This window comes from Rhyacophila brunnea, unplaced genomic scaffold, assembly GCF_057557595.1.
Source record: "Rhyacophila brunnea isolate RB1 unplaced genomic scaffold, BYU_Rbru_1.0 scaffold_20, whole genome shotgun sequence".
In the NCBI taxonomy this organism is placed as follows: domain Eukaryota; kingdom Metazoa; phylum Arthropoda; class Insecta; order Trichoptera; family Rhyacophilidae; genus Rhyacophila; species Rhyacophila brunnea.
The window spans coordinates 11861857-11933945 of record NW_028232860.1 but is presented as its reverse complement, the minus strand read 5'-3'; the positions used below and the strand labels follow the sequence as shown (position 1 = coordinate 11933945).

Below are 72089 nucleotides of genomic sequence, written 5' to 3'. Positions count from 1 at the left end.
TTTTATTTTAGTTTATTATAGGGGGGTTCAAAATCAATTAATATCTCGGGTCTCTAAGTCTCTAGGCCCGTCACTAATCATGAGAAATTTCAAAATTGGTCAGTGCCTCGAGTCCCTAAGTCCGCACTGTACCAGGACTAAATTTACTTGCTTTACACATCAATTTTTAAAATAGCTACCTAATGCAATGATATGGTACTTAAGTTCGTATGCTATAGATATATTATATTACATGGGTAGGTAGTAAAAATAACACACCCTTCTTCATATAATTCTAGCTACGCCACTGTTGTCAATACTATTAATAATAATATTTTAAATTTAATTATAGCTGGATGAATGACAAAAGCTAAAAATAAACTAAATAAATAAATCTTAAATTAGAATTCTAAATAATAATTAAAGCCTTAAGTGATCTAGCAATCTAGCTAAAAGAAAACCTTACATCGACAACGACGACCGTCAATCGTCACTCCTAGCAAAATCCACTTTTTCAAAAATAAATTTGTTTTGAGATACATACAATACGTGATCAAAGATTATGTAAGTATATTTCCTGTAGTTATTTTTAACCGCGTCCGGTAAATTGCACAAAAACATTTATTTTATACGAATATATTTTGGACGCGTTGCAGATGGCAGAAAACACTATGTTTTATGATTTTTTTGTATATTTGCATTTGTTTGAGTCCAGATGCTTATTTTTGACGAGTAGACAGTGTTATTCCAATTAGGTTGAATAAGACCATTCGGCATTGAGTCGCAAACATCTGATAATAATGACCGGTAGAGTATGACTACATACTATAATACTACACTATCACATATATATACAATGTAAGTAATAATAGGACAGCATGCATATGAAGAGGTGGACAAGTTCACGTATCTCGGATCCAGCCTAAATACCCAAAATAAGACAGCAGAGGAGATAAAAATCCGACTTATCTCCGGGAATAAATGCTGGCATGCCTGCAAGCGACTGGTGGGGTCGAAAATTCTAGGCCGAAGAAGTAAACTTCTAATTTATAAAACAATTATAAGGCCAGTGGTCACTTATGGCTGTGAGTCTTGGTGCTTAACTCAAAACGAGGAAAACAAATTAGCTGTCTTCGAGCGCAAAATACTCCGAAAAATCTTTGGACCCACGTTGGAAAATGGGAACTACAGAATAAAAATGAACCTCGAGTTGGAAGAGCTGATTGAACAGCAAACAATCATAAGATACTGTAAGTCCTAAAGACTACGATGGGCGGGACATGTGGAGAGAATGCCTGAAGTTAGAGCGCCAAGGATCATGACGAAGTGGCTACCCCAACGGAAGAGACCCAGAGGCCGTCCAAGAAGGAGATAGGCTGACGCCGTAGAAGTGGACTGGCTTCATATAGGAAGACCCGGTAACTGGAAAAGTGTGGCGAGAGACCGGAGTGAGTGGAGAGCGGTTGTGGAGGAGGCCAAATCTCACCCCGGGATGTAGCGCCGTGGAAGAAGAAGAAGTAAGTAATAATATTTCATACTTACTTACCTATTTTCTACGATCTTTCTCCTGTATTCCAGTAGTTTTTTTTATTGCGTGGTTTTTAATTAGTGTTTTATTTTGACATAAGTAGATAAATGTTAGAGCTCAGTGATGTAGCAATGAGGCAATGTGCGGGTCTATCTCATTGATTAAAAAATCAAATTTAACGCCACTGTTTCTTTAATAATATATATATATATATATGTCTGTATTTCACGCAGAACTACTGCTAGTTTAGTATATTGATACGAGTAAATTTTTTGAAGTGAGTAGGTACTTTTTCTATGTACGATGCACGGAAATTTCTGGTAGAGTGAATCCCCCTGTTCTGTGACAAAATTCCGTCATGATAACATTCGATAAATTAAATAAAAACCAAAAACTATTAATTGCTAGTTTAGTATATTGATACAAACAGAAAAATTTTTGAAGCCAGTACTTTTTCCAGCGCTCGAAATGGAAAATTTTACGAACCGGAGCGCTCGATAATTTTACGAAAAAATCAACTATATTTTACTGTACTACATTAATTGTAAATGTGATTTATAAAAGAAAGTGTTATTTTTTATTATATGAAATATCTAGCTTAGACGATCAAATTCATATTTTCACGAGACGGAGCGATAATTTTGTGGATTTTATGAACCGGAACGGCGCTCCGGTGAGTTCCGGTCCATTTCGAGCACGATACACGAAAAATTCTGGTAGAGTGAATCCCCCTGATCTGTGATAAAATTCCGTAATGATAACATACGACAAATTAAATAAAAAACCAACAGACGGGATCGATCCATATTATACATTTCGATTAGCAATCGCGCGCTGTCGATTGTACTATTCTAACCATTGAGTGAGTAATTTTTTTATCTACAAGATTTAAAAGCTATATAAGAAAACTATAATTGAAGACGCAAACCAAAAAAATGTCGATTTTTAAAAGTATACGTTTATGGTAGTGTTAACAGATGGCAATATAAAATTGTTATTATATTTATTTGAAGATGTAGCTAATAATTGATGGCTGTGTAAGTAGTATGTACTATCCGATTTTTTGGGTATAAATGTACTTTATAAATGAAGAAAAATAAATTTGATTCATGTCTTTTCAAAAACAATAAAATAAGTTCTTAATTTGAATAACAATACCAATTACATATGACATTTTAAAAATATATCCAATTTACTAATCCTGGTAGATATTTAATATAGGTATTTAAAAGTATGATGTTTTATTCTCAGTACACGGTTGTTCGTTAAAATGTTAAAAACTTGTTTTTATTTAGGTAAGTACGGATTTCATATTATTATTATGAATTCCTATAGATATTGCGTAGCACGGTGAAATATGATAATAACCTTAAAATAATTATAATAATCATTAATATCGAGATGTTTATCTCGGTAATATAACATGTCAGCAACATTGTTGGCCTCGTATAAATTTTCGCGAGCCACTTGTTGGACCCTCCTCGCCGCGCCGCCCCTGGTCCCAATTAAGATATAATTAGATAATGAAGGTCCCCTTTACCCATACTTGAGATAATGAAGGGACCTTTTACCGGCCGCGGACACCACTGAATTTTCGCAGACATGCGATATGGGCAATGGTTCTTAATGATATTTATTTCAGAACCCATTTTGTTTTCAAAGTTTTACAGAAATTTCGCCGGTAGGCTCAATCCAGCTGACGTGTGACGGGAAAACGATATAGCCGATTCGAAAATCGTACGATCAATGTAATGGTCGGCCTCGAACCACCAATTTTTCTGTTGACAGTCGTGCACGCTATACAAATCTAAAAAAACGAAGAAATCAAAGAGAAGCCCGTCCAACCTCTTTGGAGGACGCTTACTTATTTCACACAGATGTTTAGCAATGTAAATAAGGTGGATTTGAAATCCGATTTCTTTGATATCGACTTGGCCGGCCAACCGCGTAAATTTCTCAACGTTTCAGCATTAAGAGCATATATTATAAGTGAAACGGCAAATAATTTTCAACAATAGGTGGGATGAAATTTCGCACTCGTCGCCAATCGGAGAGCGGTAGTAGAGGTGTGAGCACGTCAATTTGTTTTGTGATGGAGGAGGAGGAGCATGGATTTTCCAAATTTGGTATAGGAACGCATACGAACAGAAGGCGATAGAATAGAACAAGAAAGTTGTACTAATTCAGAAACCTTCGCGGGCGTGCGTACAACAACTGACCAAAGTTTCATTACAATCGAATGAATGTTATAGTAACGTATAAGAATAGAAGTAGGTGGTTGCACTAATTCAGAAACCTTCGCGGGCGTGCGCACAACAACTGACGAATGTTTCATCGCAATCAGATGAATGGTATAGGAACCATATGAATAAAAGAAGATTGAATCAAGAAGAAGATGGTTTTTCTAATTCAGAAACCTTCGCGGGTGTGCACACAACAACTCACCTAAGTTTCATCGCAATCGGATGGATGGTATAGGAACGCATACGGGACAAACAAACATTCATTTATATATATTATATAGATAGGAACTGAAATATCTAACGGATGTGGACTGTGGAGTAACAGGCAACTGATCTGAGTGTGGAAGAGTATGGGATAAACTTGAAACACGTGTCAAGAATACGTCATTATAAGCTTTCCCTTCGTTTTGACAACTACCCTCAGTTTATGCACTGACGCTCATGCAATAAGGTTGCGACACACACTTTGCACGTCTATAATGTTAATTATAATAAGTTAATTAAGTATAATTAATTTTTGTAGGACACCCACACATTCAAAGCCCTACTTTAAAATGTAGTCTATTAGGGTATAGCTTACCTGAATTAAATGTATTGATCTGTTCTGTGGTTTGCAGTAAATGAAGAGTTTCGATTGCATATTCCATTAATATTAATTTACATATTACCATTTTTTCAATATTTCTACAAACAGTTTACCGTATTATTCCATTCGAAGTATAAGCAATAACTAACATTACGATCGAAATTAACAGTTTCGTGCCGCGGCCCGAATATAGCCGGCTTGCTTACAGAAGATCAGGATTCACATAATACCCGATTTTTCAGAAACGAGCGTAAAAATGTTTCACTACAAAAAGTATGATCTTAAAAATAAATCTTAAATTAGCAACAGTTCGGAAAGCGCCGTATTATCGTCACATTATTGAGACATTATCTGGCTGTTATTACTGGGGCATGTACACTCAAAAAGATAACATCTTTTTTATAGTGTTGGTCTGTGGGTGACTTTTTAATGATGATAATAAGATTTTAAATTGTCCTCTGCGATTTGTCTTTGTAAAGTTAATTTAAGATTGTAATCATACAAATAATCCATAGGCTACTTAACTGCGGCGACCCTAGGGATGCATGGTCATACTGATGTAAATAAATGATCCATGCATTATGTTACTATGTAGCCAATTTTCAATCATATAACAAATAACACATGGACCCGGTGACTGGAAAAGTGTGGCGTGAGACCGGAGTGAGTGGAGAGCGGTTGTGGAGGAGGCCAAATCTCACCCCGGGATGTAGCGCCGTGGAAGGAGAAGTAGAACAAATAACACATTTAATAACGAATCAGATGAGAATCCCTTCGAGAATTACCAGTTTTGGCAATATCTACGCACCAACCAAAAGACAGCAATGGATATGAGTAATAATTTGCATATATTTAACATCATGTAGGTACCAGTGGCGAAGGGTGGAGGTAGGCTGTTAAGATTCGCTATAAATAGTGCACACTAAACTTTTTTAGTCATATGTATTTGTTTTTATTGAACTAAGACTACAATTTACAGATGGTGTTAGTTAGATTTTAAAAATCAATTAAACCATGCCTAAACGAACCCATAATAGTTTTGGTCTAATTTGGGCAATACGACAAAATTGTGCACACTTTTTCATTCATAGTTATTTGTTTTCGTTGGATTAAAAATACATATTACACATATTGTTGGTTATTTTTTTTAATTCGTCAAGCCCTGACTTAATCAAACTATAATAAATAAAAAATATTATTCTATTTATAAAATATTCAAAGTTATGTATGATTTAATTGCATATTTTTAGATATTTTATAGATAGACATGTATTTTTGGACTATTATCTATTATGGCTTGGTTTCTCAGGGTTTAATTGAATTTTAACAACTAACCAACACCTTCTGTAAATTGTAGTCTTATTTCAATGAAAACAAATATGTATGTCTGAAAAAGTTTAATGTGCACTGTTTATGGCGGATCTTAACAGCCTACCTCCACCCTTCGCCACTGGTAGGTACACATCATTGTAGGTTTGAATTTGCTCGTAATTTTAGAAAAATGCAACAATTTCCAGTGTACCTATTATATTTTTTTACAACATTTTTCTTAGGTCGTATTCTTATTCGTCTGGTACAAATCTTGCAATCAATTTTTAATTAACTTCCCGACTAGCTAGACATTTAAAACTTTTAGAATATATCATAACACGGTGCCAATGCATTTTTTTAATACTTTTAGCCATCTTTAAGTAGAATTGAATTCATTTTTAGTTATTACTGTTTTGTATGAAAAGTTATTTCGACACCATTATTGGTTGCTAGGGGGTCCTAGCAACTAAATTATTTTATAATATATACGTGCGTTACTATGGAAATCAATATGAAACGACATTTCATTATTCAGTATTTCTATCAAGTATAATTTTTTTGATCGTTTAAGCTAGTCAAATCAAATATTTCAACGTTTCAAAAAAGATTCAACAGAAAATTTAAAAACGTTGTATATAAAAAGTTCTTTTTATCTTGTAGTTATTATATTTTATGTTATAATTTCAACGTTTCAAGCCAATTTGATCTGCATTTGCTAAGCGTTTGAAAATTTTCCATTACTTTACGTTTAAAATTTGTTCTTGATCATTTTTAGCTTAGAAACTTAGCCTTAAACTGGCCTAATACAATTAAGTATTTCTGTCTAACATTCATATGTAGAATAAAAATAATCATTAATTTCGAAAAGGATTATTCAGTTATTATACGACACATTTAAGAAAATTTAACGTGTTTCTTTAGTGATAAAGAAAAATAATAATTACATCGAATGGCGTCATTAAAATCAAAACAAAATATTTGAATTGTTTCAGTTTTGAGCTTGATGTTTGAATACGTATCGAGTTATTTATTTATTTACAAATTAATGGAATTTCTGCAAAATGGACCACGTGCAATAGTGTGTGTTGCAACCTTCAAATACACCAATAATGAATGCGCGTCAGAGCTTAAACCGTTAGCAGTTGTCAGAACGAAGAACAAGCTTAGAATGATGTATTCTTGACACGTATTTAAGTTTATCCCATATTCTTCTACACTCGAGATCAAATTGCCTGTTACTCCACGCCCGTTAGGTATTTCAGTTCCAATTAATTCTGTGTTCCTGTTATATAATATTTTTTACATTACCCGCATTTATAAATTATCAAGGATGTTGTATTCAACATCGGAATTTAATAATTCCCATAATTTATAGGTAAGCACTAGGTTTTTTTTCTTTAAAATCCACTTTTTGTTATTATTTAAATGCAAGCCACTGTATATTATATTATAATGTAACTTACCCAAATATTATTTATAGACTTTATCTTTAAGCATTATGCAGCTGTGCATTTATTTGAGATTATCATAAATTGATATGTAATAATTGCACTTTATGCCAGGGTTAGAGAACCTTTTAACGTACGCGTTCCAAAATTTCCCAAATATTATTTTTCGACTGTGTGCCGTGGTGTGCCGAGCAGTTTTTTATGGGAAAAATATTTTTTTAAGAATACTAATAAAATGATGATCTTTACACTCACAGAACATAGCACACATATAGGTTTATCACTTTTTTCAATTACGCCATACATTTCGGTCCACAAATTTTGATACTGCCTGCCAGAATTACTACTACTAGCTCCACCAATTATTTTAAATTTTTTTATCTGGTACAGCCATTTTTGTGGATTTAAATGATGAAATTAATGATTGTTACTGTATGACTTATTTTGGTTTTTACGCACAAATTTACATCATAATTGCTCTGATCAGATGAAGCATTCTCTTGCTACAGTAGTCTCACGCATTGTAAATCGATCAAATCAGAGGTTCGCAGTGCGGTTTCCCCCGCCGCCTTGTGAGGTGTGTGCGATAAAGCCTAAGAACCAGCATATGCAATAATTATATATTTATATTAAACGTAATGCTTATTCTTGAAGAGTACCCATGTGCCTGCTATTTTTATACAATGCAAATGTCGTATTTAAACGAAAACATAGGCGTGTCATGAAAATTCATCTCGCGAGCCACCAGTGGCACGCGTGCCATAGGTTCGCCACCAATGCCTTATGCTATATCCGATGACGATTAGTCGAGTTAGTTTCTATCTAGTAATCAAACATGGCAAACGTATCCAAAGGAATATTTTGCACGTTCTTTTTCGTGCTCACAATTAACCAGTGTTTGACAGAAAGTAATTCTAATTTTATTTTATTTTATTTTATTTTATTTTATTTTATTTTATTTTATTTTATTTTATTTTATTTATTAAGGAAAACAAACAGTTACATATTGATTACAGAAATTTATAATATAATAATGAAAAGTTAATACAACCAGCAAAGTTTCCATATATACATTATAATATAGTTAAGCCTAACAAGATAGAGAGTAAAATAACATAAATATAAAGAAATTACATGAGAAGATTACATAAGAAAAAATGAGAAAAATGAGGAAGAATAATTAATAATTAAATAATATACAAAAGATAAAATAGAAAAATAAAAAAGTAACATAAAAAATAAAAGAATTAATATATATGTATAAGTAAATACATTATATATCTATTTATACAATTTTTTTGAGATAGCATGTTTAAATGAAACAGGTGAATTATTAAAAGGGTCAACGGTGGTGAAATACATATTATAATTTAAACAAGAGCGCCGAATAAAGGAGTTTTGTGCATAATTAGAACCGCTACGACTGATATGGTACAAAGTCTGTTTTCGTGTAAATCTTGATGGACAATGGAAACCCACCCTTTCGAGTAGGTTTGGCGAGTCAACAAACCCATTGATAATTTTAAAAAGAAAATATTGATCAGATATAGAACGTCGACTTTCCAAAGATGGTACCATAAAAGTTGCAGCGGTCGAAGTAGAATTAGATAAATCATAACAGTAGGCTTTAAAATTAACGTGCTTGCGAAATCGCTTTTGCACCGCTTCGAGCCGATTTATATAAGTAACGTACTGTGAATTCCACACGACAGAGGCATACTCAACTAAGGATCTAACATAAGAGAAGTAAAGAACCTTCAGAACATCAGGTGATCTGAATGGTTTAGAGATCCGAAGAATAAAACCTAGTAATTTTATTATTATAATTAATTATAATTAATTGAATTTAAAACTATTGTTAGTAAATAAACTTATATATAGTACATAACTGGGCTCATTTTGCCATTCTAACTTCACTCGGTTCGGCAGTTTCCGGATAATAATTTCGATTTTATTCTGATCGGATGTTTCTTCCGATTTTCTGGTAATAAGCTTCCTCCTCCGAAGGACGTGGTTCTTCGTTGCTAAGCCAGGGCTCGTAACGATACTTATTTTTATTAAATATATATAAAATTAGATAAATAGTTGTGTTGATATTAAGCACTCCGGTTCGTAAAATATTACATTTCGAGCGCTGGCTAAATCTAAATTTGTGCGCGGATAAAGAGTACATTTATCTGTACACGAACAACCGTTACATTTTGTAATCATTGTTATCAACGTTCGAAAATGTACGTAAATGTGCTTGATGACTAAAAAAATGTGTAAATGACTTTTGATACAGCTGACGAACAATTTGTAAACATTAACACAATGTTCATTTTGTTCACCGAATTGGTGTAGGTATCTTGATATGGACGGCATTATCTGCATTATAATTCTAGGATTCTTTTTACTATTTTCTTGATTATTTTATGGCTACTGAATTTTCCAAGAATCAATAAAAAGATACAATAGTGTAATAAGAAAATTGTTAATATAAAATGGTTATCAAATATTAGTACAATAGATTTTTAAAACGTCATAGCAGCCATTTTTCTGGTGCCCACCAAAATTGACATTTGTGTTCAGTATTGTTTGACAAATCATCGAAAGATAACTGTGTACAGTTATAGGGTGTACTTATACAAATTGTTAAAATGTATTACAATAATAATGAATCTATTTGAGCTACGTTTCGGGTATTACGTGAAATTTATGGTCAAATGATAATCGACCTACAGAGCTTACTGTTCGTACCTTATTTAATTGGAAAATTTATTGAGAATATTGAGAGAAAAGTTCAGTATATTATATTATCTTGTAGAAACCCGTTGGTTGTTGTTGCGCGAATGTTTTCTGTGCTGAGCGGCATATGTCGTATTTTTCCGCCAGGTTCGCCATTATCGTTCTACTACGCATGCGTACATATTGCATAAATTGCAGATATCGCGTGAAAATTCAGAAACCGCTAAACTTTTTTGATCTATTAATGCAGTTTTGCTACTTGCTCGATAATACGTGTTTACACTTGCATTTTATTTTTATGGTCGCGATAATACATAGATACTGCCAGCAGTAAATCCATGCACATAGAAACAAGATATAAGCAGCACCTGAAATGGAAAACTTTACGAATCGGAGTGCTCGATAATAATTTTCCGAAAATATTAACATTGTTATCGAATTATTGTACGTGTATTTTATTGATGTGTTAGATTTCTTTAAAAGCCTAACTAGCTTAGACTGTTAAATTGTTTTTTTCCACGAGACGTAGCGATATTTTTCCGATTTTATGAACCGGAAATGCGCTCCGACCCATTTCGAGCCCTAGATATAAGGATATTTATAGTCAAAATTCGTTATGAATAACGCTGTGCATAACTAATAATATGGTTTGTCTACTATTGCAGATAATTTAAAAAATACAGGATTGCTCGATTTCAAGAAATACTTTATTGATGCCATGCAAATGTTCGTCTATGATTTGGAAGATCTTCCATTTTGTAAATTAAGAATGAAGGACTTCACACAAGACGTGAAGTAAATATCTCGGATGTTTATTTTATTATGATGAAATTTCATTGTTTCAAATTATAATGAATCTTTTTTTATACAATAAATTAATATCTAATAGGTACCTATCAAGATGAGATCTTATAACATTGTTTGGCATTAAATTAAAGATTTTTGCATATTAATTGCATGATAATTGCATCATATTTGGTCGCTAGACGCGCTTAGTAAAATTTGAAGCTTAAAACTAGGTTACTAAGTCTAATGATTGAATTAGCCGCAAACCACTTCGCATTGCAGTCATTTTGTAGCCAAATTACTTACTACTTATAATATAATATTTTTCAAAAAAACGTTTCCTTCTCTATTTCTTGACATACAAAAACTGTCAATTTGTTCAAATAAATTCTACTCCTGCGCCTATCCTTGCTACGTCATCGCCAGGGCTGCACTGCGATAAAAACACCTTACAAGTCTAAAATAAGTTTTTCATACACAGAACCAAGTGATGAATGATCATTATTTAGGTGAACATTGTCAAATCGTCATAAGCAGTCAACTATTTTATTTTTTTATTTACATGCGATGCTGCCAACGTACTTTTTCAGCCATAGTAAAAATGTTCTAGAATTACTAGACTACAAAAAATTCATTTACTCCCTTTATTGAAAATTTAACATGAGTTATAAAATATTATTTCATAAAATACCTATACTTACACAAACCATTTTTTAAATTATTAATAATAATGGCGTCACCCTGTTCTCAAAAATGATTTATTAATTTTAATGATTGTGTATTTAAAATAATAATAAATGGTTTAAGTATAGTCTTACCATAACATGGCTGCGGATGCCTTAACAGCTATCTGTAGTACTACAAATCGCCCGTACTATATTGCGTACATATCTATGACACCGGCCTCCACTACAAACAACGCCATGTATTATATCATATAAGGTTCTGAATGTGTGCTTCATCCAATTCATTAATAAATAAGAATAATTTAACAAAGTGTATACCAAAATAATTATGCCATGACATTTTTGTTACACAGTGAAACTCTTTACGGCTTCGAAGTCAAAGGGACGCTGCTTTACACCAACGGCTTCCTGGTCAGCATTGGCAACGCCTATGTATCTGATTCCATCAATGAGTTTCTGTCAGACATAAAACTAGAAGCGACCATAAGGGGTCAGTTGTCGTTTGATGACATTCAATTTGTCTATGACTTGGAGGCCGATCTGGAATCCGGGTTAGTAAGAGCAACTGGAACATATGGTATTAAACAGCTGACATATCAAATACTGGTAAATCTAAATAATACTTACTCAAATTTGTCAATTTGTCTATAAAACTGTGATACTAAACTGGACAGGCCATCCAGTGATTACTAATTATACACAGGGATCCGGGGAAATTTATCATAGTGATCCCAGGGTAGAGCGAGACTTCTGCGGAAACTGTGGATACACTGGTAGGATTTTACCGTTTAAAAAAAAAAAAAAATTCGGTTAGGTAACACGCGCGTTAACATCATTTTACTCCCTACTTCAATTATAGTTTGTCAATTTATGGCTACGGCCATATGTTGTAGCTTAACCACTGGGGAATGCCAAAAGAAATGGTGTATTTAAAAAAAACACTACCTTATTCTTAGGTCAATAATTATTATAAAGCAATCATTATTCGTAGAATGTTTATCACACTTGAATGGTCAAAGACATAGCTTATAATTAGTATCTTTAGAATTATCTTCAAATGTGTTAATCTTGCCGATTTTTTGAATAATAAAATGCCTAATTCTTGTCAAATTTGGGATCACAGAGATTATCAATATAATTTTTTATCGTAATTATTTCACTATAATAATGACGATATAAATTATACTGATGGTTTTATAAATGCGTTTAAAAATTAATAAATGTAAAAAATCTTAACACCACTGCACATTTATGTACTGAAATATGATATTCTAAAACATTAGAGCGAGAGGTTTAATAGAATACTATTTTATGTAATAAAAATACTTTATGCAGTCATCAAATGTTTAAAATAAATATAAAGGATAATAAGGCTTCAAAATTATATACATAGATTATCTACAACGTTTAAGGTATGTCCAGGATCATGCTTTGAAAATAGAAAAAAGCTCCATTTTGACCCACGCTGAGCACGTCCGCCCTTAAGACAATTTTATTTGACTATAATAATACACGCTACTTAAAAACATCATAAAAATTACAATATTTAAACATTAGTGACTCCCTTGAGGTTCAATTTTGGAAGCTAACACCTCAATATTTGTTTCTTAGTTTGAAGTTTTTAATTTTATACACATTTCCGAATTTTCTTCAGTTAAACTACTTCGATACGGGTTTATAATATTTTTCATAATTGAGAATGTTTGCTAATAATTATAAGAGTGAATGTGACTTTTTTCATACAATGAAACCTGTCTGGGAGGTCATTCTATGTTTTGGTTATCATGCCAATGTAATTGTCTTCGTTTTTCATAATTTCATCTCTGGCAGTTTTGAAGTTCAATTTCCAAATTTCAGAATAATTGTTAAATTCGATTAACTCTAAATCAATATACTCAATGTTCAAAAATTCTAAATATTCATTTTTTGTAACTGTCTTTAATGTGAGGTTGCAAAATATATTTATATATGGGGGAGTGTTTTTGTAAATCCTTAAACCAGTTTATGAAATACTTCTGCAAAGTTGTTATATAATCCATTATATTATCAGATATTACAAAGCCATTACTTAGAATATAAAAAACTTTTAAATTACCGAAAAGTACCGAAAATTTTAATAAATCGTCACTTTCGAGGCGTGCCACCAAAAGTCCTTTCGCGTGCCACTAGGTGACATAGGTTGCCGGGCGCTGCTCTAGCTGTTTACACAAAAATCTAATTTTTAGTAGGTATATTATTTTCATGAAATTTTATGTTTTCAGTTAAATAAAGATTTGAAGACCAATGCAACCTCATCCTCATTGTCTAATATCAATATACTAAATTATGTCCCCATACGAAGAATGAGTTTTGTGCCAAAAAGCGATATTACTGCAGTATTTGGAAGAAGGGTGAGATATCATATCAATTACCTTCATTAAATGGTCGGTCCCTATTAAAAAAGTCGGATATGAAATTTTGTCATTTTCGGGTTATTACGTAAAAGTTATTTAAACACTTTAAACATTTATACCACAACCACAGTTTTTTTGTTTGTTTGAAAAATTACGAGATACTCAAGTTAAAAATGACAGATCTACCGAGAGTGTCCGAATAACAATGTCGGTTCTTACCAACCGATATTGTTGGCTGGGCGTGGGTGAGCAAGATGCGTCGGATCTGACAGTTGCTGCTATGTTCACCGGACAGACAGATGTTTTTATAAACGTTTAGAAAAGTTTCTATAACCCGTATTTTTAGTCATTATGGCAAGCAATAGGTCACAAAGGATATTTGATGAAACATCTTTGATTGCTCGTACTGAAAAATAGCATTTTGCACATCCGACTTTTTTAATAGGGACCGACGAAATAATATCCCTTTTGATAATAATACAAATCATGAGTAGCATTTCAAGTTTGAATAGGACATCATCATCTTTGGCTCCACACCCCAGGGCAGATCCTAGCTCTATCAATAAATAGATTTCAAACGATCCTCCACAGCCAAACGCCAATCCTAGATACAAAAGCACCTAACATTGCAGTTGAAATCACTATCAAGAGGTTGAGGACATCTTCTTTTTGCCGTTGAGGACTTTGGAAAATACACAATGCATGGCCAAATTGGCTTGCACGGCTTACCATTATCTTATTGAAATCGAGATCTGGCGTATGATGCTCGCTTTCAAGTACAATATACAATTCATAATTGTTTAGAATAATATGCCTAATGTTCAATGTCTTTATATTTGATTGTATATAATAGTAAATAACAGCAATAATCCATTGTGTTCGTTGCGATCGATCTTGTATTGTTGATTGGTTGCCATGGTTCCCTACTCTTCTATTTTCTGCCTGTCGCCGGTGTTGCCATATCTGCTGCCACACTTGCATCTAATACACCATGTATATCAGGAGTCGACAAAACACGGCTAACGAGCCACATGCAGGTTTTTAATACATACGCGTGACTTCAGAAATATTGAATATGAATATAAAACATTTCCAAAACTTAAAAATACAGACAATACCTCAGCTAATAGCTATTGTAAGACTGATGGAATCTTTTCTGTGAAGATTTCTGGAATTCAGGAATAGTGAAGTGATCCTAATGTTTGTTTAAAATCTTCTCAATGCCAATATCAACCAATATTTTTTTTCTATATTTGATATTGACATTGATACATGATTGTATGTCAAGGAAAAGATTATGGAGCTAAAACTTTGTTGATTATGAAAGTCTGGTGAAATAAAAATGCAATCTGAAATAACAACACAAGTGGACTGCTATAAAAGATCTCTAGAATGCTGACATTAATTTTCAACATGTGGTTGTTCAGACCTTTAACCCCCTCCTTATAAAAATATGTCTGGCTCTTAAAAAAATCTAAATCATAGTGCTTCTCATATTAAATTTCATTCTTTTTGTATAGTATTATAACTACAAACTGCTATTTTACGGTAGGTACCTAATCAAATTAGATTTCAAAGTCAGTAACCTCCATAACATTACATCATTTTTACATAATTGGAAAAAACCGTCCAGCACTTAGGATTGCATATCGCATAAATAATTAGAAAAAACGAATAGCGAAATAAACAGTCAATCATTACAATTAATAAAAAAAATTATAAGAAATAGAACTGGATATATTTTATGAATATACCTACATACGGTAGAAAAATACTTACAGAATCAAAATCAAAAATGAAGGTTACCGACGTTGAAACTAATAGCCCCAAATGTCTTTTACATTCCCATCATCGAATTTTGTGACTGAGTGAAATTCATATTATAGCATAAATTTTTTTTTCGAACTAAGAGCGTCTGTATACGTGCATGGATTTACTGGCAGCAATAGTGCGTATTTTAAACTATCATGACAATAATTCTGTTTACATGTAAAAGTCCTGACTATCTCTCCAATCTCATTCTTCAAGAGTAAGCGAGACGCGATGTTGTCATTTTATGGTACTACTTGACAGGTAATAAAAATCGGTTACCTCAAAATGAGCATAGTTCATTTTTTGCCGGCAGGTTTGCGACTATCGTTCTACTGCGCAGGCGCTGATCAAAAAAATCCCTGTCGCATAAAAATTCAGAAGCTTCCAAACTTTTTTGATTCATCCATGCAAGCTTGCAACTGCAGAATGATACATATTTACCCATATATTTTCTTGTTATAGCCGCGATAATACTTACTGTCAACAGTAAATCCATGCACGTGTAAACGGGGTATATGTAATAGTACCTATGTATTTTTGAATGTTTTAAAAAAAATCTTTTCTTTTCAGTTTGACACATTTTCTGGTGTCAGTGACACTTTCAGAGACTGGGCCTTAAAAGAGTTCGACGATATACTTAAAAAAATTGTAACTGAAAAAATTAATTTTCCCGAAATGGACTATGACACGACTACGTGAATAAAGATATCAAAGCGCTTGTGTGGTGAACAAATTTGATAGTAGAATATTAATTAAACATACCTAATTTAATTATCTAAGCAAATAAAAGATAGTAAAAAAAATTATATGCCCTTGTTTTGATAAACAAAAAATACATGGATACCCTTATCTAAAAAGGTGATTACAGAAGAGACAAAATGATAGTCACGATTCTTAAAGTATTATGTAGTCATGGGGTTGGGAACCTGCAGTCATAACGATACCATAATTCAAAAAAACAACTCAAAAAACCTTGTTCTAAAGTGGTGTTTTCGCTTTTGCAATGATCACATAGCAGGTAGGCACATGCATTTGTAGAAAACGTTCAATGCAGCCAATTCGGTACATATGTATATAGAAAATAATTAATTATAAATATAGAAAAATGCAACAGCAAAACCCACACTATTTTTTTTAGTTCTTTGAAGTTGGTACATTCAAATTGAATTTTTACATCTCCGGTGGCTAGAAAAAGTGACCTCCAAACTTTCGGTATGTCAAATTAGCGTTCCAAAGCAAGGGAAAATAAATGGTTAAGAGCAATTTTAAAGGCTTACCAGGGCTCAGACTAGACTGAAATGTGTATATCGACGTGCCCTAGAAAAACCATTATAAGTCTGAAAATAGCGTATTAAGTTTTATTAGCTTTTTATAATATCATATTTTTTGTGCATGTCCTGTAAAAATTTCAGGTCTCTAGCATAAAAATTGACAAAGTTAGGTTTTCGACGATTGTGCAATATATCAACATATTGCGTCGACTAAATTTGTGTTCACAGAAATTTCCGAAAAGTATAGTCATATCTAAATAAGCAACGTGTCGTGCGCTCTTTCTTTCGAATAAGAGGCTCATAATACTTGCTATTACGCTCTTTCACGGATATCTGAAAAGACACCATGTTTTATATTGATGTATCACATAAGACTCGTAATTTGTTTTGGTATATCTTCGAAAAAGATTGATATTTTCAGAATTTATACGCATTAATAATTAAAAACTGGTCAGTAGTATTATATCCGAATGTGAAAATATTATATTACTTAATATAAAATAAATTCCTCGTAGAAAACAAATTAATTTGCATTAAAATTTGTAAAACTATATTATTTCATCACCTGTTTCTATTCACTGTGGTAAAGGCCTCCTCACGCTTTCTCCATTCTTTTTGGTTAATTATTTTTCACGGGCACGTGATTTCATCGAACTTAAATATCTTGTCAATATAGCATATTATTATAATTCTAATTATCTTACGTTCCTCTAAAACTACTGGATTATTGCATTCATTCAGCGGTCGTTTCATCTGCGATATATTATGTCCGGCCCATCTCAATTTATGGGTTGGACATACCTAAATACGCCGCAGACTCTTGATTGCTCATTTATTCATTTGATCCTTTTTCTGTATTTGTGTGTGTTCGTCAACATATACGTCATTATTGTGACAGATTGTAAGAATCTTAATTTTTCGGATTTTCTGTTAATAATAATTAACAAGACATAAAAATTTGAATGCTTACATTGGAGACTAAACACCCTGCTATTTAAACTCAACAAAAGGTTCAGTTCAAACGTTTTATGCACTCTGCCGATAATTTCGATACGTATTATACCATCATGTATCCTAGTAGGAAAACATAATATACACTAATAAAATAAATTGCTCTTGAAATTATTACAAATTCCTACAAAAATAGTCGGTAATGTTATTTCTAAATTTGACAATTTTTATTATTTAATAGAAAACAAATCTTACCTAGTAAAGATACTTAATTTTATTATTTGTGTAATGGAATACATAGTAATTTTTGACTGATATTTATGACACAAATAAGTTAAATAGGTAATCCTTTTTATGACACTTCGAAATATTGAGTTTTTACAAAAGACCGATAAAATTTTGTGGGAATATTAACTTTTTATAATAATATTATGACTTCGGCTAAGATCAAAATAAATTCAAACATTAAATTATTGAATGTGGGCCTAAGTACAGCACATGTACATAATATTTTTGCAAATATGACAATATAGCCAGTATTGTTATTATATTATCACTTTAAATATGTCTCGTAGACAAAATCATTAAATTTACTCACTTCTAAGTATCCTGGGAAAATAATTTTATTTGGCGGGATGTCCTAAAAGGATTAGGCGGGCTTTCACAGAGACGCATTTATTGGCCGCAATAAAACATTAACAAAAATATACAAAATGCAGTCAACGAAACATTTATTCGTTTCTACATAAATATTGAATAATTTCTTTTAATTTTAAATTTTTGGGCTTGGTGCCTTATATTATACCTATATATTATTATAATAGAAATTTAGGAAAAGATGAAACAAATAAAACGTCGTGTAGATGGTGAAATGTACACAGAATAATTTCTTCGTTTAACTTTCCCATTGATTAGCGACTGAGAATTTTTATCATCAATTACAAATAAGTATTAAGTACCTACCTATGTAATCTTTGTGTTTATGACTAGTGACCTAATTGGTATTAATTTATATGATTTTATGATCAACGGTTTATAATTATCGTTATTTTCTTTAAAATTTAATTAGTACTTATACCATGTCTGATCGCGCAAAACATATATTGCATTTAGCATCGAGTGGACTTCAAAATAAATTATCAATTAATTTTGAAAAATCTAGTAGTGGTGAGAGTGGTAAGTACATACATTAACATACTTTTTACTTATTGATTATGATTGTTTTATTATTATGAAAGTTATTAGCTATTTAATCCTAGTAAAATTGGACAGAGTTTACATTTTGTATAATTACCTAAATAAAAAAGAATTAGATATGAATGAAAATTGATATTAAACCCTGTTTCTTTGAAAGTTCATAATGAAACGCTTAGATAATGATATCCACTATTTAAAGAAAATACTATTTGATAACCAATTAGCTTATGTTAATATTAAGTTGATTAATTTATAAATTTAATGCATAACGCAATGATTGCTGGTTTGCGCCAACCCTCTAAAATAATTTAATTTTGTGCATTTCTTCATTGTAATTCATACTTATCTGTATTTTTATATATTTAACTACTTTATTATTTAAATGAGATATTTTATGAATATCTACCAAATCATGGTATCTAATGTGCTTGTGTATTGATTTACAGATTATACTTGTATATTGGATGAAGCAAGTGGCGTATTCTGCAATGTGAAAAACATGGTGAATGATGAATCCCTTGACAACGATGAAGTCATAGGTAAGCATAATATGATATAACCACTATAACAACGTAAGACTATTAAAATATTATTCGATTCTTGGTGAAGAGACTGTGTATGTATTAACCACTTATTAAAATATAATACAATTTATGTAATATTATTTGACATAATTTCACAACAAACAGGACCGTTTTTTTATGCTTCAATAGAAGATTTTATTTTTTTAAAGATTTTGTGTTGGTTTATAAGTTTTATAACACTATCCAATCAAAGTAGAAGAAACTAACCCTCATAGGTAGTAAATTATGGGGAATAAGTATTTGAATTATATTGCGTTTTATATTGATAAAACATATTTTTTTGTTATATATGTAGCAGACGATCTATGTATTTTCTGAATACCACGAAATATTGAAATGTTAGAAAAGATTTAAGTTTTAATATTTCTGAAAAATAAGCAATTCTATAATGTTAGGTACTGTAAACTCATCTTTAGGAATGTTTTTTACTGGTATCACTCTGTTATCTACTTTTTTAATCATAGGGCATATACATTGAAGTATTAAATTATAATTTTATATTTTGTTTTTACAGATTCTAACGATACGACAGATAAGGATTACAATTCTAGCTATTCAGAATACTGTCCCAGTATAATTTCGTTTACATCAAGTGGTTCAGATATTGACGAATATTTTAAATGCGCATCTCCTGAAGTTTTGGATTACTTAATGGATGAAATATCGAAACCGCAAACTGATTTAATACAAACATACCGCAATGATTATCAAGATATTGCGATTCCGTTCACTTCAGTGCATTGTAATGACATAATCGCCATTCCAGAAATCATAATGGACAATGATACCTTGACAAATGAAAAACCAAATAATCCCAATTCGACTACACATGATGAAATGATGTACGATCAACGTATTCTCCATCTAAAGGTGCAAAGAGAAGACAACAAGAAATTAATTGGAAAAAAAATATTTTGAAAACATCAATCAATACTGGCTCCACATATATTTCGAAGGCAGGAAAAATAGTCGATTGGTGTATAAAATATCCAATAAAAGTAATAAAATGTGAGATATTTGTATTAGCATAAAATAATTATTAACATTATGATTGTTCTTTCCATATTTTTAATTTAAATTGTGTTATCAATAATCCAATAAAATTAATTAAATGTGATTTTTTTGTATTAACATAAAATAATTATTAACAATATGATTGTTCTTTCCATATTTTTAATGTAAATTGTGTTATCAATAATCCAATAAAATGTGATTTATTTGTATTAGCATAAAATAATTATTGACATTATGATTGTTCTTTCCATATTTTTAATATAAATTGTGTTATCAATAATCCAATAAAATGAATAAAATGTGATTTATTTGTATTAACATAAAATATTTATTAACATTATGATTGTTCTTTCCATATTTTTAATGTAAATTGTGTTATTATGTATAAAAATAAACATTTTTTCTCTCTCGTAGTTACTTGCGTTATAATTTAATTTCTTACATAACTTTTTTTATCCTTCCATAATTACTAATTTCCTGAATAATTTATATTACTTATTGTACATATTAACAATATTTATATAAATAACTAAAATAATTACATTTTTTTTTTGATTTTTTAAAAATTATCATACTTAGATACTTTTCTGTAATAAAAACTTCGTACAAAATAACTGTATGTCAATATGTCTCCTTACTCTTTGTCAATATTTTGTATTCACGCTGTCCTATTTCGAGCTAAATAATGCGCTATAATGGTTGTTCCGTACAAGAGCACGATAACTATGGTTGTGTTTACTAAAATCGTATAGAGTAAGAAAAACGCGACGTAAAAAACCGTTCTATACCAGAATATAAGTCTGCTGTGCGGAGTCAGTGATCTATTTTGTCCGCGCAAAAGCATGTTGAACCGAGTCAAAACATCAAGCGCGTAATATTATTCCAAATAAAAATGATTTTTGGTCATTATCTTAGCTGTTAATCAATTAATTACCATTAAATTTTGATAGAAATATAGATCATAAAATGGTCTATCTGATTTACTGAAATAAGATTAGAAAAAACTCACTCATTTTATATGATGAATTTAATAGCGTAAATATTTTAGTTTTTTCGCTCTCCTGAACATTTGTGATTTTAGACTTACACCGGTTTTTCCTGGGGCCGTCGATATGTAATTGAAGTATTTTTCGAATGTGACCTTATTAGGTTACGTTTAGTTTAATGTGTCTTCTAGCATGAATGGATTCCCTACCCCTGCTGTACTCTAAAGATGTTAAATTAAGAATTTATAATCTGTTTGTTATATACAATAAAATTTAAAACAATAATATTTATTATTAATCTATTTTATTATGACAACAAATCAACAGATATGAATACATAGGTACATGACAAAATAATAATATTTTATACAATCTATAGTTTGCAATAAATGTCTTAAGACAATAGAAATTAGTCTGATTGTCATCTTAGTCAAGAGTAATTATGTCTAATGTAGATAATAAAATCTCACACACTTAGTGCTTATAAGTAGTGGATAACCAACCAATACAACAAAAACGCTTTTATCCTTTGCAGTTTTATTTGTATGAAATATTTGACACAGGATTCAACGTAGACTAACAACAACACTAAAACCAACATATATCTTGACTACGATTTTATAGTCCTATAGGTCCGTAGCCAAGATACAATAATTGTAAGGCTATATAGCATCTGGATAAATGTTTGTTGTCACTTTAAAATAACATCAATTTAATACAAATATCTCATTGAGCAGAGTTTGCATTCAAACACCTAACATTTACCACATTATCTTGTAAGAATGAGTCTGAAATATTGAGAAAGGAGGAAGAGTATTGCAAACAGGATCATAGCCCAAGAATACAACAAATAATCAACAAGCCTCAAGTGATATAATCACATTAAACATGTAGAGATTTGTACATGGGTTATGTAAACAAAGCAATACAATTCAAACTATAACACGAGTCACCATTTCGTTTTCAGTACTGCCAATAGAAGAAGAAAATAATGAACTTGTTATGTACCAATACAAGCATAGTTATAATCATTCGAATCAAAATCAAACTATCTTCAAAACTCCTAATATGAAATTCGTATAAGACTCTTTCAATCCACAGTCCAAATTCTTTGGATACAATGCAGTCCATGTCTGGTGGCAAGAAGGCTAATCTATGGAGCTCTATAAATAGTAAGACATTAAATACAATAACTGTAATAGTATACAGACGATTCTGCTTAATTGGGGCGGTCGCTATCTGAATCAAAACAAGAACGGAAACCAAACCAAGGAATTAACAAAAAGTTACATCGTTTGATTGGGACAATATTCCGCTTAATTCCGACAGTAAATATAAGATCACAATACATAATATTATGGTACACATTACAATATATCGCACCGTGAGTGTAAAATCAAGGCATCTGCAAATTTTTCAATTTCGAGATAAAATGCAAAACAACTGCAAAAGTCGTGAACTTGATAATGTAAAAGTGAAGTAATTAAAAGAACATGCAATATAATGTAGATATAAACCAAATATTATGGTTTTTTTTTTAGAAACTCTATTTCTCGTAACAAAGCGAAGACTTCAAACCCTAATATATCCAAAATATGTCTTTTGCAGATGCCTTGGTTTTACACTCACGGTGCGATATGTGTCGCTAAATTTCAAAACCTGCTATAACACTTTTTTGAGATAATTAAAATACATACATCAATGGATTCGTTATTATCGTTATGATCGCCTCCTTCAAAATTCGCTATTGACTGCCATTTATGAAACAAAATCAATGCGTCTATCAATTCCCACTATAACACTATGTATAACATTCAAAAACCTTTTTAGTTTAAAAAGTTTTTATTGATTTTCTCAAAATAATGAAAAAGTGTTACAGCGGGTTTTGAAATTCAGCGACACATATTATCACATAATGTTTAGAGTTGTGTCAGTATGGCGCAGAACCGATCGTTAGACCTGTAGGAGTCTACCACTACCGTACGTATTCAGTTACCTCTACAATCACCTCATGTGTGTGACTTATGTGTGAATTTATGACCCTTGCCAAGATGCCAAGAAATGATTAGACACTTTCAAGTAAAAATGCTTTTATTTTATAAATTATTATTTTCCTGGCTATTATTCTATAGAATTACGAGAGATAAATGAGTTGCTTAGTCGCTAAACCCACTCTGGAGGTTTTTTTGAATTTCGAGTAAATCATGAAAAACTGTATTGTCCATTTACATTGATGTTGATGCTAGTAGTGGTGACGTTTGTATAGCGATTTTAATGTATGCTAAAAATCATGGTTTGACTTGTGGCGTCTGATTCGTCGGCTATGTAGAGCGGATTCAGTAACCTGTTATTTATCCTAAAGCGGATTTGGTGACACAAGTCAATATTCGTTTTAATTTTTTGATGAAACATGGCAGAATTTAAAACTCACACCTCGATAGGCTAAACCTATTGATATAGCACATACTTACATTCAAAACTAATTTTATTGAAAAGTCGTCCAGCGGGTTCGGCGACTAAGCAACTCAAATATTTTTATGTGGAATTCAATTAATAATTGAGAGAGCCATATGTCCCAATTAAGCAGAATCGACTATATTCTTAACTAAAATGAATGATTAGATGTCAAACACAGTGAACAGTACCGCCACATTTGTGTGTTCAATAGACAGTATACATTTAATGCAAAACTAATGAAATCTATGTTAAACTATATAAATACAATGTAAAGAAAGCATTAACATAACAACTGTCCACTTCCAGAATATCAAGATGACTCCGCAAGTCTGTTTGCTTGTATTTTACTCAAAGTTTCTGCTTGCTCGGCGAACAACGGTTCATAGGTTGGCAGCTCTAGTAAGGGTATATTTTCTAATTCGTTCGCCCATTGGTTCACCCTGCACACCACGTTCACTTTCTCCACTCCGTTTAACTGAAAATTAAATTATTTAGATTTTAATTGTATGTCCATATTTTATTTAATTATAGTTTTATATCCAGAACGGATTAATAAGATAGACATGTGAAGACCAGACAGCATAGACCAGGATTTCAAATGCAGTTTTCGTTTATGACTTAATTATGACCAAGCACAGAAGAGAAATGTGAAAGCCAGTAACCATGGACCAACATCTTGAGGCCAGATTCGGTTTATAACTTTATTACGCACACTTCTTCTTTTGACCATATCCGATAATTCCTAATAGAATCATATGGACCTCCACAGGGTGGAGGATTATATTAACAGATTTTTGTTTTTATGAGAAATGGATGTTAGCCATTTTCTCAACCTATTAGGTCCATAGTCGGACTCCAAACACAAATTGAAAATCAATATGTGTATTTAAAAGACCCAGGATTCGAACCTGGGACCCATGACATTATAAGCTGATGCTTAAGTCGCTCTGCCATCGTGGGGCTGTACTAAGTGTCTTCAAATATTACGAATACTGAATACGTGTGACAAACTTTAATGCATATTTATAATACAGACGTAAATATTGAAAATAACATATCTTTTAACATGTGTTTAAGTTTATCTTATAATTCTCCACGCTCAAGAATCATACCTTGTTACAGCCATACCCAGAAGGTATTCTTATTATTTTGTGTTCCTTGGTTTTGTATAATTGCAATGGCACTTCATTTAAAACTCTCCCAAGGAGACATGGATTGATAATTTACGTGTTAATTTCCATTCATAACACATTTTTTTGGTATGAATCTATCTGATGTCCATTGTAAGAATTGGGATGCATTTTTCCGAAACTGTTATGCTCAAACGCTTTTGTAAATATTTTCTCTTTATTGCCCAGTCTAGACAAAGAACATTTGTAGGTAAACAATGTTTTTCATGCAGTGGAATGAACTTGGACACTTGTATCAACATTTTAAGTGTTCATAAATGTTCATATGTTCACGCACAGATATATCTAGTCTAGGCATAGTATATGTTTTGCATGTATAAAAAAAGTAAAGAAATAAAGGGAAGAATTTTGGGAGGCAACATAACATATCACTTAGGTCCAACTAAGAGGACGTCCATAAATTGAAACCGACTTTTTTGTACCTTATGTGTGACATATAAACTCATGATTTCTATTCATGGAAATATATATTCACTAACTATGTCTGACCGTATCCATTTATATACGGTATACGTTTAAACTTATATACTTAGTGAAAATAATATATTCCCATGAATAGAAATCATAAGTTTGGTATATCACATGGGACAAAACCACATACGGTTTCCATCTATGGATGGCCTCTAAGGTGCCACATTCCGAGGTATTGGCTGGTGAACGATCAAAAATATGAGTGATGGGGTCATTTGAGCAGAGCATATTACATGACATCTTCAAACTCATGACACATAGGGTTGAGATACAACAAGCTGTAGGCAATATACAAAAACCCGCACATCATACAGTCCATAAAAATTGGGCTATGTAATAAGATGAACGAGTCACATATGAAAAAGAAACTGACATTCAGGAAGAAGAAAGGCAAATGAAGACCTAGTCGATATTTTACAGGATGGCGGGATAGTGTGAAGTTGGATTTAAAGACCATGGACGTTCGAAACTGAAGGGAAGCGACTTTAAATAGACCTGGATAATAAGACACTAGAAGAGACTATGATCATGTCGGGTTGTAACGCCAGGATAAAAAAACAGCAATACAAAATATACTAACTGTAACTGTGACAAAGAACTCCTTGTTCTGCAGTGATAGGTCGGGCCCTCTAATTTCAGCAGACGGCATTCCAATGGCGTGTTCCGGCACATGGCATCCCTGCATCCTAAACGCAGCTCTAATATGCCACGGTTCCATCACCCATGGCTGTATTTTGCTCATCGTTACATTTAATACAAAGGTTTGTAAGATGGTAATCAACTGGAATAATTATAAAAATAAACATGTGAGAAAAACCAACCAATATATTATTTAAATTTTGATATTATAACCTTAATATCACAGAAGTCATTATAAGACAGAAATATAATAAATTTTCATGTCCTACTTATGAAAACCGTGACGTCTAAAATGAAAGAGATTTATTCCAACCACCTAACAGCATAAACACTGTTTCTTATATTAATATAGATATTTCTAGATCTGAGATCATCGCAGTGTTACGACTGTGATTGCATAGGAAGTCGCGATGCGTCATTAACATCTGTGTCAGTTTGAAATTGTACAAAACACCTTAAAAGTATATGGGTGGACACGGATAGATTGCAACAATAATATGATAAATATTTATTGTTTTCAAATTATGCATGTTCAATAAAAGAATGTTACATTCTCAAATCTTGCAAATTATTTGTTGAATAAAAAAAATATATTAAAATTACGTAAGTGCAAGTTTGTTATAACAAAAATTTGGAGTGATCCTGATACCGGTTAGTAATTAAGGTAACTTAATACTTTCATTTAAAATACAAGGGCCGATTGCCAATAAGTAACACAATTTAGAAAACATATTTTAGAGCAGGGATGGCGAACCTATGGCACGCAAATGTTTTGTGTTGAAGAGAAAAATTATTTTATAGAGTATTGTAAAAATATTAGTTAACTTCGTCGCAATTAGCTTAGTGGACGTGAACCCCGGGGGGCACAGGTTCAAACCTGCTGGGTGTCATATTTTTCTGAAAAAGATTTTTTCTAGTGGTAATACATCTCAGAAGTATTTTCAAATTACGTATGTTCAATAAAAGATTGTTACATTCTTATATCTTGTGAATTATTAGCTGAATAAAAAAAAAAGTTCATTATAATAATTTCGTTGAAAATATTTTGCGTAATGCTTCTGCTAACCGCTGCGCCTGAAGTTACCATTGTTGGGCTTTATCTAATTAATGTGCATTGAAATGAGAATTTGTGCAAAATTTTCAAATGCCATTATCTTAGAACAAGGTATTTTGAGTTGTTTCCCTATAGAACTAAGGTATTGAAACATGATTTTTAGCATTTCAATCCCCGAGATAATTAATTCTTGGAATACGGGAATGGGACAACTGGACGCCAGAACAATTGGACGCCACACTGTCGTAGACACGTATACAGAACGTAGACGAGGAATTTTAATCTGTTTATATCTACTACTTAGTAGCTTTAATTCATTTTACTCTTAAGGATTAATAATGTTTTTTTTTTATTGCGGATTGATAATTACCATGCCAAAGAGGCCATCCATGGACTGAAACCGTATGCGGTTTAGATCCGTGTGCCATACTAAACTTATGATTTTTGTTCATGAAAATATATTTTCACTAAATTTCGAAGTGTAGGTGTATGGTATAAACGGATACGATCAGATGCTTATAATATACTTTGTGAAAATATATTTCCATGAATAGAAAAGATAAGCTTAGTATGGCACACGGTTCAAAACCGCATACGGTTTCAGTCCATGGATGGCCTATGAGGCTTTATATAAAAATAAAAAACTCTTTTTTCGTTGGAACTTAAACATATGCACGATTAAATCATTATTAACGTGTGCATATTTAAATTCTCACCAACTATTAAGTCATAATGCAATAATTTAAATATAAATAACAATATAAATTTTTTTTTTTTAAAAGTACCTATAAGTAAATAACGTCTATTTATTTTCGAATTGCGTGGCGTTGTGTTGTCCCGGCGCCAAATCTTCCTAGACCCTTGGAATACATCATAGCACTAATTTTATTACTATTTTTAATGATTTTGGAGTAAAGTATTATTGTGAAATAGATTTGATGGTTTACGGAATCAGTAATAAGGCGGTTGTCATGGTACTCACTTTTTCCACATGTGGCGAACTAAATTGGTCTATTTCGCCGACTTTAGCTTTTGGATATTTCACAGCGTTTTTTGGAGTATTGTACACCGCCAATCCAGGTAACAAAAACCTCTCATACGCAAACTGTGGTCTCATTTCCAAAATGTCTCCTCTATTTCCAAGACCTGAAATGTTTGTTTCACATCATTTATTGAGTATGGCTCAGTGGCGAAGGGTAACTTTTGGAAAGAGGTAGGCTGTGGAGTAACCACGCTTGTCAGATATATTTACGGGAAATAAGAAGATAACCCAATATTACTTACTACTGATGAATAGGTACACTAAATCGATGAAATTTAAAAAGCTCAATTAGTTTGATATAATTAGTTTATAAATAAGCAATAAGTTTGAATTATGTATTTTCCTAAACATTTATAAACGTAACATACGCTCAAAATATATTACCTATCTGAGCTTGAGCAGAACACTACATATTATATTAAAGTTTAACACAAATGATTCTGCAATACAAATGACATGCGGCTAATCTAAGTATTAGTCTTACTTTCAGATATTCAGGTTCAGTCTAAATAAATAGGAAAAAAAATTCAGCGTCTTTGGTTGTTTAATTTTTTTGCCTTTTCAATCAATTACAAAATATTCATACCTTTCGCATACTGCGTAAGAATAACACTAATCGGTGGATGCGGGAGCACATTTTTGTTGACAACCAAATCATAAATGAAATCACTCGATTTCAGTTTCTGGGGCGCATATCCTTTTTTATGCAAGCGTGGTGCAAAGCGACGCTTTAAAACAAAAGTATTCTAAAAAAAGACAAGATATGTCATAATTTTTATATACAAATTCATAGCAGGGTATAATTTCAACAATGGAACGTGATAAATAAGAAAAAAAGTGCATAATTATCTAAGCTACCTGAACACAATCAGTATTACAGCCGTTTCACACGGCACACCTGTATCCAGCCACCGGCGTGTCGAGATGCCGCATTTACACATAAATGAATGGGTGCATTCAGACGGAGACACATATGTCTCACGTTTATTTATATGTAAATGCGGCATCTCGACACACCGGTGGCTGGACACAGGTGACCCGTGTTTGTGTAACGCTGTAATGGGTGGAGTGATTGAATGAACAAATGCATATTCGAATATTTTGATATCAGTATTGGCCAAGGCCCACTAATAATCAGGCCATGACACGAAACTCTAAACTTAGATGGTAGTGGTAGCTGTTGGTCATACTTTAAATGCAATGTGGTAAAATGTTTGTAAGTAGAGAATGATCATTGATGCATGCCATTTCCATAGATACTGTCAGTTCACTGACGCGGTGTTACTGTCAGTAATATTAGGCATGTAGGGTTTGCTTTCAAAGAAGTACTGAGTAAGATATATAATATTATTGGATTTAGAAGCACTTATTTCTTTTTAAGTAGTATGTAACAGAAATACTGAATTAATAATGAACTATGTCATGAATAAATTGCATTTGGAAAAAATGTTTTTTTTTATAATATTAAAGTATTCAATATAGGTATGTATGTAATCTGCCATTCCTAGCTTTAGTATAATGTTATGATGGGAAGAAGTATTGGATATACCCTTGTTTGTTGCAAATTGAGGCCAACATTGGCAGCATAACTGAATTGGGTGAAGCCAGTAAGAGTTTTAAACATTTTCTCTCAGGTTTCTACACTTTAGCACTTTTGTAATACAGTTGACAGTAAGATAACCTCAAAACCGGAATTTAATAGACAATAAAATAATAATATAACTTATAACCATAGAGTACGGACAGTGAATAAATAATATTCATGAAATAAATAGACTGTTTCGGTAAAATTCAAAGAGATTGGCAGTCAGTCTCTTTGGTAAAATTCGTGTGTAAATTAATTTTACTAGTTTAAAGAATAGTTTTTTAATAATATACAAAATTTTGTTCCATTTAATTGTGCGTAAAATGTTTCTACATAATAATACAATATGGCCGTGGAACATTTTATTCAAATAACAGAATAATAAAATTGATGGCAGATTACTAACTATTGACACCGGATAATACGTTCTTCATTTAGCATTTCAGCAAGCGGTAATGTGTACCCATTTTAACGTTTCCGCCATCTACCGATTGTTTGAGATGCGACGGTTATTCATTTGTTGAGAAAAATGTTTCAATTATATATAAATTTGACAATATTGTTTCGTATCATAATATATTATACAATAGGTATACATACAAATTTACCTACTTGCTTATTTTTGAATCACTCAGAATAAAATTCCTTAGGCAAAATGTCACTCTTATGCAGTTTTACAATGCCATCCCCTTTCATTCTCTCTCTCTCTCTTCAATCTCAAATTGTATGCGAAATTGTTAGATAAAAAATCTTTAAAAGATTAAAGCATTTTCATAGAACCCACTGTCAAATAGCGGTGATTTTAGGTACGAGTAGATCTGAGGCGGTAACAAGTATGGAGGCCACTTTCTGATTTTTTCATCCGTCATAACTAAAACTTCCTTTGTTCAAAACACTATGCTCGACTTGTCAATGGTTCACCACATCTTAAAATAGCTTCATTCAGTTTTTCTATTGAAAATAATACCATATTTAAAATCTCAGTACTTTTAAACGAAGCAATAAGCATTGACCGCTTAATGGAAAACCGCCAGTTTTCAGAATTTGTAATGATCATTTTTGTATTTTCATTTGCCACCCCTATGCCATGACCTGCCTACCCCCACGGGACGTCAGTCACTGTCTTTATTGGATCTTAATAATTTAATATTAAAACTATATAAATATATATGACATTTCTAACTTACTTAGCTATTTTGTCTTGCCTTTCCCCTTACCCATTATAAGATTCAATATGGGTAAAAAACACGATGTTTAGTTTACTACATGCAAACGTCGTAGAAATGTGTTGCATGAAGCTGTAAAAGTATGAATAGGATTCCAACACTAAGATTCTAACAAGTCGTATAATGCAAGCTGGATATTTTGATAAATGAAATTGAATTTGCAATATTTAAACTGTAAAATAAAAAACCACCCGGCGTGACAAAATACAAGCCATGCTCCTAAAACAGTTAGATAAAATAAAAAGGAATGAATATTCTATTGAATACCTGCAATATGTTGTGAAGTAGCAGAAAATAACCCCACATTTGGACAGATTTCAATTTATCCTAATACACAAGTTTCACTGTATGTACTCAGCCAACCTATCAACACTATACATCAGTTGTTAGATTCCAAAAGGCAGATGTTGGAGGTCCTCCTAGAGATGGGAGCTAAAACACACCTTGTATCTCTCAAGGCAAGTATTTATAACCATAGCTCTCCCATAACGATCATTGATGTAAAATCCTAAAAAATCCAAGGGCAGAAGGGACTTCGAAAGGGGTGTATTCTTTCTCCAAATTTCTTCATCTGTATGACGAACATATTATTATCATGAGAGCACTTAAGAATTGATCAAGCGGCATCGCTGTTAGGAAGTAAAAATCTCTCTAATTTTAGATATGCGAACACACAGAGATGGCTACGAAAAAATGTTTAACGATTTACAGAAACCGATTATTTAAAGTGATATTAAATAATGTTGACGTTCAAAGATAGGAGTCTAAATGTGTGAAATTAAAGCAAAGGAAAGGACCGCCAATCCACCGATTAAGTTAGCTACAAGTGACTTCGCATTGCAGGTTCATTTACAGAGAACTTCACACTACTGCTATGACATTTATTTTACAATTTGCATGACATAAAGACAATCTGTCACGATGAGTAAATGAGAAGCTAATAATATTACACTTCAGCATTATTTAGTTGAAAAACCCTGTAAAATTTGCGTAAAACTGTTTATAACTGCACTCCACCACATTAAGGTGACGCATCAGTGAAACGCCAAATAATTTTCAACTGTACGCGCGACGAAATTTTGTACTCGCTTCGCATTCATTGAGAGATTCATTGAGAGAACGTCGAGTCAGACATACGTCACTTTGCTGCGTGATGGCGACGGGCCAATTAATTCTAAAATCGTGTAAAGATGACTAAAAACGTTACCCATTTACTTTAAAAAGAAAACATGTCAATGAATATATTATTATTGTTACTAATAGAATAATAAACAGAACATAAAATGGACGTATGTTGGATTTATATGAGAAATAATATTTCGTTTGACAGGCGTCTTTTGCACCCGCGACTCGCAATCCGCACATCGCCTAGCAACGATCTTTTTAGACCGTGCCTCAACTAATGCATGGCCTTAATAACAATGAACATAAAAAATGGCCGCCATTCCTTGAGCAAGAAATGGAATGGCTCGTAAAATAATTTCAAATGTCAACAGAAATAACATAATTAGTATAAGACTCCTCTATTTCTAGTCCAAATTCTTTGTGGGTATTCTATTCTTCATAAATTTATTGCAAAAATAGGTTTTATCAGCTTATAGAAAAGGGCATATTATTCTAAAATATGATTAGTTTTGTGTTATTTACAACACAAACCTAAAAACAAAAACCTTCTACATACCAGGAATTATCATTTTATATAGTTTGTTCTTTCAACATAATTTATTTATCAAAATTCTATTTAAAACGAAAATTAGCCTACTGTCTCCTGAAAAAAGTTTGTTTACTAGGATAATAAAATTAAATAAAATAAAAGTCAATTTGAATTAAGTAGTACAGTTTATTAATTTAAGATAATATGTTACACTTTTTTTTTATAACTAATTCACTAATCGTAAAATTAGCATAACCGAAAATTCTGATGAAAAGTATTGGTGGTGATAAAAAATTTATGGCACAAATGCTCTTATGCCATTTTATTAATATCTATCCGTTTGCCGCGGCCGGCTACACAAAATTACATCAATATATATATATATATAAAAATGTGTCCTTACCCATAGAAACTAGAGAGCAGACATTCGAAAGCCACATACAACCGAATAACAACCTCTACCGTGTGGTTCTAGAATAAAAATAATTATTTCAGTCATAAGCGGTGGCCGCGGTCGACCAACCGTAAGGTAAAATACGGCATGAGTTCTTCACAATATACTGGAGGCAAACAAGGTCATGAGTCTGTATATATTTACACAAAATTTTAATAAAAAATGCAGTCAAACGTGCTGAAAAATTTCTACGGGTAAGAATGAAAATTTTGTGAATTACTAAAGTTTATTTTATTATGTAATGCCATACTTACAGTATATTATCTGATTTAATTTTTATCATCCATTTATAATTTTCAGTCATTCTTATAAAACATGAAAAAAGCTACAAAATGTAGTGTAAAAAATACAGTGGCCTGGTGGATAAATTAACTATGTGTGGCTTTTGGAAAATTATCAATAAATATTTTAGAAAATTTCAATATTGAAAATATTTTAATAACATAAAAACAACGAAATATATAATAATAATATAATATGCAGGTAATATTTTCTATCGCATTCGAATACTTTTGATTAAAGTGACGACATGTACAATCTGCCGACACTGAAATACTTTTACAAGCTGCATGACCTCTCAAAACACTGTTTTTAAAAATCATATAACTTATTACACATTATCCATAAATAATTTATAACTCACACGAAATGACATAGAAAACATAAATAATAGGATTTAAAAAAAACAGTACAATTTTTTTAAACACGATAATTACTAAAAATTTTCAAAAAAATAATAAAAAAATATAGTGACCGATCATTTTGAAAAAGGCATGAAAATTGCTAGTAATTTTAAAGATATCTGGATTTACATAGTGATTATAACTCTCTCGTAGTATAAATAAATAAATCAAACAAAAATTTTGCGTTACACCGAATACTATGTTCCTTTTTTGTAACAAAAAAAATGTTCAGCACACCCTGCAAAGTGTGCTACGTATGATATAGCTAATTAATTATATTTGCGTATTCATTGATCAGTAAATAATGCCACCGCATGTTAATTATACATAATTTTATTACAGATTTCAATATCTTACACATTATGCCAAAGAATCCAATCACTGCAGGTGAATCTAGAATAATAAGTTTTTTTATTTCATCGTTTTCAAGACCACACATAATACAAACGATCCGGCGACTTCTCTTCGAGTACATTAATATTGAATATTTTTTATACAACTGTCACAACAAACGTATGGAATAATACAAAATGTATGCACGCGCGATTGAAAGAATAATTTTGATAATAGTATTTCAATAAGTCTATATGTAATATAATAGATTATGACTATACATGTACTTCTGCAGTGAAGACTTTCCGACAGATAGATCTACTTAAAATATAGTATATATGTATATACAGTAACTTGTGTGGAATTATTATGAAAGACATTCAAAGCACGATTTTGTATATCTTGCCCATAATTTGATCATTAAATATTATACAATATATTATTGTGATCTTCGTTCTCACGATTTAACAATGACTGTGACAGAAAGTTGGACAAAACCCAAACAAAGTATTCGAAAACTGCACAAAGTTTAGTACGGCATTTCACGGCTCACATACACTTATGTATAAAGGTAATTATCGTAGGAATAATTTAGTCAAACTCGGCTCGAATGCCACTCGCTTTCCCAAGTATAAGACACCAAATTACAATATTGCAAACTTACATATATATATATACCGGAACAGTAAAAGCCACTGCCAAGATGATATTACGTAATAATTACAGATTAAAAGATTTACACATTTAATACTCGAGGCAAGTGGCGGTGACGAGACAGATTTTATTTTTTTGAAGAATCGAAATCTATTTTTTTTAGTTACATTTAAATTTAATTACACAATGATTTGCCGTTCATTCGACGAAAAAGCAAAATATCATGTACATATTCATCTTCCTTTGCCGCTTACAGTTTGATATAATAAATCTTCGCAAGGTCGATATAAAAACCAAAATCTCAGTCATCAAATCGCTTCTGTTTCGACAAAATTAGCTAGCGGTTTACATTTTATATATATATACACTTATTGAAAATAATTCAAACCCTTTCCTACTTTTATACATTGGCCTAAGATTATTCGGATACACGATGAAAGTTACAAAAAAACTAATAAGAGGGCGATCGCCGTAAAGAAAATAATAATTATCATTTGATATTTGTTCTGGGCGTTCCCCGATCGCAACGGTAAAAATATATCAACAATAGTAGGCCAAAGTTTTCAATCTGTAAAATACAATCTGGCACATTTCCCACCGTTCAAAACAAATCACATTAAGTTTAATTAAACAGATTATCATCACATTTCAATTTTCATCACAAACATGTATGCAACACTTCGGTTCATAAATAAATTCATAAATTACTTTCCGCCGCGGTCCGCGTCCTTGCCGTTATCGCCGCGCCGTCCACGATTCAATTAATTATACATAAAACGATGCTTTAAATATTATTTACCTATTTACAATATCAATTTAAAAAAACACAACATGTAAGAATGTTCCGTGCATCGCTAGACTCCACCCACGAAAGTTCAAAATATACAGTCATTATTACAGACATTCTAACACACATACACAGAGAAACACGCATGGCGGACAAAGGAGGTGCCCGCGAGATGCCAAGAGAAAGAGAGTGCAGCGGGGTGCGACTTGCGGATGAGGGGGAGCGAGAGGGAGTGAGCGGAAGAGGGGGAGGGAGATTCAGTTGACCATGAGTGTGTGGGACTCCATGGGCGCGGCCGAGTCGTATAGCGTGTCCGTGTCTTGGGTGGGCTCGCCCTGCAGCTGGCACTGGTTCGAGAGCGTACCCGCACCGCAATCACAGAAGAACCTGCAAAATTAAATATACATACATCAGTCAAATACCCAAATTACAGGAGTAGACTCAACAACTCCCACCAATCATCTGCCCGAAAGAGGAATATCATTTTAAATCTTTTCACTGAGTCGAGAGTCAATCAGAGATGTTATTCATTAAATTTATCTGTCCGATTAAACCGATCTGTCATCTTCAGTTATCAATGTCCTTATAAAATACAAGAGAATGAAACCATTCTCATTCTTTATTCAATTATGTGGACTAAGTTCTACAAATGTTCAGGCAAAAGTTACTACCAGCAGAAACGGTTTTCAGATGATCTTTGAAAGTTTATGAATATATAAAAATTCAACATTTTAGTCTACTTACTGAACATTTCTTTTTCTAAATCCATTGGCATGTGTAACTCTAAACAGCGATTTTTCAGCAATAAGTTTTGCCTGCAGTTACAATATATTACAGTAAAACCGTGTTCTTGTGTAAAAAAAGTGTTCATATTAACGGGGTTTTACTGTATTGTGTTTATTTTAATTAATTATGTTAGCCTTAATCAAAACTAGTTATATCATACATTTCAATAATACATATTACAGTAAAACCTCGTTAATAAGAACACGGATAATTCGAAATTTTCGTGAAAAAAAAGTCCCTTGAACATTATTTTCATATATAACCATACCTTTAATTCGAATTTCGTAATGGCATACAAAAATATTCAATAAATCATAATGAAGCCTACTCCATTTCATGAGCCAGTCATTGAAAATTGTGAGACTTTTCTTAAAACATCATAAATTACTTATTTTAAGAAGGTAATAAAAATAATCCTGACGTTTTATGACCCATTAACACACACGGAACCAGAAATGTGGTAGGCACATCTATGTTCGTAAACAATATTAATGAAAATCAAAAAAAAAAAATTCTAAATTTTAATATTTTTACCCTACATTTCATAATTCGTAATTCGAATTTTTTTTCGATTTTCGGTCCGGTGGAATTTGTATTAACCAGATCACCGCGGATGGGACATATGTTGTTTTAAACATAAGCTCTTATACTGGGCGGATGTCGCACCACCTGATATCGAAAATTGATATGTCGGTAAAGTAGGAAATACTTCACGCATAGTATTGATTTTTGTATTGAAAAATGCTCTAATTCGTGTTCGTACCGCCATATCGATAACTTTGTCAAAAATATGTTGTTTTAATTTCATAAACATCGATCTTTCAAACCCCCTCGATCTATTGAGATTCGCCGGTACGATTGCATCAGTTCAAATCTACGCGGTATTTTTCTGCGGCTGCGCAGTAGGTACACAAAATATATTTCATTCGAGTTGAGTGTGCGCCGAGTATTTACCGTGTAAAGTTGAATTCACCGCGATTTTTACATCATGTGCGGGAATATGAAAAAGACAACCAAAAAACGAAAAGAAATTTGTCGTAATATTTCAAAAAATGTACTTGAACTTGTGTTCTGGATTATGTCATTTATTACTAAATATCTATATATCTATAAATCGAGCTCATTATTGAAAGTCATAAATATGTAGTAAAGATAAGTCCACACGGAATGAAAAAATATATATTATTATATTTTAGAGGACTGCAAGTTTTACCAATAAATTATGAATTACTATGAAGGAATACATAAAACGTATAAAGTTTTGATAAAAAAACACACACGGGTAGGTATACAATATAATATAAATTAATATAAATCATGGAATATTGACTTTTCAACTATATTACATATTATCTTCGCGTGCAATTTAATGCTTATAAATTTTTAAAACCTTACCAAAAAAATGTTTTTATAGCACTTATAAATTTACGCAATTTAAAAAAATGAATATTTTTTTTATAAAACATAAAATGACAATCACTAACATAACACAATGCTCAATAAAACTGAAAAGTAATCTATAATGCCTGGTCCACACTGGCAACAAGTCGCGCGACAACTCGTTAAATTTTACGATAATTATCATAATTGCTTAAGAAATTTTACGATAATTATCATGCTTATCGTAAAATTTAACGAGTTGTCGCGCGACTTGTTTTCGGTGTGGACCCGGCATAAAATCCAAGTTTCACTAAAAAAAAAAAAAAATAAGAGGTTTTTATAATATTTTCAACGTGGACTCACCTTTATGCTTAAATTAGTATGGCCCATAAAACATGTAAAATGATGACACAATCTATGGCACGAAATAAAACTGGTGACTAGCCATCCAATTTTAATGTATTTGTCATCAATAAAACTTACACTAATTAACAATAATCCATAAGTCACCAATAAAAGCTATTATTTTCATTAATTTTTATGGCATTTTTAAGTGTTTTTAACAGGAGTAAAATAAAATTAGTGAGTGATTAATTCTTCATCGGCGCACTTGCTTTGAACTCAAGTGTTTTGTCATTGAAAATGGCTACAGAGTTAATCAGAGCAAAGCACTATGGTAGATTTTATAAAAAGTAAACACAGCTAAATTCAACACTCCATTATGTGTTTTAGTGTGGCACTTGGATCCTTATGTATCTAGGCATGATAACAGTTGTACCCACAATTTTTAACTGCCGTATTTATTATAATACAGCTAAGAATAACATTTCGAAAAACTTACCGCTGACAGTACATCTTTTGTAAGGAAACTTTGCGAGCAGATCGGGTTAACGAGGATTTACTGTACATCAAGCGATAGTTTAGATTAAAATGCTTGTGCATGTATTTGCTATCAAACTCACCTGTCATGTCGAATAAACTCTACATCGTGGCCAGCGTGACAGGTCTTAATACAATTGACACAAATGGCGTTGCGGTCTGTTGTATTACATGTTTGGCATCTGCAAAACAAAAGTCTCATTGATCACATTTATAAAAACAAATCGCTACATATAAAATAAAATGTTGGCAAATTTCAAAATAAGTTAGGACCAGCTGAAATCGGCAACTTTAGTAACAGTACCACAGCACATGACGACAATAAGTAAACTCAAATGATAGTTGTCGAAATAATTGAGTATATCATGCACAGAAAAAGAATATTTAGTTTATTCATTTGCAAAGTAAAATTATATTAAATACCGATTATTGACACAAACATATTCTATCCATTTCATGTCAATAATTGTCATGGATAATATTTGTACGACCAGCATGAACATGTTTGATGCGGTGTTGTCATTGATATCATCATTCACAGAATTGCAGATGTCATTATCCACAGCATGTGCATTTATTCAATTAAACCACTGATAACACAACCATTAAATTATTTAATTTATAATTATTCAATTTAAGTTATATTGTTTTCATAATATTGTAATTGTATGTGCCTATATTTAATAATATTATATAAAGTTAACACTACGGTCTGCGAATTTTTGCAACGTACCTACACCAATATCCGGTATTTTTAAATGAAAATCAACAAATTTCGATCGCGAAGTTAAAAATGATATAACTTTTGAACCTATTGATATATTTCAATAAAACTTTCAGAAAATACTTAAAATATATCAATGCATCAAATTGTGTCATTTATTCAACACTTGTCAACCTCTGGCCCGCGTTCCATAAAGGTAAAGTATATTATAATTTGTAAATTTTCGTAAATTGTTTATTATATGTTATTAGATTAGTTCAATTTGTTAAATATAATGTAAAGAGAAACAGCCTATTGATATAAAGCAATCACAATATATTAGTTTTTAATTAAAAAATGTAATAAAATATTCAAATACAAAATGTTTTACACCGCTATAGAATATTTTGATTATCAAATATAATAAAATAACAAAGACTTCACACAAACTGTGAAGTGTTTAAAAATAAATGCACATTCATTCCCGACCTAACACTTATTACTGATTTATTGGTTTTATGAGTTTTATGGCTGAGGCCTAGCCGATAGAGGCAGTGCAGTGGCGTGCATATTTTCGAGTAAATTCAATTAAATAAAATGCACGCATATACATTCCCACCGCTTATTACAATTTGGTATTTTTGTAAGAATCGAGACAATCCAATAACAGTGCAGAGGCGTGCGTAAAAAAATCATATAACAAAATCTATGAGCAATAAATTGTAAAACAAACATCTACTTATATTCCACAAAAATATTTGAATGAACACTCAATCTTATGGATAATACCTTTAGATAACTGGCTAGGCACGAAATAATTATTGGCACATAATAATATAGTGTACGAGTAGATTTAAAACAAATTAAACACTAAAACTGAAATTATTTGAAATAGTTTATAAAACTATGAATGTAAAATGAACTAACAACTAACACACTTTTTTAAATGATAAGAAAAGCAATTACCAATATGTAGATGAAGAGGTACTTTACACTCTTTGGACATGTAAATAGGTTCTTTTCGAAGTTTATGTGAGGAATACACTTCACACTTTCTTCTTAAACATTTATTAGTTGCGGAAATCCCCGAAAATATTTAATTATACTGCCAGAGAGTCTTTGTAATGAAGTAGGTGAACTGGTTTTATGGGTTGAATCTGTATCAGAAGATATAGAAGGTGCATGCGTTTCCGCAACATCAATTGATTCAGATGTCTGTATATACTCGATCCAAACTTTATGTTCAACAAAAAATCGTGAAATTTCATTTTTCATTATTAGTGAAATGTAAATATCGCAATATTTGAAAAACCGCTTACGTGGCATAGTTTTTGAAAATATGGGAGTCTCTATAAGTGGATTTGTCGACCAATAAGACTGAGTCGCTTTTCTGACAATTCCCATTATTATCACCAACCTGAACCACTTTTTTAACTCCGACATGGTTATGTCCACTCATTTTTTAGATCTAGCTTCAGGACTTAAATTATCAGTGTCAAATGTTACTCCTGATAATCCTTCAAATAGCTTGTTCTCTCTCGGCGGAGATCCTCAGAATCACTCGCGAAATATGTTGTACGTGGGCGTGTTCTCAAAGGAGCAAATGAGTCTGTTTCAATATCACTAAAATCTCCGATATCTTCACAGTCACTGGGAATATCTGACATACAATCCGCATAGTTTTCCTCTAAAAACAATTGGTCCTCCATTTTAAAAAGTGTTTTTGGAGATAAAACTAATAAAAAATATATATCCTAGCTAAAATATACTTAGATTAATTATTTTTTCAATGAAATTAGTGCAACAAATATAAATAATAATAGCTATTATTTATGCAGTTACACAAGCAATAATCTCCCGAAAAAAGCGAACGAAAATGACAACGCGATACAAGTTCACATTTATAACTGTTCTCATTTTCAAGATAAAATTTCTATCATGGATGATGAAGCATGGTGGACGTTTCATGGGTAGTAAACCATTAAAGACAAAATATCAAATAGCAAGCAATTTCATAGCTAAAAATCGGGTTCATTTTTTAAAAAAAGAATGCAGGTTCATAAAGGGTTGACTACCACTGAAAAGGATCGACAATTAAATTTCGAAGTTGAAGTGATGACACTGGAATATAACATTGAGTGTTTATTCCTTTTTTTGTTTGTCTCGTGATTCACCCGCCTAGAAACGGGCTTGTAACTAATTAAAAAAATGGTATAGGTACAAAAAAATACTGAATGGTATTACGTCCGCCATCTCTGTAAAAACCCCGAAATATTTTTTTTCCATCGTGCTTTTACTTCTTGCACATGTCATTCAACCATCTGTGGATAGAACTTGCAACCAAATATTAAATTTCATATTTATTTTTCACAGTAAAGATATGCGTAAGTGAAAACGCCAAGTTGGCGTCGCCGGATCGTAACGTTTGGCTCGCAAAGGACGCCAATGTGGCGATGCCGGACCGTAAAGTGTTAAAGACAATAGGAATTTTAAAGATGGACCCAAAAAGCAACGTTGTAGTAGAGCATAATTAGGTTAACTTTACGGTGATATGCATGCATCTGGCCCTAAGCTATGAATGCCACAGTATTACAAACCTGTAGAAGTCGTGCATTGGAAACGAGGTATAGGAAGAAATTTTATAAAGACATTGTCCCCCGCCTACGGCCTTCTCGACCGCATCCTGGTTGGAAAATATTTTATTACCACGAACCATCGGAGACACACCGGAAGCCAAACATAGACCTGAAACAGACATTGCACCGTTTATTAGATTTAGATTGCTCATGACTGTGACTTTATTTTCTAATTTTTTATATAATGTAACTTCATAATTAATCATTATTATAAACCCTATATCCTCGATGACATTGATTATGTCCATGAAATATGACCATTCGAAATATAAAAGTACATATTTAAATGCATTAATATGTTGAACATACATAATTTGAAAACTTTTTTTTTTTTAAATATGACACCCGACAGGTTTGAACCTGTAACTGCTGCATTCGCGCCAGTGTGCTTTTCCGATTAAGCTACAGGAATCCTACTTAATTATGACGATTTTAACTAGCAGTACTTACATGAAATGCATATCAAATTGCGTTAATAATGTTGGCAATCGGATTTTGTATATTAAATCAAGATAAGTATCAATTAAATGCCTTAATTCTTACCAGAAGACCAACGTCACGGATCACTCCAAATATTTAATTTGTATAACGTACATGCACTTGCTAATAATTTAATAAACCACTTCTTTTATTCAACAAATAAAATAATATGTATTATGCCAATATAATTCATAAACAAGAGGTTTTTGAAAAAATTCTAGAGTCTTAAGAACATAGATGCACCCAAAATAGCTGACTGCGACTGTACCTAGGGTGATACATAATATGAACTTGTTGTATTACAACATTTGATAATGATTTACTGTTATACTTGATTTACTATTATACTTGATAAACTGTTATGACATTTATTGTATTGTATAAAAAAACTTCTTTCACACCTGTAACTTACGCAAGGCATCAGTGCAAACTGATGTCATCATTGGCCTCAGTAACCTTTTTTAAGTTTACTTTTACATATGTTGATGCACTTAAAACTAATAGGTTCTTATAATTATCATCAAGCCATATGTACAGTAACAACAACTAAAAGAAAATGAATTTGTCTTACCTCCAAACCTATTATTAAATATCTGATTATGTTCAAGAGTTGCCGTTGCATTATTGGTAATTTCTACTCCGGCTGCAAGTCCATCGAATATTCGGTTGCGCCTTAAAACAGGGTGGCTTTGCGTCGATATAAGAACTCCGGCTTGAGCGTTACGAAATATATCATTTTCCTCTAACACTCCCTAAAAAAAAGTTAACAAAGACATAAGATAAACTACCATTTTCGTAACCAAACAGAGCACATTATGCTTTTCCAAAAACACTGTGGAATTGCCAGATATGGGATTCGAATCCGTAACTCACAGTTTGAGAGACATACAATAACCTCACTGTGGGCACATAAATTCTGCAAATTACCGGGACAAGTAATTCAGGTGCCGATGATTGTAGGAGTATGAGTGTCGTAATTATATAAGATAAAAATGCATTATGAGTATTTTCCACATCACCGCTTACCTATTTTTGCATGAAAAGTATCCAAAGATATTTACATAATGTTGTTTTTATTTTCATAACATAACCCAACTAATTTTAATGTTTTTGCCGGACACGTACCCTCTTAAAAAAATAAACATAATAGTAATGATGGCTCATTTGGGGGCACGTCTGGCAGGAACAAAAGACCTCATTTACAAAATATTGAAAATAGTTATGCAAAATTTACAGTTGCATGTTTAACTTTGAAGATGATTTACTCGATTTGGTTATGCAGTTAAATCATTTTAATTCGTAACTCTTCAATTATGGATCTCCATCGATAATCATTTATCAACTTAATGGACTAATGAACAAAGTGAAAAATGAATAAAACGAAACAAAGAGAAAACTGCTCACCTTTCCACCATTAAATATGCATATACCGCCGTCCCGCCCATCAAAAATTTTGTTCCGCTTGAGAGTGGGATTGGAATCTGTCTTGATCCACACCCCCGCCATGGCGTTATCAAAAATCTCATTCTGCTCCAGCAGGCCCAGCCCGCCGTTGTAGACGAGGACACCCCCGTTCTGGCCACCCCAGATCTTGTTCCCTCTGATGATGGGATTACTTCCCGTCCTGATCTGGACACCCGAATACAAGTGATTGAATATGTCATTGTCTTCGAGTTTCCCGTGACCGTTGTCATAGAAATAGACCCCGACTTGCTTGCCCGAGTGAATGCGGTTGCGCCTCAAGACAGGGGTAGAGCCTGTCGTGATCCAAACACCGGCCAGAGTGTTGGCATACACTTCATTCTCTTCGATGAGGCCCTGCCCCTTTTCGTGGACGTATATGCCTCCGTGTTGACCGTGATGTATTTTGTTGTGCCTAACAATAGGGTCGCTGTTGGTGCGGATTTGTATGCCGGCGAGGGCATTCCCATAAATGTTGTTGTGCTCGATGAGCCCTCTCCCCTCGCCGAAGATGTACACCCCTCCCTGGTGGCCGTTGTATATTTCATTTCTTCTAATTGTGGGGTTACTGCTGGACGTTATCCAGACCCCGGCAAAGTTGTTGGAGTGTATCTTATTATCTATGAACTGACCGAGGCCAGACTCGTGTACGTATATTCCTCCCGTCTGTCCGTGGTGAATTTCACAATGCACCACCGTCGGATTCGCCCCAGCCTTCACTTCGAATCCGGCGATGCGGTTATTGTGAATATCATTCGCTTCAAAATATCCCTGCAAAAAAAATAACAGCACTGTGAAGTCAAATTGATAATTTGCTACATTTTCATATTTTTTCAATGAAAATATTTTGTAACTTTTTAATATTCTCAGCCGACCAGTAGTAAAATTTCAAAATTGAATAAATAATCTGAAAGCATTCATCAATGTTTACAATTATTATACATTAGGTTCACAACAGGCTTACATTAATAGCATACTCCAATACATACATAGTTTTATTACATAATATTGGTGGCTTACATTTGGTCATTGTTCTATCACCCAAGACTTTCTCAACTTTAAATAAACCTGCATAACGAAGAAATACTTTGATGAAAAGGCAAACGAAATATACTAAAACACCAAATGTGGGATAGCACAGCAAAAACTACAACTCATTGTTTTATTGCAGACATAAGAGGGATGCAGCTACCAGAAACTGCCACACCGTGCGGCAACTTGTTGACACATTCGAAAAGCAGTCTCTACACTGTGCATGTGTTGCTGTGTTTGTTATTAATAAAAAATGTGTAGTCCGATGAAGGATATTCTACCAAGCTAGCCCCTGCAAGCCGGACTATTGAGCACAAAGTATTACACTTCAAATCATGTCCTCTATATGCATATTTGATTGGTTAAATTATCATCATGATAATGAACAATTATTGAGTAGAAATGTATAAAATTTCACGAGTTTGACTATAACAATAGGGAACCTTATGAAATTTTAGTATTACATCACTAGATGGCATTTCTGGAACATTTTCAGTGTGGTTTCTTCTGCTGAATCAGTAAACATGTCCAATACGTGAATAATAATGATTTAATTACATATTCAGAAGCTATTTGATAATTCATCTCCTAGTCAACTATTTCAGGATAGCCCGTGTTGCATTTGCGTTTATTGTATTATCATATTATGCGATTTATAATTGAAACTACACGGATTTGGCAAAATTGCGAATTGTGCGTTAACGACATTAATAATAATTTGTGCAATTGATTGTTTTAGTGAAGTGTCCTAAAAATGAATCGTCAATGTGGAATGAATTGTAGATTATCTAAACGTTCTCCTAATAGTTGTTACTGTCCCTCTCCTACATTACATAGCTCCTTTTTATCCCAATGACAGTGTTGACAATACTATTATAACGTGAATACAAATGTAAATTTCAGTACCGATATTTGATAAAGCTCACCATGTCTTTAAACAATCTTTATATTATGTGTGTCTAGTGATAAACATGTTTTATAAAGTATACCAAGTAAATGCTAAATGTTTTGAAAAGATAGAAGTTGTGCTCACCAGGCCATTTTCAAAAGTAAATATCCCGACATCCCTCCCGTGATGGATGTGGTTACGGCGCATAATGGGGTTGGCGTAATTCTTCACCCAGATGCCGGCAAGGGCGTTCCGGGAGATCTCGTTGTCCTGGTAGGCTCCCTGAGCGTAGTCTGTCACGTACAGTCCCACGTTTTCACAGTCGCTAATGTCGCAATGCTTTATCACAGGATTTGCTCCAGCGCCACTTACGCACACTGCTGCGCCAACTGAAATGCGAATATACACCAGTTATTTCTTGCATTAACCAAGCCATTGACCTACCATATGCTAAATTCACAGAGGTTTGAAGCATACACAGTTTTGTTGCATATGACAATCGAGGCCACTTATTTGTTTTATTACATGGTATGCAACCAATGGCAATGCAATATCGCTATTATCACCTATGGTGCAAATCAGGCAAGTTATGTACGATTGTTGCACATTGTCCACCCGCAGTGAAATAGTTTCAAACCTCATTGAACTACCTATAGTAAAAATCAGCTTTGGGTAATCAACAAAAAGTCTCAATAGATCTATTGCAAAGTAATCATACTTTCCTATTTCCCATCACAAAACTTTCCTTTTGATTTGCATGATTAAATCACCTTTTGAATTAAGACAAAATTATAAAGTCGGAATATTCGAAATTTGGCTTTCGATTCTTGGATTCTGAACAAGAAACTTTTGCAATGACAAAATTTATTCCTGAAATATTCAATTGCCAAATCAAATCCCCGGTTGCAGAATATTTTAAAATTGTTAAGTTGAATTGGTAACTACACTACAAATCAATGAGGTTTGGTTTTTTCGCTGCATTCATGGAAAGGATAATCATACATTGCTCACCTTCACTTTGAACAAACCTGCGTACCATAACAATATAAAATCTCATTGGCTGAAAACCATTCCTTACTAATAAACTCAGACCTCATTGGCTGCATACTGTTTTTTAATACCAATACGCCGACCAATAAATGGCTCCGAATGCTTTACAAACCGTCAGAAATTGTGTATCCATGTGAATTTAGCTAACAGCTAAGCCTATCCATTATGGTAAAACAATGAAGAAATTAATATTATATGTTGGTAGCATTCAATGAATAAAATTGTGTAAATAAAAAAGGATAATAGCAGCCGCTGTCGATGTCTTATATATATTTTTTTTATTTATTTGTTTCTTTGTTAAACACCACAACAGGCCGTGAAGCCCAATTACAGTGGCAAAACTCCCAGGCTTGAGGAATTTACATATTAGATTATTTAAATATATTTTGACCTAACCGGGAATCGAATCCAGAGCTCCCAGATGGAAGGCCAGCGCCTTGCACTACGAGAGCCGCCAAATTTCATTAACAATTTCATAATTATATAATAGTAGGAAAAAATCTTTTAGATTTTATCTCCGTGTAACCCTGGCAAATAAATCTGCATTGCGAAATGACTTTCAGCTAATCAAATCATTGGTTTCGGTAACCCTTTTCAGCATTACATACATAAAATATAAAAGCTCCGTCTGCGGTGGACAGATGATTGAAACATAAGTGATTATAGTTGCAACTTACCAACGCTCAGACTTCTAATGATGCAGTGATCAATAGTGGGACTGCAGTTGTCGGAGACCTCCAAGCAGTAGTGCTTGTGGTGCTGCATAGTGGAGGTGACGTCGGGCGAGAACTTAAGGGTGAGGTGACCCGCATACGCCCGCTTCGCTCCGTCCGAGAATGTCAGAGTGCTCTCTGACTCCCGCTCCAATATAACAGACTCAGCCACATTTCCCGGAGCACAACCTAACAAGGTTTAGTACGGTTGAATTAGTCATCCATAAATATAGTGATTAAAGTTTACTGTGCGATGAAAGGCCTGATATCGTTATAATGTATTAGCCAAAAATCATTCAAGTGGTACAAAATGCTTTCTAAATTGCAAATATATTACATTATTTTCAAATTTTGAATTATGTAGGTATATCGTCGTTGCGCCTTCAAAATCGGCTATGTGCATAAATCTCACAAAACAGGTTTTTTGCACCAAAAATTTTATAATAATTCCTCTATACTCAACCTGCGGCCCGCGGGCCGCATGAGGCCCTTTAAGCTTTTATGTGCGGCCCGAAACACATTTTTTATCAGGAATTTCGTATATCTTGAGATTCGTTTTGACTTTAACGCACATAATATAGTGACACCCGAAGAGGATTGTTATTATGGCTCACATCAGATCTGGTATAAGAGTTGCTATTGCACACGATTTATTTAAAAAACACGCATAATTTTTTAAATCTCAAATTTTTTTTGTAATTTTTCATGATTTTTTTCGTCACACCAGTAGTGATGCGGCCCGCGTTACTTTACAAATATATGTATTTGGCCCGAAGAAAAAAAAGGTTGAGTATCATTGCTCTATACCAAGGAAAAAATATAATGATTATGATAAAATGTATTCTGGAATTGCTTTAAAAAATATTTCGATGTCGTAGGCGACAGGCATTGTAATTCGCATTGTTTTTAGCTTCTCCTGTAAAGTTTTGAAAAATACATAGCCAATTTTGAAGGCGCAATGACGATATACATATGCACAAAACACGTTTTCAATGTGGAAACCGGAGTAAAACTTTTTTTCACTTAACTTTCATGGGACCAAAGATACACAGACAGTATTCCCAGAGTGAAAAAATTACTTAAACAACATTCCTTTTGGATTTTGAAAGTATGACAGGTACAATACAAATATTATACAATATCCAATATAATATAGTATTAAAATTTGCTTGCAGTGAGTCGGGAATGACATACCTATGAGTTGAATATCAGAATCGATGGAGAGACACTCCTCTTGATAGAGAGCGGCGTGAAGGAAAAGGAGCTCTGGACGCGGAGGAGCGCAGTCCAACGGCCCCCCACCACCACTACCGCATGCCGCGCTCTCCGATGCCGAGCTGCCGACCCCTCCAACGCTGGCGCCCCCACCCCCGCCTCCGCCCCCTCCAGCACTCACACCACCTCCCCCGACGGCACCAGTACCCCCGTTGCCATTGGCGCTGCCGCTGCTGGTCACTCCGCTGCCTAACGTACCCCCCGCCGATCCACTTGCTCTCTCTTCCACAAAATCTAAAGCCGCCTATAAAACAAATCAATTAAATTTTATTATTAATATTTTTCTTGTGAAAACACAGTCGAACTTGGTTATTACGAGGAAGATGGGACTGACTGAAAGCGTTACTCTTATATCAGAGAATATGTGTTTTTAAATGTCACAATTCAAACAAAAATACACAATTAGAATTTTTCCCGAAACAAGCATGGCATTCATAAACTACAAAAGAAGTTGTTTACTGTAATGAACGCTGGTAGGTACCTACTGACTTCAAAAACCTTGGATTTTTTACATGCAATTTCAACCAAATGCGTGGAAACTTATCAATATTGTCGGCGAAAACACCAATTAGGTAGATACTTAGACACTTAACTAGTGTCATAAACGTAATTCGATCCCGGTGGCATCATGTCCGGCCGGATTTTATTGTTTAGGGTCGAAATGTTTTTTAACGGAGACATTAACAGCTTAAGAAAATTTTTGACGATATTTAGCTCGGTATATCCGATAAGTAGTTATAAAAGTGAATAAATGTATGAAGAAAATTATAAACTAAAATGTCAACGAACGTCTCCTCGTTACATCCGAGATCTCGCTAAATCCGTGATCGTAATAACCGAGTTCGACTGTATGGGTCTCCTCTCCCTCCACAGACTAGAGGTTATATTCAGAGGTGATTTTGCAATAAAACTTTTTTACAATTAGTACACCAAAATTGTCAATGGAGTCCAACCGATGTGGAATGACAAAATGTAATTGCTGACTTGAAAAACCAACCATAGATGGGCTTGAACCACTAACCTTTCAATGTGCAATTATTGCTCCAACACTACAAAAATATTTCCAAGCCACAAGGATTTTCAAAACTTGGCAACCTACACAAATAGCATGCGAATATTATAAGTTACGGTTCATGAAAATATGAATTCATTTGTCTAATTTAACACCATTTCATTGTAATTAATAAATTAAGTTTAAAATAGGGGGTAAATGAGCAATTGTGCCTTTTTTATGCGCGAATTGAAACCAAATGTATGAAAAGTTGAAAGCATTTTATTCCAAACATTGGTTTATATCCCATGGTCATGTGTCTATATAAATATAAAGAAAACATCAAGTTTCTCTGATAAAATTATCTACAACACTTGACCAGAGGTGTGACTATATAATTTCAATCCTCGGCAGCTCAACAATTTTACCGTGAAAATAAATACTACCATGTGAAGCTGAGCACATGAAATCACCCATCAATCACCCATCAATCACAAATATTGTTGTAATTAACTGATCCAGATTTAACAATACATAGTTGAAGAAACAATAGTTACCCTAATAGTATCAAAATATTTGATGTGCGAGTCAGGCGAGTGCTGGAAGCCAGGGCGCACGTGCACCCCGCGGTACAGCTGACGAAAACTGTCCTTCCACGGGTTGTCTGCCTCGCACTCATCTGGAGACATGAACTCAAACTGGCAAGGGGCCGGGTGGATCAGGGGAAGATCATATTCGAACACGCTCTGGTAGAGGCTCTTCCTGCAATTCAAATAAAAACTTCAGTCGAATGACAAACATATTAGACACATACCTTAATTTTAAAAATCAGCAACAATTACAACCACCACAATCCGAGCGCTGTGCTTTACCGATTAAGCTACACATGCACTCACCAATCATGACCATATTTTTGTGATTTTAAATCAACATATTAACAATAATATTATGTACTAACCATGATTCCTAGATGGAGGCAGTTTCTCCAATTTTAGTTTTAAAATACGTATATGCTTGCTACTAATTTTTTAATGAATGATTTTTTATTACAATAAGTAAGTAATACACAATATTTAAGAATGTAATTCCTTATTGAATATTCTTAAACCTTGTGCATAAAAAAATAGTTGTACATGTCACTAGGGCAGTATCGTGGATAAATTATGTGACTACTTAGGAAGTGAGGAGTATATCAATATGCAATTTTTTTTAAATTTTATTATCTGGATAATTACTTATGGATCGTAAAATTTTCCTTTAATTGACTGATTTAACAAAGTATTTGCAATTTTATCATCAATATTCATCGAGCAACCAAGTATATTATATTACGAAGAAGTCAAATCTAGTGGCAAGTTTCAATCATTTACTCTACACGGATTAGTTTTCACTTCAAATCTGATGTATGAGGGAGAAAGTATGGCGCTCACCAGAGTTCCGTGTCATTGGCGATGGTGTTGAATCTCTTGCAGACTTGTGCCACCCGACACAGGTCCTGCTCAGCCAGGTAAGAGAGGATACAGAGAAGCACTTCATCCGGCAGCTCATACTGCAGGTACTGTGAGACGTTGCACGCATCCACCCCTTGCGACAGCGAACTGGAAACACATTCAATTAAGATCATTAATCCAACAACATACAGATGACTGTTTTTTTTTCATAATTTTGTACCTCGTGGGTGAATGAACTTGGAGACAAGGAATATGTTTCAATTCTAATTGATAATATTTCTGTAGTCTTTGGTCAATTTGGGAAAAGTGCCAAATTGTTAATTTTAGGATATTCAGTTTCACTAAGTTTTGTGAGATTTTTCATTTGCTCGATTGAAAACTAATGAAAAAGAATGATAGTATTTGATAATAGTTTTATAAAATTCACCATTCTTTTCTGAATTTACGGCCAAAAATTCAAGTTGCAATCTCTTCTTATGATAAATATCTGTTTTGCATTATAAATTATTGACCGAAGACCACATAAATTTAAAGAATTACTTGCCTCAACTTCAATTTGACTAATACCGTCTATCAGTGGCGACGAGTGGAGGTAGGCTGTTAAGATTCGACATAAATAGTGCATACTAAGCTTAGTCAGTCAAACTTATTTGTTTTCATTGAACTAAGAATACAATTTGCAGATCGTGCTGATTAGTTTTAATTCATTTAAACCCTGCATAATGCAAACCATAATAGATAACAGACAAAAATAGATAATTTTTTGAATATTATCTATTATGGCTTGGTTTACGCAGGATTTAATTTAATTTTAAAAACTAACCAACACTATTTACACATTGTAGTCTTACAGCCGTATTCATACAGTCTCGAACCGCACTCAACGCAGTTTAGTGGTTTATCAGGCGAATAAGAAAGCTATAAAAAATGAGATGCGTACAGGAATGAGCACGAAAATGATACATGGCGGCCGTCCACCTCCTGTCAGTCTGACATATGACAGGAGCATAATTATATTATACATACGTAAAGAGTTGGCAAAAATGAATTCATTACAAGGTCTTTTGTTGGTTAGAATCGTCATTACTATAATATATGTAATACATACGATTATAATTGAGAGCCCATCAATTTTGTAGATTCGGTAGAGCATTTGCGAACTTCAAACAGTAATAAGTGTGTCGTTTAAAAAACACATCATGAATTTTAATCCATAGTCTAGATACAATGCTCCCGTGTTTCGAGTACTCACTAAAAACGTCATAAAAAATGCAGTATTTCCCATGGATAAGATGGATTTACGTAACATCACGATAAAATAGGTACTACATAATAATATGAGCCTACTAGTTACTGCTTTATTTAAGATAGGTATATATGCAATTGGAAGCAGTCTGCATTGTTTCAAAATATCACCTAAACTGTAATAAACAAGATGAAAATCTCAAACACACTGACTGGTAAGATTGTCATAGGCTGATCGGTATAAATGATAATAATTAGATCCCTTTTCATTTCCGTATTGTACGAAGAACGGAATTCTTGCAAAGTTAATAATCATGTCATCTCAAAACAGAAATGAAGTTAGATGCGAGACAAAAGTGTGGCCACTCGATCCCTAAATAAATATTTATATTGTTGGAAGTATAAAATAAATATGATATTATAACTAATAAATTATTTAAAGCACATGATAATTATTAAATTTATAGGGTACCGTTTGCACATTTTTACACCTATTCACAATTTCAAAATTTTAGCCCGTATTATGGCAGCGACGTGACAGTCACTATTTAACGGACTCTATTTAGGTTTATGCATGCAAATTTGCATTAAATAGCTTGAATGCAGTTTGCTGTTATATGCATACGCCAGTTAGTTCAATGAAAACCAATACATTTGACTAACAAAGTTTAGTGTGCACTATTTATGTTAGATCTCAACAGCCTACCTCCACCGTTCGCCACTGCCGTCTCTAGCGCTATAGTATGTTGCAGGCAATAGTAGTGCCAGTTACTGTTTAAATTCAAATGCAATACAGTAATTAATATATTCGTAATAAATGAAGATTTTCAATTGCATGTTACCATTTTTTTTTAATAAGAAACAATCATAATTTTACACAAACTGTTCACCATATTGCATTCGAACTAGCACTAAGATCGAAATTCATAGTTTCGCACCACAGCCAGAATATAGTGAACCTTGTATGAGAGTCTTTTCTACACAGATATGTCATGGATTGTCTCTCCTCATCCGCTCGCTGACCAAGAAAATATTTACAACATAAAAGAACATCTCTTACGGTCCAGTCCGTTCACACGGCGACGATTCGTCTTTTTTTCAGGATCGTGATTCATAAGGAATCGTTATTTTTTTTAAGTGCATCAGGAAGAACATCATATACGTTTTTGATGAATCGTGATTAATTACAATTCGTCAAAGACGGAGCGCCGTGTGAACGTGGGGGTTACTCGATTCAAGACGAGGAATCGTTATATTAATCAATACAAAGCGAAGTGTGATATATGAGAAAACTCACGTGCGCGGCCTCTTCCGAGCAGGCGGCGTGCAAGCTCCCGAGGTGGAGGGCTCGTGGTGCGAAGGGGGAGACTTGCGGCGAAGGTCATACGGACTATGGTGGCCGGGCTGCGCCGAGCCCGAGCCCCCCGCCACTCCGACTCCCGCTACGCCGCCCACCACCGCACCGACGCCTCCCCCGCCTGCCACCCCCGGCACGGGAATGTTGTTGGGGCAGGGCGGCTCGCACGGTTCTACTGCAAACAAAACAAATCAATGTATTTCTCAACAAAACATCAGTTGCAATCGCAGAGAATGTAATAAGCTTTACATAACAAAAAAAAATGCTCGGTTAGCATTTTTCACATGCAGATTTCATTTACCGACAGTAGCGACAATATGTGCATAGGCCATTACTACAACAGTCAATGTTGCATAATACAACTGCATTAATTAATTAGGGCATTATATTAATATGAAAATTAACAATATAAAATAAGACCAACAAATTAAAATCAATATCTACAAAAAATTCAGATGATTCTCATTTAAATTATCTTCTTAGATTTTGTGTTACTGTATCAATGAAAAAAGTAAAATGCTTAATAAATATACATCTGATATTTAAATTCAACCATTTTAGGTGTGAGTCAAAAGATAAACTTAATTTATGTCAATAAAAACACAATTAAAAGTTCAAACAACAAAATATGATTTGTGGCTATCGAATGCTGTCCGATAGCATATCACCAGCTGTGTGACCATAAATAAATCAACTAAAAGAACAGTATTGTATTTTTTTCCATAGACACAACTTATTTATAATATAACTTTAAACAAATCCCTACCCAGTTTACTTAACGAACGTAAGTTGATCATGAACATTTTAGACTAAATATTCATGTATAAATAAAATTTCAATAAGATTTGATTTATTCATAAGACAATACTTGCCAGTGTTACTGTTTCACACACATACTAGGTACCTACTAATATGAATTAATATACAGTTTTTTATTGACCTCTTTTTGATAAGCTCCATTGTTTATCAATATTCTGCCACATTAGCTGTTGTTATAAAAATAATAAGTATTTTTTCTTTCATAATCAATAACTATGTGCATAGTAAGTAATAAAAGAAACATATGTATAGTAGACATGTCTCTGAACTGAATTGTACAGGTTCAAATCCTGCACTGGCAAAAAGTTGTTTTTTCAATGTGTCTGATGTAAATACCCAATGGGTTGGGTGAGTTTCCAATGACCAGTCATAAAAAGGTCTTAACCAGCCCGTACACTCATACACAAAATTGTAATTTACCTTTTAATTTTTCCGTATGAATCTATCTATTACATTAAATTAAATTAATATATGGTTTATCGAAATTGAAGCACATTACAGTATGCATAACAGATCAACATACAATTACTATTTGTATAAATACCAGTAGAAATGTCATTAAGTAAAGTACCTACAATCTACATACTAAGTGATGAATAGATATCTATGAATTGATTTTTTTTTAAATATAGACTCAGATTTTATATTTAAAATGTTAGGAAAAGACTTGAAAAAATCCAAATATTAAATTTAATTAGGCATGCATGATTTGAATACAAACTAACTACTTTAGTTATTAATAAGGTTAGGAGCTTTCCCATGTTTTAAATTAGTTACATGAGGGCTTTCATATTAGAAAAAGAATTATTCACAGGGAATGAAAAAAAAACAATGTAGAATGGATCTTTTGACAGTTGAATGCAGGTAAAGGAAACGGTAGGTATTTGAAATATGCAATCGGTAGACGTAGTTTTTTTACAATCGGCATTAATTAGGTAAATAAGTACGCTCGTCCTCATTACAATAATTGATATTTGCGTAGGTATTACGGCACAAACGAATCTGGAATCGTTGCATGACGTACGGGATCGTGGGAAATATTCGAACGAGAGTACAATATAAGGAACAACCTTTGGAAATTATGTTACAAAAAAAAGGAATCACGAAAGCTCGCATGAATTATTCACCGATTTATTGTTGGCAGCTACAATGCTTTCGTTGCACTCGCATATTCAATTATTTGTTAGACATATCGGCTTCTGCACAATGGAAGGGTAACTTGGCAGAGATAAGGAAACAATCTGTCAATAAACAGGCTTCTCTGCCCAGACATGAGAGAGGCGAGTCCAAGCAATCAAAATTACTCACCCGATTGTGTTCGCGAAGGTAAAGGCATTCTATTACCCCCTTTTCTTCGCGATCTGCGTACATAGGAGCGTGATGAAGAGAACGTGGCACTAGGCATATTTTAATGAAACTTCTCACCACGAATTTAAGCCCTAAACAAAGGAGACACCCGCACCAACATTGGCAGCCATTTTCTGTTTGGAATAGAAGGCGGACGAATGAGACCGCACAGTCAATGAGACAAGGAGAATACACATTGAAAATGTACCAAATTACATATTAAAGATCGTGGACAATATAGTCCCTCAATTGTAACTATCTTGCCTTGCTTTTTTAACTGAAAATATACTCTCAGTGCGGCAGCGACCATTCGCAATACCCAACACTGAAATTCACCGACCGCAACTGCTCTGAAGTTAGGCGTATCCGTCGGACTTAATTCACCCATCCACACCTAACTTCACGTATGTAGTCCAAAACCAAAATAAGTAGGTATGTGACACTTCAAGTTGAGGAATTTGATAAACGTCAAAATGGGGCTTATAATTTCTTGCGCTTCTTCAATAGGGGCTTGTGTTGTTTTATCTATCATTTATGTTGCCAGTCTTTACATTTGGAACTCGCCGCACAGCAGGTTTTCATCGCCTTACTATTTATTTTGCTTTATTATCAATATGCAATGTTCTCGTATCAGAAGGGTTTTCTGTCAATCTCCTTATTTAAAATCTGGTACTGTGTGGGTTTAAGGACAGGTTTTTATAATTCAGATAACACCAGCATCTATCGTCTTCCTTATTCCAAACTTGCAAATTTCAGATAACACCAGCATCTATCGTCTTCCTTATTCCAAACTTGCAAATTTCAATTTGTCTTACGTAGTTTTCCTGAATAGTTGCATGAATATTATCAGAGTTGTGTTAGGTTCAATATTTTTATTTGTCGGTGTCACGATCATTTATACTGTCTTCAAAATATAGCATGACGCTAATTAAAAAAATCTTAACAGTAGGTTAACGCACACAGTTGCCTACTTACCAATTCAATGTTATTAATAAACTTTATCCATTATTATAACAAAGCCTAACCTCAAAGCCGTCCAATACCGATTTATAATGTTATGGCAAACAGTGAAGGCCATGCGTTGCTTAGGGGCGGCAAATTAAGGAATGAATATTTACTAGACTCTGTCTTCTATAAGCTGGCGTGCAGTTCCCCCCCCCCCCCGCGCTTCAGCATTCATCACTGCATTCCCTCTCCTTCCCTCCCATTGAAAACTCGCAACAGTCGAATGCGATGGCACAATGCTCTCCGTCCGCGAATGACGTGACGTGAATGCCACCTTATAGAATACAGACTCTATAGTTACAACTTTTGAAAGCAATGTCAGTTTTCCATCAAGCGGACGATGTGGACGCTTCATTAGAAAGTACCGATATATCAGTTTAAAGAAATCACAAGGGGGGCCTTCAAACTTGTCAGTGCCTCAGACCTTCACGTACTGAGAACCGTCGCTTATCGCTCCTGTAGTATCGCTGCAGGGTGAGGGCGGGTCGACTATAGTAATGGAATCCGTGGGACTATGTTGTAATCTCGAGCGACATCCGGATTATGTCCCAAACATGTGACGCATTTCCTCACCAACTCCATCACTCGTGATATGGTCGTAACCAGTGTACTCTTAAGATTCAGCAGAGATATAGGTTCTCGAAACTCACAAGCAGACTCTTGAACTTACATCATACCCACGTTAAATAACCAACATTTAGTCTTCACAGAATACTGCAGCGACACCTCTCTGTGCAACCTTGGTTGAACCAGATCCAGATGAATAGAACTATTTTAATTATATGATTAAATTTATGGAAATACAGTAGACTCCCGATTATCCGGGCTAATGGTGGGGAGAGACGGCACGGATAAACAAAAAACACGGATAATCCGAAGTATGGTTTTTTATTTTAGGTACTACCTACATTTATTATACATTTCTAAAGCAGACAATTATTTTAACATGTTTTATACTCATTATTAGGGCCCGGATTTATATGCTAGTGCATGTTTTGTTAGGGTGTATGCACAGCTATGAGAGTTGCACAGAAATCCGTTTTGAAAGACGCAGAATCCAAAAATAAAATTTTATTGTGCATATAAATGCATATTTGAGACATTAGTGCATATTTCATTAATAAATGCATATTTTAGGGCTTTTGCATTTATAATTTTAGTTTTTTTTTAATTATTTTATCAAAATATTACTAAATTAGGTAGGTAGATAGTTTAGATGCACTTGCATTTTTAATGGCATCCCCGAGCTGTGGATTTATCAGAAAAAGTGAAGTCAACTCGGGCGGGCACCTTTATTTAAATTTTGCGCAATCACCTCTGTGGACTTGAGAGGTCGTTTTCCGCATATAAACAAAATACTTACAGATATGCGGAAAATTTAAATGCCAGAGCACAATATTGTAACTTTTTTTCTGAGAAAAAAAACAGTAAATATATAGTATTTAAGAATAGTACCTACCTAGTTAAGTAGTGTGTCGTTTTCGTTTTTTAAAGTTGTGTATAGTTTAGGTACATTGCATTTCTTATTCAATTATTTGTACTTAAACAAACTATTTTGAAAATTGTAATTGATTAACTTTATATTGATTATTTGTGTTTTTTGTTATTGTATTATATTGATTGAGATTATTAATTTGTTATTCGATTTTTTATCAGTAATATTGGGTGAAGTGGGTACCTATTTACAATTTTTAACTGCATATTTTAATGATTTTAAGTGCTTATGTGCATGCATATAATCATGTTTTTTGTTGCATATAAATCCGCTCCCTACTCATTATTTATTACGAAAATCTGTGATTTTGATTTGTTTGCAGGAATCTTTCTAATATCACTTTGAAATTTCCTAAGCGAGGTTCATGTTTCCGGAAGTAAGAGATTTTTTAAAAAATTAAATTCATGCACAGATAATCCGCACACGGATAACCGGGAGTTTACTGTTTATGGAACCTGTTTAATTATTATTATTTGTAAATTACTTTTACCAATACTGTTAATGGAACAGGAGCCAAACCCTGAGAACTGCATAATTATTTTGTAATCGATACCAGAACCCCATTAAAGTATCATATTACCAACAATTCTATGCATTTTTTGTAGGAAAATGTACATTTAAATAATATATAGTTTTCGACTTCGAATCATTCATTAAAAGGTCGAATATAATGCCATACTTACCTATGTAAGCATTTCCAGAACGCAGGTATAAAAGCCGATGGCCGAGATGGACAATGATGGTGTTCCAAATTTATTTTGTCAGAATCGTACCCTGCAATCGAACCAAACCTTTGAAAAATGTAGGGCTTCGACAGCTCTGGTATTTACATGCTTTGGTCAAACATGCAGGTATTATACTCGTAAAATATACATTCAAACCGGACTGTGGAGTGGAAGTAGAGATTTATGGTATTTTTGACAGAGTTGAAGTCATCAAAAATCTACTAACTCAGACACCTTTTTTTGTTTATAGATTTTATTAATTACTTATGTTTTTTGTTTATATAACAGATATTATTTGTGCAAAACAGATGTTGAAGGAAACCTTTATCTATACCACAGAAATCACTATCTGGTAGATGAAGGAATTTTTAACATCTTTAAAGCTATACCTCAGTTGAGACACGGTCTAAAAAGATTGTGGCTAGGCGATGCGCTGATTGCGGGTCGCGGGTGCAAATGACGCATGCCAAACGAAATATAATTTTTCATATGAATCCAAAATGCGTCCATTTAATGTTCTGTTTATTGTTCTATTAGTAACAATAATAATATATTCATTCACATGTTTTCTTTTTAAAGTAAATGGGTAACGTTTTTAGTCATCTTTACACGATTTAAGAATTAATACCCCCGTCGCCATCACGAAACAAATTGATGTGCTCCCAGCTCGATGTTCTCTCTCCGAATGGCAGCGAGTCCAAAATTTCTTCGCGCCTATAGTTGAAAATTATTTGCCGTTTCACTGATGTATCAAAAAGGTCAAAATATTGTTAAAATCAGATTCACAATCACAGTCGTATTTGGAGGCAGAGTCAGTCAGATTCATATGTATGTTTCTTTAATTTGTTTTTTTTTCATTTCAGAGACCACCCATCGACAATAAAGCGGAGATTTGTCAGTGTGGTCGTAATGACAGTGATATCACCGCTTTTTCTATGGATATGTTTATCCAAAGAGAGCCTTGACAGAGGTACACTATTCGAACAAATGGGTATCAGGACCGCTGGGATAATTCAGGCCTCTGTTTTACCACTGCTTCTCACCATGGTGCTGTATTTGGGACCTCTTAGCATGTATGCAATTTCTGGAATGTGGAAAATATACGCAGGTAATGAAATATTATCGAATAGTTTCTAAAGGCAAATCAAAGTGAAATCAGTGAAGTATAGCCATGTCTCACATCCAATATCGTTTTGTCTGCGACACAGCCCAAAATCAAACTTTGTAGGAATGTTGCATCCATGTTACATCTCTCGCCCTCATACATAGCCGCATAGTGACAGTGACACTTGCCAGCTGTCAAAACATCAACGTCGTCAACAAAAATTAAACGACATTGCACAAAAATCCAATGCAAAATCAGACGCCAAGTATGCGAAAATATTTGGTTCATCCATCAATTAGGCACATATCAATGCCTAGTGCATCCATTGTCAAAATATATATTGGTGCACTCATCGGCCATGGTGACTGGCGAGTTTGACGTTTGAATTAGAAATGGCTAACTCGTAGCGTCTGCGTATGCGTAACTGCAACACTAAGGATGTGCGACATGTGGTCCAAGTTACGTGAAATTTGTTGCTAGCGACACCACCTGTTTTTTTTTCAAACTAAAATGTCGCATTCCAGCAGTATGCGGAGAAGATCCATTAGGTTACGTGTGTTTTGTGAATACCAATAAAATCCCATTGACATATTCGACATGTTGCAGTCAAGACGAGTTTAAATATGGGAGCTGGCTTAAAGCTGTACATAAGTTATGAAGTGATGTGGCATTGCAAATGTATCGCAGTATTAATACACAATAATTATATAATTTGATTTTTTTTATTTTCCAAGGGCAAGGATTGAGTTTTTATGCCATAATGCCTAATTATTATACGATACGTAAAAATGTATTTCACATCATGCCACTTAGCAAGATGTCGCATGACTGATGAATCTGACACACAATTATTGGACAGACATTGCGGAGTAACATTTTCAAATTTATTGTAAATAGTTCCGGCATATCCAATAATTTATATTTTAGTGATATAATTTCGAAGTCAATCAAAAAACAAAATATTTCATAAACAGTTAAATATGATTACGATTTTTTAGATATATAAAACCCAATGATGTCTTATATGTCTTCAATATTTCAATGCAAACTTTTGATGTTTCATTTGAGGTGTGTTATAAAATATCCTCTGAAAGTTGGATAAACAATCAAATGTACAGTACTCTCTCAGTAATCCGCCGTTCGATTAACCAACAACTACTATAATCCGCCGTTATTACAACGTTTTTCTTAGCTCGTATTCTTATTTCTCCGGTACAAATCTTGCAATCGATTTTTAACTAACTTCCCGACTAGCTAGACATTTGAAACTTTTAGAATATATCAAAACACAATGCCAATGCATTTTTTTAATACTTTTAGCCATCTTTAAGTAGAATTGAATTCATTTTCAGTTAATTCTGTGTTGTATGAAAAGTTATTTCGACACCATTATTGGTTGCTAGGGTCTGGGGTCCTAGCAACTAAATTATTAATATATACGTGCGTTACTATGGAAATCAATATGACATGTCAAAATGACATTTCAGTATTATTTCTATCAAGTACAAATTTTTTTGATTGTTTAAGCTAGTCAAGTCAAGTTTATATGATTCAATAGAGAATTTAAAAACGTTGTATATAAAAAGTTCTTTTTATCTTGTAATTATTTAAAATCAAGCTCTAATTCGCTGGTATTCATATGTAAAATTCAATAGTCTGCCGCGTGTCAATATCAGCTGTCTGCCGTCGTATTTAATCTAGCTGAGCATGGAACAATCTACTGAGACAAGCAATAATTTAATCGTGAAAAAAGCTGTGGCCCTCCATGAATCAAGATGATGAAAACTGGGAACCGGAAGACTTAGTTCCATTAGAAGAATTGATTCAGAGGGCGAATGAAAACTAGAGCTAACGCAACATGTTTTGAATGAATGGATAGCGGAGAGTTCTGAGGGGTATGCGCCACTTCCGACTGACGAGCTCGTAAACACGTCAAGAAGAGGCTTGGATTCTGAGGATGAAGGCAATAATTGTCAACCGACCGCAGCTCGTGCAGTCAAATCAGAAGATGCACTAGCCGGGACTGACGTGTTACCATTAAATGGGCAGAGGAAAATAATGCAACCATCAACACATTCATCATGTTGCATAAATTATGAGATGACACAATCTTCCAACAATATTCAGAGAGAGAAAAACAAACAACACTGAACAAGTGGTTGTGTTAATTTTTTTATTGTTAATTTGTATATCGTCGCCGTAGATGTCAAGGGAGCCAGAAGCATTTTAAAATCATCAAAGATGCAGTGGTCAATGGATTTAAGCCACAAAACTCTTTTGACTACATTTTTTGTACATTTCAATATTCAGTGGTCAAGAGATATAACACACATAACTTCTAAGATACTATTTTTTTAGTTATTTGTATAAAATAATAAAAAGGTAACACCACAAGGTATATTCTATGTTCAAAGTTTCACCGAAAACAAAAAATATCAAAAAAAAATGTGATTTTTATTTGTCACACAAAATCTTTGCATGCCTGTTTCTCAGCATTATGATTTTGTGGACTGACTCCCTTGACATCTATGGCGACGATATGTATAATTTAATACATAATTGAATTTGATCATAAAAAAACCGTAAGTTGCTAGTACAAATTTCACAATAAAAACTATTACTAAATACCTGTCATAATTTTTACAATATTTTGTATTTATGCACTATATTTCGCCGTTTTCACTAATTAGACACTTTTCTGGTTTTTTGGGTGGCGGATTACTGAGAGAGTACTGTATATAAAAAAATAACCTAATATTCACATAAACATATATCTATCTTTCAAAAGAATCATAATAATTATATTGTTTTATTCATAAGATGTTTGTTATGAAAACAAGTCTTTTGAAACCATACAAATTTTTGTGTTTCACTTGTCAATAAAGCAGAGAGTACATTGACCTTTGATTCCAGTTATGTAAAGCATATAAATACAAAAATTTAAATGCTATTTTTTTTGATTTTATTGATTAATATTTTTATTCTTCAGAACCGATGTACTGGTGGAATGCAGTGGGAGACTTAATTTGGGTCCGAAATCACGTTGTGGCGCCGCTGTCCGAAGAGTTCACATTCCGCGCTTGCATGATGCCACTTCTCCTGGAGTGCTTGCCGCCGATTCCTGCCATCATTGTCTGCCCATTTGTCTTCGGCATAGGTAATATTTTAAGACTGGTCTAATAAAGAGAAAACTGTCACACTGATTTTGAATAATTAACCAGAATATTTTTTAGTGTGGTTGAATTGGTAACTATGAAAAAGTTAATACTTTGTGTATTAGCATTATATTTTTCTAAAACAAGTACAATTAATAGTGATATATTATTTGGTTATATATTCTTTATGAACAAAGTTTATTTGGTTATATTGTTCTATAAAAATGAAGCCTGGATATACGAAATTGAAGCAAAAAAGTACCTCTGATCTGCAACTGATGAAGTTAGTAACAAGTGACTTCATGTAGCAGGTTCATTTGAAGAGAACTTCACGGTTCTACTATTAAATTACACTATAATTACAGATTCATCAATAATTAGTTAATTTCATACATATTTGTATGTATAGATATTACCAAAGGATGTACCCTTTAACCCTTTTCTGCCTCACGATATTATTATGGCAGTAACTGATAGGCCGCAGATTTTTAACGTCACACGTTGAATGTAGAGCGAAACTCTTACTAAAATCGCTGTAATATCGATAATTTGTGTTGTAGTATTTCATAGTTATTCAAACAGACGTCACTATGTGTTAAATTTTTTTACATTATGCAAATCAATCGACAGTGGCTAGTAATTTGAGTTTAAAGTCGGATGAAACAACTTGTGAATTTTGTATGTGCGGCCTGTCGATCATGGCCTCATAGAGCGAGAAAACTCGCTGAAGACATAGAACTGGTTAACAAATTCACAATATTTTATAACGTTTTTTTTAATTGTAAGTCTATCTATGACTGTAAATAAAAAATATTTTTCTTTTTAATTATTTATATATATTTATATGCGTACCTAGGTTAATTAAAATATTTTTAAATCTAAATTATCGTAAAAAATCTCAAATTGTAAGCTGTGTATTTCTCTAAAATGGCACCCCTCAACTCTATTTCTTTTCAAGCTATTCATTAAGGTTGTACCTCAGTTGAGGCACGGTCTAAAAAGATTGTGGCTAGGCGATGCGTGGATTGCGGGTCACGGGTGCAAATGACGCATGCCAAACCAAATATAATTTGTCATATAAATCCAACATACGTCCATTTTATGTTCTGTTTATTGTTCTATTAGTAACAATAATAATATATTCATTGACATGTTTTCTTTTTAAAGTAAATGGGTAACGTTTTTAGTCATCTTTACACGATTTAATAATTAATATGCCCGTCGTTATCACGAAACAAAGTGACGTGCTTCCAGCTCGACGCTCTATCTCAGAATGCGAGCGAGTCCAAAATTTCGTCGCGCCTATAGTTGAAAATTATTTGCCGTTTCACTGATGTATCACCTTAAGGTTGAACCTCTATACAAAATGTGTCTATTTATTTCTAGCACATTTTCACCATATGATCGAGAGGTTAAGAAGCGGCTGGGATCCGATTCTAACGCTTAAAATTTCATGTAAGTGACACTATTTTCTCTTTATTTTGAATATTTTTTTTCCATATTTAGAATACAGGACTGATGTAGCTTTCGCAACAATCATAATTCTCTAATTAAACCTATCCCAACAGACTTAACAAGAATTGATTGACGTTCACTATAACAATGCCCTGGATTTGAATATATATATATATATATTGATTCTAATAACAACATGTGAATTTGACCCAGATGAATGTTTCAAGCCCGGAATCTACTGGTCATGAGGTGAATGACTTAAACTCCGCTTCGGTTATTACTACTACAATACTCTTAAGTTCTATCTTATCAAAAAAAACTATTATTGTTGAACAAGAACTTCTTGTCCATGTGTTAAAACTGTGAACTAACAAGCCCCTCCTGTGCAGTTAATCGCACTTCCATTATCAAATGAGGAATGCCCCCAAATTTATCATTTTATTTTACGCTTCCGTGGTGTACAGATCTATCAATTTACATAATTTGATGCTTTTTATAATAAAAATAGGTCTTATGGTTTATGTACTTATGGTTTATTCCGAAGAAAAGGAGTCACTTCTAAAAAGAGAGCCGATACATTATTTAAACACGCGTTGCTGCCATGACAGGTACGTCACTGAGAAGTCTTCTATATGCGACTACAGCGACTTCCTGTTATCGACGAGATCTTCTTGTCGGACAGTATAAGATCCTATATTTTTGTATAACAGTTTTTTTCTATGCCATTGAAAAATCAATGGATAAGGAATGAATAAGTGTAGGTAAATTGAAATACTCACTATCTGCCTAATACTGTTTTTATTTTCATATAACCACATAATATAACCAGGAAATACAAAATTAATGGGAAATGGCTTACCCTACTGGTGGGCATAACAGGCTACATATCTCAAGTGTGGAAAAATATGGGATAATCTTAAACAAGTGTTAGAATATTTATGTTATTTTCAATAGTTACGTCTAAAGTTTGTTACGTAAATGTAACATGCATCCAATATTGAGTCCCGTTGGCATGCTTTGTTATATTTAGGTTTTATGGCTTGGCCGCAATAAAATACCCTGCTTTAAAGTATTGGTCCACAGCGATGGCTTTTACATTACTATTTATTTATCTGTTCTGTGTAATATACTTTCCGCATTGTAACCCACATAACAATGTGTCAATTTAGGGATGAAATATAATGCATTCATTATAGTGATGAATTTAATTTTTATGATACATCTTTTTATGATGCATTTATTTCATCATGTTGGCAGGGAAAGATAATGAACTCCTTTACCCCGCATCAGCTTTTAGCTGTATTTATAACAAGTTATAAAAATCGTATGATTAATAACTAACTAATAACAAAAACTGATGAATCCACAATAATTGTGCATTAATATTGAATTATTCAATATTAATGCGAAATAAAGTTTTTTTGCGTCAAGCGTAACTGGTTACGTTAGTTTCTTTTTCTATCATATTTCATTTTAATACTAGAGCAATACGCATAATATTTATATTAGCTGATCAATCCTTTTTTGCAATAAATCCATGAAAAATAAAATTGAACCTGTCAAAATTTCATTTTATCACTTTAAATAATTTCTTTCTAAATAAATAAATTATTTCATTTTTCAATTGGTTTCTGTAAATTATTAGGTTTAAAAACACTTTTTTCATTTGATTTTGGAGCGTTTTAAAAGTTATAGACTATTACAATTTGTGTGAAATTGCATATAGAAAATGGATGTAGTTTTTGTTAGATTTTGACCATATGTGGACATATCAGCTTTTTTTAGTAGACGCCTTATAAATATGTCAACGGTGGTCCCTACGTAAACTCGGACATCTTATGTAAAAACGGACAAATACTGTAATTTTATTAAATGAACCGCGTAAATGCGGATATGTTAATATGTCTATCTTTACATTGGACACCAGACAGTCACGTAAACAGATAATGTCAGTTGTCTATATGAGGCGACTAATTACAAAAAACGACAGGTCCACAATTCGATATTTGCGGGAAACAACGTTTTTATGTTTCAAGCTTCAATTATTTATTTTAACGTGAGATTATTTTTTCCGTTGTTTTCTATATCGAAATTAGAACCAAATGGCAACTTGTTTCAGCCGATAAACTCTTAAATGTAATAAATATAGGCAAAATAAAATTGGACATAGCGCTACTTGTACCTCACTTTTTAATTTTGTCCGCATAAGGCACATATTTCCGTGGCAGTGTCATGAATTAACCGGATGCTACACGGATGAGACGCCATTTGCAATATTGAACGTTCCCTTATTGGTTGACTTGAACACGTGCGAAATCAGCCAAGCTTTAAATAGTATGAAACACGGAATTGGCGCTTTAAAATATTTTTTTTGTAGGGTTTTGTCGCGTTTTGGAAATTATAGATCAATACATATTGTGTAAAATTATACAAAGAATACGTGCGTACTTTTTTCTCGATTTTGACCAAATGTGGATCGCTTTTTGGAATTAGACGCCTCATATGTACTCCGTGCCGGTAGCCGTTAGCAAAAGTTAGAGACGCAAGTGTATTATTTTGGAAGATATTTATAATACTTTCCGAATTTCAGGTGCCTAATAGTAAAAACATATAAATTCTAAGATATTTTTTACTTCAAATAGCTCTTCTATTAAATTCCATTTTTGTAGATGTCCAAGTTTACGTAGGGACCGTCGATGTACTTTGTTGTAATTCTTTAGACTATACTTCAGTTGAGGCATGGTCTAAAAAGATCGTGGCTAGGCGATGCGCGGATTGTACAAATGACGCGTGTCGAACGAAATATAATTTGTCATAAAAATCCAACATGCGTCCATTTAATGTTATTTTTATTGTTATATTACTAATAATAATAGTATATTCATTGACTTGTTTTCTTTTTTAAGTATATATGTTAAGTTTTTTAGTCATCTTTTCAGATTTAAGAATATTTTCATCAGACGCCATGACAAAACATATTGACGTGCGGATACCTCGACTGTCTGTCTCCGATTGACGACTAGAGAGAAATTTCGTCGCACTTACTGTTGAAAATTATTTGCCGTTTCACTGAAGTACGCTCTTAAATCCCCTTATAATTAAATATCTGTGGCTGGCGGACCAAGTAGAAATTTATGTTGTTATTAAATGCGCCTCTCAAGATAACCCTTGATGCGGTCCACACACCAAAGCGAATATTCGCGGTGAATTATTCGCCAATCAAGCTCGTATTGGCTTACGGGAAAGAGCACGCTTGCGCGACCGTCTTGCGTCTTGAGTGCGAATTTGCAGCGAATTATTCGCGACGCACAGATTTCGGAAGGGAATTAAGTTATTATCTTACAAAGTTCAATATGGAGCGCTGCGATTGTTTGACGTTTCGGTATCGAGCATTCAAATATATCAATAATTGTATATTATCATTGATGCAATTTGTCTCCAACACTGCCATCCATTCGCATTTACCCCGTCAAAATATCCCGAAAAAAGCACCCGCATCGGTATGGAAGGTCCGGTCAAAAGAGTCTCAAAAAATAGCCAAATATATGACAAATTGATGGCTTTCATTGTATCTTTAGATCCCCTGCGTGCATAAATGTTTTGTTTGTTCATTAACAACAGGTAGGTAGGGAGCATTACAGCGGCGTTGGCTTTTTTCGAGACTCTTTTGACCGGACCTTCCGTACCGATGGCGGGTGCTTTTTTAAGGATATTTTGACGGGGTACTTAGTGAAAATACAAAAATGCAATTTTTCACGTAATTTCAATGGAAAAACCATAAAAAATACATGAAAAAATATGCAATAAAATTACTCAATTGTATGCATTTAAAAAACGTGGTAAAAATGTTTTGTGTTAAAACTTGACGGCCGCTCAAAATCAAATTTCTGACGTATCTAGTCTATGGCTCCAACCAATGCTACCACCTATAATACACTTTAAGCGAATTAGATAAAAGTTGTAGCAATTCTGAAAGCGCTATAGTGTACGTATATTTTTCATATTTAATTCATAAAAATTATACAATATTTGGCCTAAAATATTAATATTATTTACAATTTTAAATCTGGCGCGGAAATAAAATTATTTAGTCTTTGTCTGCGTCGCTATCGCATTGGTGTGATGCCAAACGCGAAATTCGCATCAAATGCAAGCGGTAGCAACAGCGACAGCGGCTGCGTTGCGAATATTCGCGTCGGTTTGTGCGAGCCTTGATATAAGAAGCTTATGTCTTGTATCTTTATTCTGTTTATTTTTCCAGGTTTCCAGTTTATGTACACTACTCTGTTCGGAGCATACTCAGCGTTCCTTTTTGCAAGAACAGGTTATTATAAAATCCTTTTTAAGAAATAATTTTGTTTGATCCACGGTGAATTAATTATAAGGCATTATTTTAAACATAACCTATGGTGAAAATGGGTTTTGTGTGTGTACTGCTTGATTTTTCATATCAATGGGTTAGTTGTGCACAGATATTGTATATACAGTTTCCACCAAAATTTAATATGCGGTAAAAATATTGTACATCCAAATAGGGTATTTGAGAAGAACATAATTGTCTCGTTCAAATACGTAATATGTATGTTCATTTCGCCATGTTTTTCAATTGAATACTAAACCAGAAACACAACAACTATTCACTAACGCATCAATACCTCTGGTCTACTGATTAAGTAAACTACAAGTGACTTCACATTGCAGGTTCATTTGAAGAGAACTTCACACTTCTACTATGACATTCCATTATAATAATTTCAGATTCACCCAATTTGTTATTTACATTCATGATTACATTGACCATTATTTTTGCGTAGAACACTGAAAAATGTGTATGCTGGTTATGTAAGCAAAACAACAGACTTCAAAGCGGAACACGAGCCACTATTTTATTTTTGGGGCTGCACAATAAAAGAAGAAAATAATGAACTTATTACCAATATAACCACTCGTTTCGAGGGATAGAGCCATCACCCAGACAGTAAAAAGAAGTGAGGTTTGAGTCCCTATGTGGTCTAACCAATTTTGCTTTTAGATTTTTTTTATATTCTGTATTTTGAATAAGAAAAATTTAACATTCTCAAATCTTGCGTATATTCAGTATTGAATAAAATAACAATAGTCTTTTAATTATTTTATATAATGTAGGTACTTACCTATTTTTAAAAAAGTGCTGATAAATCGACTCTTCCGTAATTGTGAGTCCGGGCATGTCACTAACTTTCATCGAAAAACTGAAATGTCATTCTGATGTTTCACATTAATTTCCTTGTGCGTTTTTAACATAATGAAACGGAATTTTTGGTAGGGAAATCAGAGATGGCTCTATCTTGAACATCTTTGCTTCAAACGCTTTCACAGGTTGATTATAAAGATAATATTATTTTCTTTGTATGTTTATTCCAGGTCACTTTGCAGCACCGTTCATTGCCCATGCCTTCTGTAATCACATGGGACTGCCGAGTTTCAGTGAAGTCTGGCTGTATGAACCAAAGCAAAGGCTCATTATATTCACATTATATGTCGTGGGCCTTATAGCGTGGTGCTTGTTATTAAATCCCATCACGAATCCATCGTTTTACCATAACACAATCCACTGGAACCAAGAGTGACATATGGTTATATATAGACTGCTGAAACGTGTCAACGATGTGATCACTCCAATATTTCTCATTGCTGTGATGTCGATTTGTCAACCTTACCACAAACATTATAGAATAAACAATATTCTCCCATGCTTACATTATAAAATCATATGCGTATCAAGATTGATTTACGCGGCCAGTTCTGCTATTAGGTCGGACTCAGTTCAGTTGTCAGTCACTAATGGTGTGTCATAGCGATAATTTCATCTACTCACCGCTAAAACTTATTGGCCAGATGCAGGGGTGTCTCTACTTTAAGTGTTCGTATAGACGATCCCTTTCATAATAATACACATTTCTGATATTTGTGTATCGGACATAATAATATACTTCATTACGTAATTACATTAAATAAAATATCTTTATATCAACCAAAAATGTCGTGACACTATGTGATAATTAAGAAAACTTCTTATAAATTACTTGCAGAAATGGGACATCCCATCAACGCCGTATGAATTCCGGCCTACAAATGATTCGAGTGCATTAGCATTAGTACACACTTATTGGGAACCAACTAAATGATCCCCAAAGTGCAAAAGAGAGCTTGATAGATGCTTCTAAATGTGATTAAATAACTGAAGTATTAATAATAATTGTTATTATATATTTCACTTAATTCCTATTTATTTTTAAATATTAATAAAATATTTTCTATTTCGCAATTAAGTATCACAGCCCTATCACTAAATTGGTGATTTCAGCTGCTGAAGACTCACGCATTTAAATATGACTGCATCTGGCCCTTAGGCTAGGCCCACACTAGACGGAAGTTCCATAGCTGAATTTACGTGGCGGTAAATCCGTTACAAAACATTGCAGCCACATTCAATATTCCATGGCAGATTATCAGTCGACTGCCAACGCTTATTTATTTGCGCACGCAACGCCGACTATCCGCCGAATGTGCTGCGTTGCATTAAGTAACATACAATGCAACGTTGCCGATCTGACGCTGACGGAAGATCGGTTCGCGGAGGACGGAGCAAACGCCGATATTGTGCGGCCCGCTGACGGACAACCGATCTTCCGCGTAATGTGCCCGATGACAGCAAATTATATGTAATAAAATGTATTGGCGTTCCGTCGCGCATCTTCCGCGTAGTGTAGCGCTGGCCTTAAACTGAACAGACTTTAAACAGGCACAACATTTTTACATTTTTTTTTTTATTACCGGTGTCATACAAATCACTAATGAAAATAATATACTTTTATTAAAATCATATTTACAATAATTTATGATATGCTTATTTTTATTTATTGACAGAATTAATTTTATTAT

The 72089-nt window shown here is 33.3% G+C and overlaps 4 protein-coding genes across 6 annotated transcripts; 2 read left to right on the top strand and 2 right to left on the bottom strand.

Annotated features, from left to right (window-relative positions):
• Positions 1-10493: 10493 nt before the first annotated feature.
• On the top strand, positions 10494-16294 carry LOC147071204 (uncharacterized). The gene is made up of 4 exons (XM_085948486.1): positions 10494-10617; positions 11648-11900; positions 13556-13684; positions 16070-16294. The coding sequence occupies exons 1-4, from the start codon at positions 10541-10543 to the stop codon at positions 16196-16198; spliced, it is 588 nt and encodes a 195-aa protein (XP_085804612.1). The 5' UTR covers positions 10494-10540; the 3' UTR covers positions 16199-16294.
• Positions 16295-21798: 5504 nt separating this feature from the next.
• On the bottom strand, positions 21799-30059 carry mRpL9 (mitochondrial ribosomal protein L9). Of its 2 annotated transcripts, XR_015070773.1 has the most exons (6): positions 29905-30055; positions 28942-29101; positions 28296-28459; positions 26201-26401; positions 23162-24434; positions 21799-22907 (listed from the first exon to the last, which is right to left on the bottom strand). XR_015070773.1 is itself a non-coding variant. In XM_085948090.1 (5 exons), exons 1-5 carry the CDS (start codon positions 29977-29979, stop codon positions 24270-24272), a joined length of 765 nt encoding a protein of 254 aa, XP_085804216.1. In that variant the 5' UTR covers positions 29980-30059; the 3' UTR covers positions 21799-24269. The 2 variants fall into 2 exon arrangements, 1 of the variants encoding a protein (XP_085804216.1); XM_085948090.1 differs by having other exon boundaries at positions 21799-24434; positions 29905-30059.
• Positions 30060-35081: 5022 nt separating this feature from the next.
• On the bottom strand, positions 35082-56577 carry LOC147071202 (F-box only protein 11-like). 2 transcript variants are annotated; one of them, XM_085948087.1, is made up of 12 exons: positions 56187-56577; positions 54000-54234; positions 51437-51604; positions 50564-50768; positions 48935-49259; positions 47705-47929; positions 46122-46366; positions 44000-44827; positions 43167-43347; positions 42077-42224; positions 38860-38958; positions 35082-36118 (listed from the first exon to the last, which is right to left on the bottom strand). In XM_085948087.1, the coding sequence occupies exons 1-12, from the start codon at positions 56281-56283 to the stop codon at positions 35989-35991; spliced, it is 2886 nt and encodes a 961-aa protein (XP_085804213.1). In that variant the 5' UTR covers positions 56284-56577; the 3' UTR covers positions 35082-35988. The 2 variants fall into 2 exon arrangements, with proteins under 2 accessions (XP_085804213.1, XP_085804214.1); XM_085948088.1 differs by having other exon boundaries at positions 54000-54231; positions 56187-56572.
• Positions 56578-56627: 50 nt separating this feature from the next.
• On the top strand, positions 56628-71274 carry Sras (Ras converting CAAX endopeptidase Sras). Its single transcript, XM_085948089.1, has 6 exons — positions 56628-56799; positions 60314-60558; positions 63545-63712; positions 65097-65165; positions 69427-69489; positions 70569-71274. Exons 1-6 carry the CDS (start codon positions 56699-56701, stop codon positions 70772-70774), a joined length of 852 nt encoding a protein of 283 aa, XP_085804215.1. The 5' UTR covers positions 56628-56698; the 3' UTR covers positions 70775-71274.
• Positions 71275-72089: the final 815 nt, after the last annotated feature.

What these genes read in the sequence shown, in the direction of transcription:
- LOC147071204 (XM_085948486.1), top strand. Translation starts at nt 10,541, where the DNA reads ATGCAAATGTTCGTCTATGATTTGGAAGATCTTCCATTTTGTAAATTA. An exon ending in GACTTCACACAAGACGTGAA is followed by an intron (nt 10,618 to 11,647) that starts GTAAATATCTCG and finishes TTTGTTACACAG; the next exon opens with TGAAACTCTTTACGGCTTCG. An exon ending in AGCTGACATATCAAATACTG is followed by an intron (nt 11,901 to 13,555) that starts GTAAATCTAAAT and finishes TTATGTTTTCAG; the next exon opens with TTAAATAAAGATTTGAAGAC.
- Sras (XM_085948089.1), top strand. Translation starts at nt 56,699, where the DNA reads ATGGGGCTTATAATTTCTTGCGCTTCTTCAATAGGGGCTTGTGTTGTT. An exon ending in CCCATTTGTCTTCGGCATAG is followed by an intron (nt 63,713 to 65,096) that starts GTAATATTTTAA and finishes ATTTATTTCTAG; the next exon opens with CACATTTTCACCATATGATC. An exon ending in GTTCCTTTTTGCAAGAACAG is followed by an intron (nt 69,490 to 70,568) that starts GTTATTATAAAA and finishes TGTTTATTCCAG; the next exon opens with GTCACTTTGCAGCACCGTTC.
- mRpL9 (XM_085948090.1), bottom strand. Translation starts at nt 29,979, where the DNA reads ATGTTTAAAACTCTTACTGGCTTCACCCAATTCAGTTATGCTGCCAAT. An exon ending in TCTTACGCAGTATGCGAAAG is followed by an intron (nt 28,460 to 28,941) that starts GTATGAATATTT and finishes CAAACATTTCAG; the next exon opens with GTCTTGGAAATAGAGGAGAC. An exon ending in AGTTCTTTGTCACAGTTACA is followed by an intron (nt 24,435 to 26,200) that starts GTTAGTATATTT and finishes TTTAATTTTCAG; the next exon opens with TTAAACGGAGTGGAGAAAGT.
- LOC147071202 (XM_085948087.1), bottom strand. Translation starts at nt 56,283, where the DNA reads ATGCCTAGTGCCACGTTCTCTTCATCACGCTCCTATGTACGCAGATCG. An exon ending in ACCTTCGCGAACACAATCGG is followed by an intron (nt 54,235 to 56,186) that starts GTGAGTAATTTT and finishes TTTTGTTTGCAG; the next exon opens with TAGAACCGTGCGAGCCGCCC. An exon ending in TTACTTTTGAAAATGGCCTG is followed by an intron (nt 44,828 to 46,121) that starts GTGAGCACAACT and finishes TTTTTTTTGCAG; the next exon opens with GGATATTTTGAAGCGAATGA.